A 72,089-nucleotide genomic window follows, 5' to 3' on the forward strand; every position below is an offset into this window, starting at 1 on the left:
AAACAGTGAAAATAGTAAGAAACCAGCGGACAAGGTCGACACCTGTCTATAGGACAAACCTTTCCATCTGGTCAAACCTCTTGTGGTTTCCATGAGTCTTTTCGGTCTTTTGCTTCTCAACCGCAAGACAAGCAAGTTATCCTCAAACACAAGAGTATACTCTTTATTCGTCCTAATTCTTCAAAGCAAGGGAGTGTACTAACCGATTAGTCTGTTCAAGCGTCCAAAGTGAAAGCAATGTACACTGAGTGTATTTTAGAAACCATTGTTTAAAACACAATGAAGATTCAATTACTGCGCCTATGCAATGAACTGTGAGCGACAAAATACAGTTGTATGACATACCCCTGGTTTTTAGTAATGCAACAAATGTAATACAGAAAACAAAGCTTTCCCTTGGAACAAACCTTCACCGAGTGAGTGCTGAGGGTCTGTTGTTATATCCACGACATGTTCTGGTAAACCAGGGCCTCTGATTCGAGCAACAATAACGCATTGTGAATTAGCAGGTACAACAAAGTCAGCTTTGGCCTCAGTGTAGAGAAGAGGGTTAAGGGATAATAATCAATATAATCATAATCAGTCAAAACATTGAACGCTTTCAAAAAATCAAAACCCAATATGCAATCAGGGCTAAGCCTATCCAGTAAGTAGAACTTGATTTGTACAACAGCGTTACACCATGTAGCTTGAACATGTATCATACCCACAATTGGCGTTTTCTGAGAATTTGATACAAAAATATGAGATTATCTAGTTTTATGACATATTTGTCACCGAGTACTTCACTTGAATTCAACACTTTAGCACTGGCCACACATAAGTCAGCACCACTATCAACCAAAGCATGAACAGTACTATTACCAATGCTGAGAGGTATGAAGTTTTTCAGTAAAGAGGTTTTCACTGTTAGCATGAATGTTAGCACATGGCTCTTTATAAATGTTCTTTGAAAATGGGTCTGAATTACTTTCATTTCTGACAAACGCCCAGTCATTGCCAGGAATAGTCAGTTTAAAGGAGCGAGCGCAGGACAAATGCCGACTTGGTGAGCAGGCTTATTATAGCGCCAGCAATTGCGCTTACCTCTGTTGGCGCTCGACCTCCTAGAGGAACGTTGGTCACGAAGGTCGCGTGTATACAGGTAACAGGTCTTGGCAATCTGGTTAGATTTCCCGCAAATTTGGCAGGGTTCGCGTGTTTGAGTAGCACGAAAATTTGCTGTAGCCACAGTCTCCTGATTCTGTCACTATAACTCGGCCATCTTTTTCTCCACGCCTGTTAATTTATTTGCCTTTGCCTCCATTTGGACCTCCAATGTTTTCAAAATCTGACAAACTTTAGTGGACGGCAAATTGTCAGATGGCGGTGCTAGTATGGAATTAGTGGTTAGGCGTATAGATTCCTACGCCAGACGGGCGGCCTGAAATGCTGCATGAGTGTTGGCGGGCCGTTGGCTGGTGGCTGGTGGGAAACCTCGAACGAGGGCTTTCATTCGCTCAATGTCACTTTTTTCTGTGCACTGACATTTAGAAGTAAGTATATGTAAGTTTCCAAAAGTTCCTCAGTTTCCATATGTCTGTCATAGGGGCCTCCGTGGCTCAGTCGGTTAGCGCGCTAGCGCAGCGCGATGACTCTGGAGTCTCTCACCAATGCGGTCGCTGTGAGTTCAAGTTCAAGCTCATGCTGGCTTCCTCTGCCAGCAACCTAAGGATGGTCGTGGGTTTCCCCCGGGCTCTGCCCGGTTTCCTCCCACCATAATGCTAGCCGCCGTTGTATAAGTGAAATATTCTTGAGTACGGCGTAAAACACCAATCAAATAAATCAAATCATATGTCTGTCATACAGCTGGTGCTATGACGACCGGCTGTTGGAGAAATTATGCATGAACGCTTCTTGAAGAGCTGTAGGGTCTGACTTGATATCATCGGACTGAGTGTCAAACCAGGTCAAGGCAGGACCGGGAGGAATCAGTCACATCCTGTGAGGGACGCTGTCAATTGGCATTTTATTCAGCCGCACCCAGGACTTGAAAGATTCAAAGCAAGCAGCGTCTATTCTATATGAAATATTCATTGTCTGCCCGGCATCATTGAAAACTGATGACCGCTTCTTTCTTGTGTGTTGCCGGCTTTATTTCTTATTTGTATAATTTCTTACATACCTTTGTCTTTGGGAGTTAGTGTTAAACGTTGTTTTGGAAATGGATCTTGCGATTATCGACTTGGAACGCCTTTTACGGACTACGAATGGTATATGAATGTCGGACTTGACGCCTATATTCAGCGGGTAGGCCAAAATGTCTCAAGTTTGAGGTTTAGCCCAAATGATGGAGTGCGATCAGCGGCCTGAGTGGTTTGAGTGCTCATAGCCACTATAAGTGACTGAATGTCTTCTTTTAAGTCACCACATTCTGGAGGGTTGCGCTGACCTTGGTGTCGTGGCATGATTTCGGGTTGATCGTGTTGCCAGGAGAGCAGTATAAAAACACACAGAATCACACGAACCATAGGAATGAGGTCACGTAACGGCGAACACTGGTTCATGAGTTCAGGCCAGTTTATCAAATAGCAATTGCAAATTTTCCACTTCAAAGAATCCGCATTTGCTGATATTATGCAGTTCAGGATGGAACAACATGCTCTGTGTTGTAACCACTGTTAATTGTATTATCGCTTGACATTGCAAGTTACTTGAGAAGCAAGGCTGTTTTGCCGTAGTCATGAAAGTAATAGTGGCTATTGTTGAAGTGTACATGACGGCAGCTTTGGTATTTCACAATGTCAATTTTTATCATGATGTCAGGTGTCATTTACTTGGTGTTCGAAATATTTTCCTGACGACTTGCGGAAGGTAGTCTCCGCGGATGGTTACATTGCTGAATTGGCGTGGTTTAGACGACGTCATGAAAATATCTGCCAGATGGTGGAGGCTGCAGACGATATTTGAAGCGCCTTCAATGCCGCTGGCCTATATTGCTCCCCCTGTGAAGCAATGTTGTTGTTGTACACTACCATAACCAGTCCTGGAATAATGGCTGAACCCTTGGTTTTGTTGGGCATTTTCCTCTGGTTGACCGCAACGACCCTGTATTTGGTTCTGATTTCTTACCGAGGAGGCTACCTCAATCACATGGTAACTTGTAATAAATGAACTTTACCAACGTTATTATCATGTTCATATGTCAGTTTGTCTAGCACCAATCCATTTCATCTTCGTTCTAATTCAGTTTTACATCTGTATACAAGATTTTATTCACCTAGTCTACGTCATTGGTAGATAGAATACAAATGCATATTTTTCACCTTTTACAAGGGGAGCATTGTCTCTTTGTTGGAACTCATCATGTGATTGAGGGAGATCACAATGTAGTTGTGTAATTTGTACGTTTATTTTGTGAATGGTGTTTTATTTATTTGATTAGGACTTGGGAGCCGTAATTAAAATGTTGCGGGACCTCCGGCAACTAGTTCGCCTGCGCGACGTAATGATACAGGAGCCTGTCGCCAATGCCGTCACTGCAATTTCAAGTTAAGATTTCGCTGACTTCTCCGGCCGTACGTGGGAATATCTGTTTCAACATGAAGATGGTTGTGTGCATTTACACGAAGGACAATGGGGTTTATGGCTTGAAACCTGAAAAAACTGATGTAAAAACCATGCCAGGTAACCTACGATAAGAAACTTAACTGACGTAAAACCCCTTTTAATGTTCAGTGATGGGGATGTGTTGCAGGCGACAGAACATTCGAGATGTTCGTTCTTTACTAGCCTCTGTCACGAAATGCCCCTATACTCCTCCGCCTCCACTATTCCCAGACCGTCGGTGGTCTTCAACTGTCCACGGCTTTGGTGCGGCCGCTGAGATGATGCATGTATATTCTGGCCATACGTGAATATTTGCATTCGACTAATAAAGTATGTACATTGAGCTTTGTTTGAGCTTTGTTTGAGCTTAGATGAGCATATGAGTGTCACATCAGGGAAGTTCGCCTATTACTTGTCACTGGCCGATAGGTTTCTTCGGGTAAACTGCCCATCGTCTTTTTACACAAAGTAGTTTCAAGATGATCCAGAACTAAATTCTTGCGTTAAAGCCACACAAGAGTTTTTGCTTCAGGTAAGAGAAAGTGCATAAGCCCAAGGCCGTGGACGGAAAGCAGTTCATGCAATGCGAAATCACGCTTCTCAACGTGAATTTTCTTTCAAAAGTGACAGGAGTGACACGAGATCACCTGTCTATCTAACACAATGCAAATCTCACTGTAAAGCGTGATTTTGACTCACATCAATCTCACATAACCTAAAACACTAACGGCAATTTACGCTAATGTTTCAATCTTCTGGACAGACTTGTTGTGGTCACAAGACTGGCTATTCGTTTTCGTACATCCGCTGATCTGATTTGTGTAATTTCTCTCTGAACTAGGTGTATAGTGTCAACATTAGCAGTCTGGTTTCTCTTCCAACTTGGTTTTACAGTTCAGGAATGGAGAAATCCATTAGATTAAACAATGTGCCATTTTTTAAGCTACTAAGTTCATTCATGGGCTATGATTATAACAGCTGAAAGTAAACCCAACGACGAAATGAAAACGATTACTTGTGTGTTTTTTTTTATTATTTTTTAGATGAACATGTTCCAAAACAAGCTGACAGGAGCTTCTATCGGACTGACAGCTTGGACATGTTTGTGAATGACAAGCCAACAATTATGACGGTAGGTTGGTTGAGAAATTATCAACAGTAGTCTCAAGTTACAAACATTAATTTAGCCGGGTCGGTTTATTAAACAAGAAACATTGCTTCTATCTGATTGACGGTGACTGCAAAACCATTGATTCTAAAGTACATGTATGTCAAACTATAACATCTCTGAGTTTGAGTTTTAATAAGCTCTAGCTCCAGTTATGATACAGCCAGTTTTCATTATATGGAACGTTAAAGATAAATTTGATTGGTTTAACACGTTTTACACCAGTAAATGATAATCTGAATCTGACCGTTACTGATTAGAAATCCAGTCCAAACTATCTGATATTCCTGTTTCTATTCTAGGGATTGCTGGTGCCTTCATCACATACTTTATCGTCCTCATACAGTTCCAGCAACCGTCTAATGCCTTTAATTGCACTATTCGTAACTGCACCGGATTTTGGGTTAACTCTACCTTGCAGTGTTCTACAAAGTTTCCTTAAGGAATGGTAGGAATGTATTGGTTGTGGTACAGAAATCCCATTTACCCCAATGGATGTGTAACATCTGTATTTTCTGTTATGGTGTTATTGCTGGTATCTTTTGCCAGTTTGCGTGCATTGTGGCGAATACTGAATCAGGAAATCACGTTTCAGCTTAAACTATCAGCTAGCAGCATTTCTTCAGTTTGTGGTGCTTTGGAGAAAGACCGTTCATCGCAATTTCCAGGCAGTGTGAACACACGATCTGGTTTCACGTTTTAGATTTTTGACAGCTTTTCATGGCGTCTCCATCTAGTCAGACAGCTTCTCTTATTACTTTTGTCTCCAAGCTCCAACGCTCCAAGGAAATCCTATGCACTTACGGTATATGCTTATTCTTTATCTTTTTTTTGGTGACCTACCACAAAACACAAGCTATCCGTGGTCCCTGGGGAGTCTCTTGCTTGAAACAACTATATTGTGAGGGACAGTTGCCCAGGTGTGAACTCTACTGTGGCGTTTAACATGTTTATATTTTCTCTCCAGATACTTTCATTTTTGAAGCTGTCTTTCTCCATATTTGGTTTTCCTTTGCTAACACCTAGAAGCAGCACAGACAAGAGGTGTCAAATGATAGAGTTATTGGTCAAGTTATCAATCCGGTGCTACTATATTGTGTTGGGTGACAAGTCTGGGATCTTTCGCACAGGCGATCGACGGAGGCACCACTAATGATCTTATCAAATATGATATCTAGAAAAAAACCAAGTCTGCAAGATTTGTGACTGGCTTACCTGTCCGTCTGGGACTAGGGTGACATGATTGCTGACAGCGTCCATTTGGAGCGAGGGCGAAGTGATTGCTAGTCTAGGCTGTCTTTTATTGCTGTCCCTGTCCATCTGGGATAACGACGGGGCATTTACTGGTCCCCTGCATTTTATACAAGAGTGCAGTGATTGCTGTTGACGTCCGTCTGGGACGAGGGCATTCCGTCCATGTGGTACAAGAGTGACGTTATTGCTGGTCCCGTCCGTCCGTTACAAGGGGGGCGTTGTTTCTTGTAACATTGCTTTTGAGACAAGGTGTTGTGGTTATTGGTCTTGTCTATGTTAAGACAAGGTGGACAGAATTGCTTGTCTCGATCGGCAGATCGATTACAGATCCCATAATATCCCTTGTTACCATTCACGTGTCCAGAAAACCATTAATGTAATGGTTATCATCAAAATCAAATAGTCCGGTATACATTTAAACCGTTCTCTCGCTGATTCATGTAGACATAAAGCTATCATTAACTTCTATCAATTAATAATGGGATCAATTTACATGCGGTGGGCGTCCCGGAACGGTGGTGTCAATTTAGAAAACTCATTGCTCCTCCAATCGATCAAAGGCTGTTAAATTCTTGCTTGAGGCTGGGCTATTGGAATCGTCTCATTTAACAGTTAATGTTTCCAAAGAGAGGGCATACATTCTGATAGACATTTAAGGGTATAGATTGCTGCGCAAGCTATAGCGTTCAAACACTGCGACATAAGAGGATGCCTTAAACATAGGGTCGCAGACGAGAACTGAGTTAAACATTCAACAGTTAAACATAATCGTGATAAAGAGAACTTCGTCGTTTAGTTTCGCTCAAGCAAGTCCAGCTTTACGCGATTCGGTATTCAGGGGCCACTGAGTTCCAGATTTCTCGGACAATTTGCAAACGCTGCTCGAAGGCACCGATCTGGGAGTCTCCAGTGCCAAGGATTATGCCTGTGAGGTCGTCGTCTACCATAATGAAACCTTACCCACACCAAGAAGGTCACAATGGTCAGAAACCACCGGACAAAATCGACATCTGTCTGAAAGATAATCCTTTCCAGCTTACCAAACCTCTTGTGATCTCCATGAGTCTTTTCGGGCTTTTGTTTTTTAAATGCAAGAAGAGCAAGTTATCCTCAATCACAAGAGCATACTCTTTATTCGTCCTACTTCTCTTATCAGTTGCCTTTTTACAGCTTTTCTTCGCCTACAGAGATGAGCATTTCGGAAAAGAATCCTTCATCAAAGTGGTTGTACATCTGTGGTATCTGCACAACTGTGTGAATGCCCTGGTCACGTACAGAGCGTGCAACAATGAGAATCGCTTTGTCGAGTTTCTTTTCAAATGGTCCAGGTTCCTCAGGACAAATCGCGGAATTTCTCCACTCGAGACAAGCTTCAACATCTCAAACTACGAACGCAGAGTTAAAAGTAGATTCATCTTATTTTTAGCGATTGGCTGGATAGTTATGATTGTGAGTATTACGTATGAGTTTTACTTTCTCTTTAATACTAATCTCATAGACTTTGCCATCGCACCGATGTCTCCCAGTCACTCCTCTGCCGTAGTCATGAAAGTAATAGTGGCTATTGTTGACGTGTACATGACGGCAGCTTGGATTTTCACAATGATAATTTTCATCATGATGTCAGGTGTCATTTACTTGGAGTTCGAAATATTTCATGACGACTTACAGAAAGCAGTCTCCCCGAAGGGGGACATCGCTGAATTGGAGTGGTTTAGGCGACGTCATGAAGATATCTGCCAGATGGTGGAGACTGCAGATGACATTTGGAGCGCTTTTAACGCCGCTGGCATATTTTTCTCCACCTGTGAAGCAATGTTGTTGTTGTACACCACCGTAACCAGCCCTGGAATAATGGCTGATCCCTTGCTTTTGTTGGCTCATTGCTTCTGGTTGACCACAAAGATCATGTATTTGGTCCTTATTTCTTACGGAGGAGGTTACCTAAATCACATGGTAAGTTTTAATAAATATCTCCGTCAAGGATCTTATGTTATTACTGTCGTTTATTTATCTGCATGTTTATCTCTTAATCTGTCAGCAAATTTACGACCAAAGTTCTGATTTAATTTAATTTTTACATCTTTACACAACATTTTTTCATCTATCCTACGTCATTGGTAGATAGAACACAAATACATGTCTTTCTTTCACCTTCTAATAGTGCTTAGCACAGTATTGTCCCTTTGTTGGAACTCGAGAGCGATCCCAATGTAGTTGGGGAATTTGTAGATGTACTCTTGTGATTGGTGTTTTATTTATTTCATTTGGGCTTGAAGCAGTATTTAAAATGTTGCGGGTCTGCCGTAACTGTGGATTTTGTCGCCAATACCGTCGTTGTGAGTTCAAGTCAAAATTTTGCTGCTCTCCGGCCGTACGAGGGAATATCTGTTTCAACATGCTGATGGTCGTGGCTTCCCTCAGGGCATTTGCATGAAGGACAATCGATATATGGCTGGAAACGGGACAAAAGCTGATGCTGATCCCTTTAAACGTTCACTGATGAGGATCTGCCGCAGGCGACAGAACATTGAAGGTGTTGCTTCATTTCCAGCCTCTGTCACAAAATGTCCCTATACTCTTCCGTCTCCACTATTCCCAGGCCTTTGGTGGCCTTAAACTGTGTACGGCTCTCATAAGGCAGTTGAGATCGTACATGTATATTCTGGTGGTAAACACCAATCACACACCGTAAGTCTCAAGATGAACCGGAACTAATTCATGCGTTAACTTTCAAGTTTTCAGCGCTTATACGCGGTTTTCCGTCATCAAAACATGTTGCTTCACAAGTGAAACCGTTGTTTGTTTCCTTTTCTTAGGCACATGCTCCTCTGAAGACAATTCACCTTTTCCGAATTAAAGACGCCACACCGGAATTTTCGCTTCAGGTAAGAAAAATTTGGAAAATTAAACCTCTGAACGGATGCAGGACGTGAATTTCCCCAGAGTGATACGTATGTCACGTTACCACGAGTCTATCTGGCAGAATGCAAATCTCGCTGTAAAGGGTGATTTCGCTTCGCATCAATTTCACATCCTCTAAACCACCAAAGAAAGTCTACCCTAATGTTCCGTTCTCCTGAGTAGTCTAGTTGCGGTTGCTCGACTGCCTGTTTGATCTCGTCGGTTCACTGTTCTGATTTTGTTTTAGATTGTCTAGTTTTTCTCTGAACTATGTGTATAGTGTCAACATCAGCACTCTGATTTCTCTTCCAACTATTTTTATACTTCTAGAATGGAGAAATTCAAAATTCCTCCAGTCGCTGAGAATTCCAAACTACATAATATAGATCTGCTGTTGTCAAATGCAAATTCCAGTGTTACGTATACGTGCAATATTATATTTGTTTGCCTAAAATTTGAAAATGCTAAAATTTCTTTTTCCAGGTGACGATGTTTTTGAACAAACTGACAGGACAGGCCATCGGGCTGACAGCCTTAGACATGTTTGTGATTGACAAACCAACAATTCTGACGGTAAGTTGGTTGAGAAATTATCAACAGTAGTCTCCACTTGAAACTTCAATTTAGCTATGTCATTTTTTGTAAACAAGAAACAATCTTTCAATGTGATTGGCGGTGACTGACAAACCATTAATTCTAAAGTACATGTATGTCAATCTATGACATCTCTGAGTTTAATCCGATCTTATTTCAAATCAAGATGAGGTTACACTACAGCCAGTTTGAGTTTAATTATATCGATTTCTAACTAAAACTCAAATTCTAAATGCTGTCATGGCACAGTCAGTTTTTGTTATGTATAACACTGATGATGAATGTGATCAGATAGTAAGTTTTACACCAGTGAATGGTAATCTGAAGCTGAGAGTTACGAATAAGAAGATCCGACCAGTTCACATTGACTGAATTCCCTGTTTCTATTCCACAGATTGCCGGCGCCTTTATCACGTACTTCATCGTCCTCATACAGTTTCAGCCGCTATCTAATGCTTCAGATTGCACTATTTGTAACTGTACCCAGTTTTGGGTTAACTCTACCTTGCAGTGTTCTACAAACTCTCCTTAAAGAACGATAACTATCGTGGATGTATTATACATATATATCGACGAGAATGCTTGACAGTGCATGACAGTAAATATGACTGCACTTAAGTGGACATGAGCGAGCTTCACAACTTTACAACTTCGCAAGCTCATATTTATAGACTAACGTAAAGAAATTTCTGGATGGTTTGATCGTAAACTTGTTTACAACACCGATGCATATTTCCAGAATGGATAGCCTATTTACAATGACACTACACTTATAAACACCGAAGCCTCGAGGGCGCTCGACTGAATAACAATGCAGACTACAACATACATCGAGAGAAAAATGTAGGTTTGACACTGACAAATAAAAAAAAAAAAAAAAAAAAAAAATATACTACAATGTTTAAAGACGGGGTCCCAAGCACCACATAATAACACAGGTTAGTATGGTTATGGGTTACGGACATAATGTTACATGGTGTTACTACATGTGTATTAAGGTTGGGTGTCATGTCTTGTGTCTTTCGCACAGGCGTTCCACTTAAGCAGCACTAATAAGCAACGCCAAACCCAAGCAAAACAAAACCCACACAAAATATAGTATCACGAGGAAGCCAAGTAAGCGAGAATTGTGACTGGCTTTACTGTCCCGTCTGGCTTTGATTGCTGTTCCTCTCCATCTGTGACAAGGACGGCGTATTTGCTGGCCCCGTTCATCTGTGACAAGGGTGGAGTAATTGCTGATCCCGTCCATTTGGTACAAGAGTGCCGTGATTTCTGGTCCCGTCCGTTTGGGACAAGGTCAGGGTTTTGTCTAGTCCCGTCCATCTGTGACAAGGCTGGTCTGATTGCTGATCCCGTCGCCATTTTATGCAAGAGTGCCGTGATTGGCGGTTGCCTTTGTTTGGGACAGGGGCAATGTTATTGTTCTTGTCCTGTACTTTTGGTACAAGAGTGGTGCGATTGCTGGTTCCGTCCGCCTGGGACAAGGGCAGTCTTATTTCTGCTCCAGTCTCTTGGGACAAGGGCGACGTAATTGCAGGCCCCAATCGTCAGGGAAAAGGGCAGATCGATTGAAGCTCCCATAATATCCACTTTACGCTCTCAGACATTCTGTGCACTCATCTGTCCAGAAAGCCATTAATGTAATGGACTCTCATCAAGATCAATATTTGGGTATACCTTTAAACCGTTCTCTCGTTAATTCATGCAGATATGATTAATTTCTATAAATTAACCCTGGTATCAGTTTACGTGCGGCGGGTGTATCTGAACTGTTGAGTCACAAAAGAAATTTCATTGCTCCACCAATCGGTCAAAGGCTAATAAATTCCTGTTGGAGGCTGGGGTATTGGAATCGTCTCATTTAAGACAGAGTGTTCCGATAAACACTCAAACGCGTAGCTTGCTGCGCAAGCTATACTGTTCAAGCACTGCAACCAAGGGAATGCCTTAAACAAAAGAAACGAGCAGACGAGAACTGAGATAAAGATTAAACAAATACTTACACGCGGAGAGTGTGACATAATCGCGATAAAGAGGGCTTTGTCGATTAGCCAGTCCAGCTTTACGCGATTCAGTATTCGAGGCCACTGACTTCCAGGTTTCTCGGATAATTTGCAAAAGCTGCTCGAAGGCACCTATCTCCAATGCCACGGATTTTACCTTTGAGGTCGTTGTTTACTGTAATGAAACCTTACCCGGACCAAGAGAGTAAAAACTGCCAGGACCAACTGGACAAGGTCGAGACCTGTCTAAAGGATCAACCTTTCCATCTGGCCAAACCTCTTGTGGTCTCCATGAGTCTTTTCGGGCTTTTGTTTTTTAAATGCAAGAAGAGCAAGTTATCCTCCACCACAAGAGCATACTCTTTATTCGTCCTACTTCTCTTTTCTGTCAGGTGTATTCAGCTTTTCTTCGCCTACAGAGATGAGCATTTCGGAGGAAAATCCTTCTTCAAAGTAGTTGTACATGTGTTGAATCTGCACAACTGAGTGAATGCCCTGGCGCTTTTGACGCCGCTGGCATATTTTTCTCCACCTGTGAAGCAATGTTGTTGTTGTGCACTACCGTAACCAGTCCTGGAATAATGGCTGACCCCTTGGTTTTGTTTGGTAATTGCTTCTGGTTGACCGCAACGACCCTGTTTTTGGTTCTGATTTCTAACGGAGGAGGTTACCTAAATCACATGGTAAGTTTTTAATAAATATCTCCGTCGAGAAAGCTATATCTTTAAATTATTTAAAGATATCGTTTAGTTAGGGGCGATTTGGAGGTAACTGACTGCATCGTAGCAGTGTAGAGTTTGTAGAGCAGTGTGAATTTGCACTTTTAGTTGTGGCAGAGGTGTGCGCTCTCGGAGTGCCTGGTACTTTTAAATGAGTCTCTGCTCCATTAGTGCGTTTAAGTTGCATTTAATTACTTTTGTGATTGGTGTGTTACTTATTTGATTGAGAATGAAAGTGTAAGTATTAAAAATGACGAAATGTATTGACGAATCTCTCAGCTGTAAAATTCTTTTCAAGGTTAACCGTTGTGTACATATGGTGGTTGTGTACGTAGGGCCACTCGATGTGTTTGTTCATTCCAAGCCTCTGTTACGTCCCCGCTTCCTATACTTCTCCGCCTCTACCATTCTCACGGCCTTGATTGCCATAAACTGTCGACGGTTCTCGCAAAGGCAGTTGAAATAGTTTGCATTCTATTAATAAGGCGTTGAAACTGAGCTTCTCTTAAACTAAGTTCAAAATATGAGTGTCACGTGTGGCGAACTTGGCCTGTTACTTGTCCGATAGGTTTCTCCGGGTACTCCGGTTTCCTCCATTGATAACACTGGCCGCAGTCGTTTCACATGTAAGTGAAAATTACTTACGGTGAAAAACATTCATTAGAAAATTAGTTTCAATATAAACCAGAACTCAAAGTTTTTACCACTGATACACGTTTTTCTCACCAAAACATGTTGCTAGACATATGAAACCGTAGTTTGTTTCCTTTTCTCAGGCACATGCCCCTCTGAAGGCAATTCATTCTATCTGATTTAAAGACGCCACACGAGAGTTTTCACTCCAGGTAAGAGAAAATTCGTTAATCCGAGGCTCTGTGGAATGCAATTCACGCACTGCGAAATGATGCTTCTCATCGTATGTTTTCTTCAAAAGTGACACGAATGTCACGTGACCACGAGTCACGAGACCTCGCTGTAAATGGTAATTTCGATTCACATCAATGTCACACCCTCTAAACCACCAACGGCAATTTACGTTAATGTTCCCATCTTCTGGACAGACTAGTTGTGGTCTCCAGATTGCCTGTTCGACCTCGCAAGTTCACCTTTCTGATTTTCCTGTTTTTTCTCTGAACTATTTGTATAGTGTCAACATAAGCACTCTGGTTTCTCTTCCAACTGTTTTTTTAGTTCTAAATGAAGAAATTCAAAATTCAGTCCAGTCGCTGAGAATTCCAAACTGCATAACATAGATTTGCTGTGGTCAAATGCAAATTCCTGTGTCAAGCATACGCGCAATATTATATTTGTTTGCTTAAAATTTGAAAATGCTAAAATTTCTTTTTCCAGATGACGATGTTTTTAAACAAACTGACAGGACAGGCCATCAGGCTGACAGCTTGGACATGTTTGTGATTAACAAGCCAACAATTCTGACGGTAGGTTGGTTGATTAATTATCAACAGTAGTCTCCAGTTCCAAATTTTAATCTCGGCAGGGCAGTCTTTTTAAACAAGAAACATTGCTTCTATCTGATTGACGGTGACTGTAAAACCATTGATTCTAAAGTACATGTATGTCAAACTATAACATCTCTGAGTTTAATCCGATCTGGTTTCAAATCAAGATGAGGTTACACTGCAGCCAGTTTGAGTTTAATTAGATCCAGTTCTAATTAAAGCTCCAGCTCTAAATGCTGTCATGGTACAGCCAGATTCTATTATGTGTAACACTAATAATGAATTTGTTTAGCTAGCAGGCCTTACATCTGTGAATGGTAATCTGACTGTTAGCAGTAAAAAGATCCGACAAGTCCACACTGACTGAATTTCCTGTTTCTATTCCACAGATTGCCGGCGCCTTCATCACGTACTTCATCGTCCTCATACACTTTCAGCCGTCTAATGTTTTCGATTCCACTATTTGTAACTGTACCCGATTTTGGGTTAACTCTACTTTGCAGTGTTCTACAAACTTTCTTTAAGGACCGATAACTAACGTGGATGTATCATATATTTCGCCGAGAATTCTTGACAAGAAACCTCCCGATTTACAAATATTGACAAGAAGAACAGAGATCCTGGTTTCGATTTAAGGACAAGAATTCATTTCATTGAATACCTGCTATAGAACTCCCAGGTACCCCAGTAGATGTATAACATCTGTACTTTCTGTTTTGTCATAGTGTCATTGCTGGTATCGTTTGCCAATCTGCGCGCATTATGGCGAAAACTGAATCAGGAAATCACGTTTCAGATGAAAGTATTAGCTAACAACATTTCACCAATTTGTGGTGGTTTGTAAAATGACCATAATTTCACCGTAATTTTGTGACAATGTCATCGCCAGATCGGACTTTCAGCTTCATGTTTTACAGACATTGATAAGCACCATCATGGCTTCTCCATTCTAGCTTCTGTTATTACTTTTGTCATAAAAACCCTCCACGGAAATAGTGTATACTAAAGGTATATGTTTATTTTTGATCTTGTATTGTCGGCCTAACACCATACACAACCGATCCTTGGTTGCTTGGTAGTTTCTTGTCACAACTACATCGTGAGAGACTGTTGCTCAGATATGAACTGTATTAGCTCTAAACTCTGTTGATATTTTCTCTGCAGATACAATTTTTGAAGCTGTCTATCTCCATTTTTGGTTTTTGTTTGTTAATACCCAAAAGATGCCAAATATAGGTCAAGTTATCCACACGGTGTTACTATACTGTGTTGAGTGTCAGGGAAGTTTACAGTTGGAGCTCTTTTATCGCTGAAGGTAAGCCCTACTGTACCATGTGACCTGTTAAAAATGCTAGGAAACTGATTGCATTTAATATAACACCGGCGGATAAAATAATGTTTCGCAAAATGTTATTTACAGTGGACAAAAGATGGAGAAAACTTAACGTAAATGTTATTTACAGTAGACAAAAGATGGAGAAAACTGAACCTTTCTATTCCCAAGGGAAAGTGGTGCCATTAATAAAGTTGATAGAAAACTAAGGAATGTACGAAAGCAAATAAATGCACAATGAGTTAAAACGAATAACTCACTGTGTTATACAAGGTTTGGGTGACATGATGGCTGGCCCCATTACGACATGATTATTGGTCTCGTCCATCTTCGACAATGGTGGCGTGATTCTTGATCTTGTCCATCTGGGACAGGGGTGGCGGGATTCTTGATCTTGTCCATCTGGGACAGGGGTGGCGGGATTCTTGATCTTGTTCATCTGTGACAGGGGTGGCGGGATTCTTGATCTTGCCCATCTGGGACAGGGGTGGCGGTATTCTTGATCTTGTCCATCTAGCACACGGGTGGCGGGATTGTTGGTTTTGTCCATCTGGGACAGGGGTGGCGGGATTCTTGATCTTGTCCATTTAGCACACGGGTGGCGGGATTGTTGGTTTTATCCATCTGGGACAGGGGTGGCGGGATTCTTGATCTTGTCCATCTGGGACAGGGGTGGCGGGATTCTTGATCTTGTCCATCTAGTACACGGGTGGTGGGATTGTTGGTTTTGTCCATCTGGGACAGGGGTGGCGGCATTGTTGGTCTTGTCCATCTAGCACACGGGTGGCGGCATTGTTGGTTTTGTCCATCTGGTACAAGGGTAGCGTGATTGTTGGTCTTGTCTGTCTGGGACAAGGGCGGCGTGATTGTTGGTCGTGTCTGTCTGGGACAAGGGCGGCGTGATTGTTTGTCGTGTCTGTCTGGGACAAGGGCGGCGTGATTGTTGGCCTTGTCCGTCTAGGACAAGGGTAGCGTGATTGTTGGTCGTGTCCGTCTGGGACAAGGGCGGCGTGATTGTTGGTTTTGTCTGTCTGGGACAAGGGCGGCGTGATTGTTGGTCTTGTCCATCTGGCACAGGGGTGAAGGTATCGTTGGTCTTGTCCATCTGGGCCAAAGGTGGCGTAATGGCTGGTCTCGTCCATCTGTGACAAAGGCGATACGGTGTTTGGCCCGTCCGTTTAGGTAAAGAGCGGGTTGAGTGATGGTCTCTTCAGTCTGGGTCAAGGGCAACATGATTGCTTATAACGTCCATTTGAGACAAGGGCGACATGATTACTGAGTGAAGAGCGGGTCGATTGCTGGTATCTACATGTAGGTACACATTTAGACCGTTTTCTGGTTGATTCATACAGATATGAAGCCAGATAGGAATTAAACCTGGGTTTACCTTACGTGCGGTAGGCGTCCCTAAACTGTTGAGTCAAATTAATTGCACGCTCGAAATGTAACATAATCTTAATAAACAAGGCTTCAACGTTTCCAACGTATTAGTACTATTCTAGGCCAGTTCAATTTTACTCGATTTGGACACAGAGACAAATAACAGGAGTTACTCTAACGCGAATATCTGGAAGTCTCCTATGCCACGGAATATACCTGTTTTGTCTACGGCTTCCCTGATTTGACCTTACCCAGACCAAGACAATGAAAATGGTCAGAAACATCGACTGTTGCTTGAAGAACAAACCGTTCCAGCTGACCAAACCTCTTCTTTTTCGGCAATAAGAACAGGACGTTGTCTTAAATCACAAGATCGTTCTCTTTGTTTGCCCTGCTCCTTTTTCAGTCAGCTTTGTTCTTAGCGCACAAAGATGAACGATTAGGAGCAGAATCATTCATAATAACATAAGTGGCGTTGCACATGGGAAAGGCATGGGAATACCGCATTCGTTGACACAGCTGAGCTGGAGACGATACAATGAACAAACCAGCGCACCACGTCGCTTGGGAAAAAGACATCGCAGCAAGGTGAAAGCGGTGGCGTTCACTGACGATGTGTTCAGACAGAAAACTTGGTCGCTTTGCTAGTAGCTTGGAAGCACGATGCCAAAGTTGGCATATAATCCAGACGCTTGGCCCCATTGACATGTAGGATCAAGTGCACAACACAGCCATAGCTTTCCAGGTAGCTTTCTGACTGGCTGTTGGCAAATCTCTCTATAAATCATGACAGCCTCGTTTTCGCTAAAAGGTCAGCTATTTAGATCAGTGGGAAAGCTTTGGAGAGATCCTTCACTGACATCTGGCCGTACAGTATATAACATCAGTATCATCGTTATCAGACTCCTCCTCCCATGACCTAATATCTGTATTTAAATCTAAAATGTGTCTGTGCAAATCTGTGCAATGAATTTTAATGGGGCGGATTGTTTGAAGATAACATTGCGCTGTACAACGGCCGGGATGCGGGAAATTTCTCATTTTCCAAATTATTGCCCGCCTGAAGAAGGAAGAACTGTCTCAGTTTATACATTTCATTGTTGTGTTGCCCATCGTGGTCAAGTAGGCATACATAACCATTCCATGCCAAGAAGGCATTTTCTCATTGTGGAAACGAGACGCACTCTCCTTGCAGGGATGGTATTGAGGTAGTAATGCGATTGCGCTCTCCCTGCCATTCTTAAATTTTGAATGTAGCGCCACTGCCTGGAGAAGATGTTAGCCAATGAAACAGCGACGAGTTGAGCAATGGAGGTAGTCGCTACGATATCATATGTTTTCAGATCAGGGGAGGTAACAAGGGTTTATGTACTGGAGTAAGTTGGCATACGGCGGCTTACCTCCGAACTGGAGAGTGAAGGCGCACTGATTGGATGATACCTTCATACACTTTATACCAGATATTTCTGCACTACCATTTTGCAACTTGTTGAAATATATCAGATTTTCCTCTGTTTTGGATAGAACTGACAAATGGACACGCTACCGAGGTTGATGTTTTGAAATGTGGTAGAGAAAAGTGCATGCTGCATATCGTGGTAAAGAATTATAGGTAGGGGATGTGAGTCCAAATATCCTAAAATGTTATTTTATACCGAAATCTCTTTATGCTTGTTTTTAATGTGTAATATGTATGGGATACTTGTTTTCTGATTCAGTGCCTACTTTATCACTTTAAGCACAACATGCACAATTTGGATGCAATCCTTCACTTTTGAATAGAAAAAAATATATATTGTATATGTTCAGAGCTGCTATCTTCGCATAGGGATTTTGTAACATGACAGGTGTTACCATTTACAATGGTCTGTATTTATTTTAAATAAATCTCAAGAGTGTTCTGTTCATTGTAAGTAATAAGTAAAGGGAATAAAAGACTAAATAAAAGAAAAATAGGGCATTAAAATCATCTAAATATAAAATAAATGTACTTTGAAGTTTACCCTTGCTTGTGTTAGTTTGTCTGTCAGAAACAATGTTAATCTGGCTTTTTCTTTTTATCGCTTAGCGCAAAGCAGAAGGATATCCAGTACCATCATTCCACTTTGAAAACAGATTTATTGAAATTGTGAGCTCGATTTGTATGTGGCATTGATTTATGATGAATGTATTATCATTTCAAAAGAAGCCTTAAAGTGTCTGTCAAAATATATCGTACGCAAGACAGCAGCCTATTTATGTCTCCTGTGACTCTAGAGCAAAGCCTAATCTATGAACTTCATGATCACTGACTTATCTTTTAATCCAATCTTTTAATCCTTTATATTTTATGAAAGGTATGTATTCTTGCTATTATCTATTCATTCAGTTTCAAACAAAAATAAAGGATTTGAAATATAAGTTTCAAACAAAAATAAAGGATTTAAAATATAAGCGTCATGTCCGACATTCGCATACCATTCGTAGTCCGTAAAGGGCGTTCCAAGTCGATAATCGCAAGATCCAAACTGACACTTGTGTTATGTATTTATAACACTTAAGCATGTTTTCTGTCATATATATATATATATTGGAGTTGAAGTTGACAAATTTACTACATAACTAGTAAGAAAAATCATGTAACCTACAGGCAGACCCAAGATATTATATGCCTATCGGCAATGAAGAATTAACTAACGAGTGTGACATCCGTGATATAGAATGATAGAATATAGAATGTTTGTCTACTTTAATCGTCTTCAAACTGCAAGACATTTATGCAATCAATTTTGCTGCCGGGAGCCAGAAACATCATGGCATGCACATAGTTAAATAATAAATATATTTATCGACAAAGTGTTTCACCATAATTATGTCATTATTTTCCTTTGGGTCGATGTATTGACCCTAGGCCGTGTGCTTCGGGCCTGTACCGCGTGGCAATGTGAAAACATAGGATTATATAACGTATAATAAAACGTACACACAGATATCGAAATGATCTAACAAAAGATTTTCATTTTTAATCGGCTCCATTTTTTACTTAGCGATTGACTGGTACCTATTCCTTCAAAAATATAAACTGGTTTAGTTCTGTTGTTCGGGTTGTTAGTAAAATTAGATAAACCAAAAGCATCGTAAAAGCGCGTGTAAGATGTGAAGAGCATACATTCACCAAGCTATGTTCAGTGTATACATTTGTGTTACCTTCTTCAGGTCATGGGAACAGTTTGAGTCTTCCGAGGCAATGTTCACAACTAATATCGCCCGTCCCCATTGTTTACTAAAAACCTTCATTTTCCCATTAACCAGCGCCGATGGCAACTCGAACAACGAAGCAACAGTTGACATTGACGTGAGTTTGCTCGACCCCACAGCGTTATTAACTTCATCTTAACGACAAGGAAGTGTTTAAATGTCCTTAAACAGTGGACTCTGTCCGGTTTCCTTTCACCATATAATGCTGGCCGGTGTATAAGTGAAATATTCTTGAGGGACCAGTAAATTAAAAAAAAAAATTAACCAGTGGACCTTTACCCGCACCCCTCCCCCCCCCCCCACCCCGATACAAAGAATATTTTACCAAAGTGTTTGACATAGTGCCAGCCAAACCGTTTGTCTTCTGTGGAATATATGCCAGGAGAACTACATATGTCCAGGAACATAAGTCACAGACAATTCCGAATTTTATTTATAAGGCAATTTACCACTAAATAATCGTCAAATCCTCAAATCCTGATACCTATATCAAAGATTCAAAACATCAATTTACAATATAGTGACATTATTAAAACGAATGGTAAGTGCTTTTTCTTCAAATTGTACTGTGGACATATTTTAGGATTCACCTTGAGTGTGATCACCTTCTTTTACTCGAATCTGATAAATCTCCCGCCGCCAGCAACCGAACCATCGAGGTCTGGATTCGAACTCATTCGAAAAGGGGCGATCGCCTCCGTTGAGATCGAGGATTTTGGCAGCTATGCTGGGGAGGATCTGTAGACATTGTGCAAATGCGGTAATTAAACACGGCGTTGCATATTTATATGCTTCATCTCCACGAGACTGAGTATCTGGGCAGGTCTGTTCCATATTCGCTGCATGGGGAAGTTTAATTGGTTCTCAGTGGTGCGTGTTTTATATGTGTATTAGATGGGGTCGTTGTATGAAAAGGCCGATTCAGTGTCAAGAAATAAAATATTTTAGTGCGGTAAAAGCCAAAGATTTAGTGTAAGCCTACACTCAAATGTAGTGTAAACGGCAATGCTGCATTATTTTAAAGTGTCGAGGGGTCATGTAGGCAGACATCTACACTAAACTGCTGTGTATACACATGAAGTCAACGCTATAGTGCATATATGCACCCAAAAAACAAAAATCTGTTAAGTTTAACTGTAAGTCTGTTGTCTGAGTTATGCTAGAACGTATTCTGCTAGAACGTATTCAACAGACTGCTGTGAATATAACACATATTCTACTAATTCAACATAAAGATCCCATTAGACTAACAGGGTCTTATGTTGAATATGACAAAATATTGTTATAATGACAGAATACATTCTAGGATCACTCAGACAACACCTCTTACGATGACACTTCCACATAAATATTAAACAGTGAACAATCATTCTTCAAAGTCACATCAACTTGTGAAGTGATAGCATTTAATTTTAACATAAAAGGGTATTTTCTCTATCCCTATATAATGCCCGCAATTTGCATCAAGGTGCACTATTGGCTTTCTCGGTCAGACAGACCACGTGAATCGCAAATTTCCGTTTACAGCTATGCTCCATTATTACAAATCTCTCGTGATAATGCGTAAAAAAGCAGATAATGCACTTAGGACGCAGTTTGGGAGAAAGTACGAGATCGCTGGCCACTTGTTCCACTTTTGCTATCCCTTGTGTCTATGAGTCATATAATTATGAGCAATATCTATCCCCTCCTAAATTACAGAACCACAAAAATCTAAAACAGATTGTCCCCATGTGACTTTACTAGTGCACTATTTGTGATTAATGTAATCATTATCTGTATTTCAGGGATATACAAACTGTGCACCATTTTCTCTTTAACTCCCTGTTCATCCTAAAAAAATTAAAATCAAGACTCCCAAACAATTTGTCAGCCGCCATTTAGATGGTGTACATCTCACTGGTTTCGGGGGCCTCCGTGGCTCAGTTCGTTAGCGCGCTAGCGCAGCGTAATGACCCGGGAGACTCTCACCAATGCGGGTCGCTGTGAGTTCAAGTCCAGCTCATGCTGGCTTTCTCTCTGGTCGTACATGGGAAGGTCTGCCAACAACCTGCGGATGGTCGTGGGCTGTGGCCTGTTTCCTTCCACCATAAAGCTGGCTACCGCCGTATAAGTGAAATATTCTTGAGTATGGCGTAAAATACCAATCAAAAAAATCTCATGGTTCCACCCCAATCTTTCCACAAGTTTATCTTTAATTGGACGATCCCGAATGCGACTGACTCAGATTAAAAAAGGCGGTTAACGAAGTTAGGGAATGAGCCAGGTACATCTTTAATAATTGTGAGGTTATGGTCTTTATCATTCACTAATAATTATGTTATATCAAGTCAGAATTACTGCAGGATTAGAGAGCTTTGACATTTTGACGGCACACTCGAAAGACCGAGTTCCAGGTCTCTGGGGTGCATGTTCTGGAAACCTCGCCCAGCGACACACCGCTGAGCAGTTTGCCGTAAATATATCGAATATTCGAAAGAATGTCTCGATTGATCGGTAAGAGGGTCATCTGCGAAATGCAAAACCTTTAGGCCTACTACATATATCTTTAAACCCAATCGCATGGTATATAGGCGAGCGTTTTCCAAGTGACCTTCATTTTACTGATGGACCTATGTGTTAGACTAGCGAACATACACGGTCCAACAAAACGTCATTCCTTTGTTTGCATCTATCACAAATCAAACATCGAAACAGTAACACAATCGAGGTTAATCGAAGAATCATTTATTTATTTATTTGATTGGTGCTTTATGCCATACTCGAGAATATTTCACTTATAGTACGGCGGCCAGCATTATGGTGGGTGGAAACCGGGCAAGCCGAGGGGAAACCCACGACCAACCGCAGGCTGTTGGCAGACCTTCACACGTACGGCCCGAAAAATTAAGAAAACTACTGGTGAGAGTCCTGTCTCACAAAATGTATTCTGCAGTTAAATATATATTTACCATCAAAAGATATTGTGGATAATACAATATAATGATGATGTAGCGTAATGCTAATAAAACCACTAGCAAAAATTAAAATATTCGAAGCTTTGTTTATTTATTCATCGTTATCAATAATTTCACGCTTCAGTCAGTATAAATGGCAGCCAGTACAACTGGTGCAGGTAATCGGTGTACCCGGGGAATAAACCACAGATATTTGGCTGGTTACTGACGAGCTTTTCCATATATGCATGTGACGTACGAATATGCACACCATACTGGTGGAAGACAAGCTGTCTGCAACGAATTTTAGACTGCACAAACGACCACACGGGTGCCGTCGACATCTTATTGTCTCCAAAGCCCTAAAAACAGCGAGAGCAGTGAAATCTTGAAGTTTTTCCGATTGATGGATGTTTGTTGCATTTATTTGTTGTTTGTTTAGTTTTTTTTTTTTGTTTTTTTTTTCTTTGTATTTTTTTTTTTTGTTTTTTCAGGTTTAACATGGCTTTGTTATTTCTCCTTGTAGCAGACCTGAACCAATGTCGATATATATATTTATAGTGCGGTTGTGACACCATGCCGAAAACAACGGCCCACCTGATGCTTGACCTATTCCTTTTACGGTTCAAGTCCAATTATACTGGCTACTTCTCAGGTCGTAAGTGGGAAGATCTAACAGCAACCCGCAGATGATCGTGTGTTTCCCTCGTGTTCGACTGGTCTCCTCTCACCATAAGGCTGACCGCCGTCGTATAAGTAAATATTAGTACTTAACAATTTTACAGTCATGTGACAGCGGGGAGTCACTGGGTGTGTCTACTAATGTGTCTCCTCGTGGCAGGGCGTGTCCATGCTGCCAAAGTGCTGCTGCCACTGAAGTATCATGACAAAGACACTAGATATGACACCCCTGCCAGTCACATTATACTGACACCTGGCCAAGCAGCCATGTGTTTGCTCTAATCTCTCAGCGCTGAGCGCCAAGCGAGACAGCATCAAGTACCATTTTGTCTTTGGTATGACCCGGCCTGGGTTTTATCCCGTAGCCTCCCGATTTTTTCCACTCCGCATCGGTGGCGTATACCGGTCCCTTGCAATTAGATGACGGAAAGCAATTGGTCTTGCTTTTTAGCCTTCTAAAACTTTACGCATAGTAAAGACGTTGGCGTATGTTTGTGATTTCAGTGCATGTTACATCTTTTTGTGTTCGAATACTCAAGAATATTTCGCTTATACGACGGCGGCGAGCGTTATGGTGGGAGGAAAACGGGCAGAGCCCGGGGGAAACCCACGACCATCCGCAGGTTGCTGCAGACCTTCCCAAACCACTTATAAGACGGTCCATTAAGATAACTTATTAATATATTTACATAATGCAACACGTTATCATGTATTGATGTATCATGTATATATGCAAATAAAATATAGCATCATTCAGTTTACATGAAAACTTTTCAATGAATAAAAACTTTTGAATGAAAGAAAACAAAAAAAAATTTGGCTGTTTTTTGGTTACCATGGCCTCCACACAGGCTCTGATTGGTCAGTTTTGATCATTTCCGCTTCCTTTTTCATGTCACTGTTACTGCTGATGTTGAATGTTTCCCGATACGCATCTGACACCGGAAACCTTGTAGGTGTGCTTGATTTTCTGCTTTTATGAGGGCTTCGTATGGTCACCTTCGCGTCAGTTGAGGAGACTTTCCCTTCGTCTTCCTGCACCCCAGTTTGTATATATTCCGGGTATGACATCTTCTTGTCTGAGTGGCCGGTCTGAATGGCCGGCGACGTTGAGGGTGGGAGAATAGTCGGTAAATACATTGAGGATTGATGACATGGGTGACGATACACCGGTTGTCTGTGTAGGATGGTGGAGGTGTGATTTAGCGGAGAATTGACTTTCGTTTCGCTTGAAAACTGTATTCTCTGCGCGAGATGCTCCATCACCCGCAAACCCACCACGCTGTCTCTTTGGTCAACCGTTGCTAAGCACCGGGCTACTTCTTGCGCGCACTCCGCGTAACCCGCCCTGAAGCGAGACACACCACAACCGTCCAACTGTTTCTGAGACTCTGCTTGGCGCCTTTGTAGCTGGGATAAGTGTTTCACTGTCATTTCCAAAATATCCGCCTTCTCTAGCTTAGAAAAGTGTGAGGTCTGCAATAAAGCAAACAAAACATCGTTAGACATGTATTATGAACGTCAAAAACTATAGCTGATTGTCTTATATAAACTTTGAATTAAACTTATATCTCTATTTTTTGCAGTTGGATCCTATCCACTCAAATGTTTGCGTGCTACCACTGAGTCTCTCTACACGTGGGAGCTGGCGGAACAATCGTAATGCATTTACAGTAGGCCTATGCACGCCCGTCCTAATGAACGAATGTTCCAGAACAAACGATGGAACTTCGTAGTAGTTTGCTACGTGAAGAGTTTCCAGATACTAGCATGCAACGTAACAAAAGGTGGTCAAAAGGTTAGGCATGTGTCTATAGGCATTCTTTCAGCATGAAGTAACCCGGGAACTCATATTATACGTCAGATCTAACATTACGTTGTAGTAAATTATCTTCACAAAGGTTACATTTACACATCTTACTCTCAAAAAGTAAATGTGTACCGTTTTTACACACGTGTTTTTGTAGATCGTTAAGTAAACGAGATGTGTATCACAGGTACACAGTTTCGTACACAATGTAAGTGTAGGTACATAACGATGATGCATTCTAGGTCCTGTGCAAATTTATCACCATTAATGTATATGACTGTGGTACACATCTTGTGTATTTTTGTAAACAGTTGCCTTTAGAGAGTGTGTGTGGCTGTAGGATAACATTGTAATTATACAGCGTAGCTGTTAAATATCTAATAAAAATGGGTATCATGCATTAATGTCTTACATTTTGGTTCATGGCCTCCAGAACGAGATTTTTTAACTGGTTCAAACAGGCATTTATTCTCGCTCGGCGTCGTTTTTCCATAAGCGGTTTGGTGAGCTGAAAGACATAGAGAAAAAAAAACATGATAGCTTTTGAATTTCGATCTTTTCACATAAATCAGATTGGTTAGTTTGTCGTGGTTTCTTTTTTGGTGCAAACAGATATCATGTATTTGTAGCGAGAATACATTAATTAGTGACATTTATTACCAGTACACCTGTACAAATGGGTGCTTTTTTTTATCCCTCCAACAGAACACATATATAAGTTGTTCTTTTCCAGCACAAACAGCATGCAGTTGAGGGTATACATGTATACAGTTGTTGAAAACTATAGTGGGGCCTCCCTGACCAAGGTGGCTAGCGTGCCAGCGCGGCGCAATGACCCAGGAGCCTCTCACCAATGCGGTGGCATTGAGGTGAAGTCCAGTTTATGCTGTCTTCCCCTCCGGTCGTACGTAGGTAGGTCTTGTAGCAACCTGTGGATGGTCTTGGGTTTTCCCCGGGTTCTGCCCTATTTCCTCCCACCATAATCCTGGCCGCCGTCGTATAAGTGAAATATTCTTGAATACGGCGTAAAACACCAATCAAATAAATATGTGAAACTATAGTGCATCATTAGAAATCGAGGTCCAATTTAACTGAACGATAAATGCTTTTACACACAAACTTTCAGTATGATACATTCTGGTCCTGTCTCTCTCAATACAAATGTGCAAATTACATACTTACTTGTATTACATAAATAAGTCATTTAAGTCTGAAATAAAATGGATTATTCAACTTACTTTTCTGAGTTTTTCTCTGGACATACTAGGATGTGCGTCCATACTGCTACTAATGTCTTCGTCTGAGCTCATGGCAGAAGTGGGAAAGTTTGAACTCAGTTCGATAAATGACACTAGTAAATGTCCGACATGGGATGACATCGAATAGGCACACGACGTGACGTCTCCTCACCAAACAATCCCTGCGTTATAAACCTCTTTAGTCCGCGTGCCACACGTATCAAATTTCTTATAGTGTGAAGTTATGTTGTTTCAGTTCTCACGCTCAAGTTCCTATGTTATCAGCCAATCAGCGGGCGGCTGACTCGGGACTGTTGCCCGAGACTTAGTACGGCTAGCTCGATTGGTTGATGTAATCTCGCGAGCTCATTAATATGGGATTATGACAGGGATGCCCCGAAGGCGCAGACTTAATAGATGCACGCGTCGAAGACGAAAAAAGTTTTCCCTCTCGAGCCCGCCGTGGGAAAAGTTTGTCTTACAAAAGATTCACTGATGAAAACATCAATATATAAAAGGACTCAAACAGTTTCCCATTATGTATTCAGTTAGGCGTCCCTTAAGCTATATTCTTCCGCCAATTGTAAATTTTCATATAGATAAAGACGATAGAAAAAGTGCAGAATATTTCTCACAGTCTGTCTATCAGCATGAAGTCCAAAGGAAGTAACATCTGCAAGAAGGTTTAATGTTGGTCATCATAACGCCTACATAATCCGTCCACATACATAATAATAGACGTCTGATGGATGTGCAGAGAAGGCAATGGCAGACATACACTGTGATACCGTTCAACTTATAGCCTTATATTGAGTTTTCTAACTGAGGCTATAATACTGCAACATGCGGTTGTGTTTTGAACTAACAGAACAATTGCATTTGTACCATATAACATAATAATGTGTAAAACAGCATAATCTATTACAAAACATATAGCAAAACAGAATGCCGTTTTTGAAGCGTAATACTGTTACTTTTATTTCTTTCAGGCCCAATCAAATAAATAAATAAACAAATAAATCATTTTCAGACTCCAACTCTTAGCCACAATACAATAGTAAATTATGGCAATATAAACGGACGGTCTTAGTGCATGCTATGATGGCTTTGTATACCGGTGCTATAGCTTCACATGTATATACCACATATTATAATTTATATCATATCACAGGCCTTGTGTGAAGTTCAAAGATATAAAGGATTCCCCATGATATGCGATAAGGTGCTAACTGCATGTTATGGACTATAGCATACGATAAATAGGAATTCAGTGCCTGGTTGGAAATACCTGGGTCAATAACCCAGTTCTAGTTTTACTTCTTATAGACGGGAGAAGAGTTACTGGTAAATGGTTAATGAGGGATGTACAAAAGACTAATGGACATTACGATGTGTTTATGAGTGGACACTGGCTATACGACACAGCGACCGACAATGGGGTAGATGCAGTAGTCATGCGGGTGTTTTCAATCAACTCATCTAAATCATTCAATTACCAGACTATTCCTTCTTCGCCTCACAACCATTACAAGGAGCCTAGCCGTTTAACTGCAGTCCATTTAAAATGTAAATTAAGTTGTAAAAGCAAGCTACTTGATCTATTGCGCATTTTACACAGTCGTCTGTCATAGGCCTGTGTATATTTCATATGCCAATGGCAGGACCTTTTATTTCGCCTTATACACCCTCTAAAATTAAAACCAAATGTTTGGTGTAATTTTTCGCGTTAGAGTTTGTTTTCGCCTTTAGTTTGCTTATAGTGAACACATCTTCTTTAAATTTTCCAAAGTTTTATTAACTTACTTTGCACTGCTTTACTCGGTGTCTTTTGCCTTGCCCAGCTTAATTCTTAGTATTTTATTAGATATCCATATATCCATCCAAAACGTTTGACCTATTGCTAGAATTTATTTCAAACCAATTTGCAATACATGTTTCTATTTTTTCCTTATTGTCTAAATTATATGCACAACAATAAAGCATTTGTATGGTAGGGAATGTGTACATTGCATTTATATATTTGTGCATACACACTGACGAATATTTGTGCGAATGAAGGCAAGGACTTTGTTAATTTAATCGGCCAAAAATGAAAACGTGAATAAATTAATATATGATTCCTTGTTAATTATACACCACCCAATCCAGTTTAGGGTTATCATGTGACCGTACATGGAAGTATGTTGTGTTCATACACATTATCCATGCAGAATCAGGACTAACGCAGTTTGTGAAATGTATAGACTATAGGTTCTCTTATGTCCAAATAAAGCCGCAGGCAAGTGTGGTTAACTTTTCAGTAATTTACTGTCGCGCATGGCTGTTCAATGGGTAAGCTGTTTCTGTCAATTCTCAATTGTTCTTTTACGTTAGTTGCCATTTTAAGACCAGTTAACTCGCCATTGTTGTCCAGAATTGCTCCTGACCATGTATGTGATTACGTCATCCTCGTGCGAGTGACGTACAGATGCGTGCATACGAAAGGAGTGTAATGTAGTATAATGACTTAAGATAAGAGGTGTCTTAGAGACGTTGTGCTGAGTGGCGATGAGCGCAAGATATAGTGATAATACAAGAGGTATCACGTCCTGTGTAACTGATTGATTGACTGACTGTCGCCTATCACTACACACTCAAGAACACTTTTACGATGGTGATTAGTTTTGATGATGGGTGGAAGAAACCAGAGCGTCAGAGGTAAACCACCGACCTTTGGCAAGGTACTGGTCTACTTTCACATGCTTGCATATTAAAGGACCGCGCAAACGGCAAACGAACGCCGTCGACTGCTTATCATCACGAACTCGGTTGCAAACATTCGTGCAGAAAAGAGGAATCCACAAAACTCCATGTCGATTAGCCTAGGCCGGACATCCGAGAGGTTCATTCAGATTAGTTCATTCAGAGACTGATTAACAGGTATATATGACTAACATGCGATTCGGGCGGTTAAGTATCTGGCCCAGAGGGTCGTGGGTTGAAACCAGATGGTGAGTTTGAACATCGAGCTCTTCTCAGCTCTGAGTCAGTGCTACATGTATATAACTAGAAAGTATAATCGCAAATAACGAAAATGCTGATAGGCGTAAACTAATAAACTCATTTTATCGTAGGTAAAAACATGAACCCAAAAGTAGGCTTGTTTTTATTAGTATTTAATACCATAAAGTGAAGAATTTTTCATCAATATGATGATTTTTTTAGTTTCATTTGGTAAATGAAATCGGAGTGTTCCGACCTTTGGCACATTACTGACTGCATTTTATCACATGTGACGTACAAATACACCGTATGTTCACCAAATTTGCTTAAAGACAAGTGCTCTTCAGCGAAAGTTAGACTGCTTAGGGATACAGTTGTTCATGTAAGTATATTTCTTATAATAAGAATTCTCGTGTAGATGAATATTCTCAGGTAAATCTAATTAACTGTATCCACAAGGGCCAGATAAGAGATTCCATTCATGAGAACACGGAACCATATGGTTGGTGAGAATTAACGATGACTGGGCGTGCTGGAGGAGTCGGGAGGTAGTGTTGTTAGGAGAGGCGTGTACCGTTGGGAGGCACGACATCCCTGGGTGAGGGGCTAATCCGCCAGGGTACAGGAATTGTCAGGGCTGGGGACGGCTCTACTAATGAGGCAGTCCCTATCTAACAGTGCTGTTACAACTACGGTGTACATGGGATACAGGTTATCATACAGAGGTGCACGTAAGTAATGCCTTGTTTGGGCACACGGTGACAGGGTAAGGGGCGTCATACAGCAATGTTGTCGTCCGGACAAATAATCTATGTGACACACGTCCTCGCACGCTTCATCCCGTGGACATTCCACAGGGCTAGTCCGGCAAACCTCCGGGTCCCTCCCACAGCGTTGTCAGGGGTATAGAGACACATAGATTCTGTGTGGACACGTAATACACTCTACAATAGTATGATCCCGTTGTCGTTTACCGACACACGTGGCGGTGTTTTAATGTCATCCATTAAGTAAACCTTTCTTTTCCTTTGATGTCTGTGCATCTTTATTAGTGTGTAGATAATCGGTCTGGCTGGGTGGGCTTAAGAAATAGCGCTTGAAGGGCTGTGGAAAACGATTGCGGGAGCAGGGACATGTAGTCTCCGCACCAATTGGCAAAAGGGGGAAAAAGCCTGTCAGATAAGTTTTCCTTAAAATCTTGATTAATTTATGGATTAATACGTGCATGTAGACATGCTGTGAATAAGCTTTTCCCACTACCTAAATACATGCAAAAATAAGACAGCGGCACAAACCTTTTATCATAAGAAATTTAGTGTACATATCTGAGATGTCATAGTATATCCTGTGTGATTAGTGGAACCAGATCTAGGCCCAGCTCAGTGAGAAATGCTGGACTCGTTACAAACATGCGCGAGGGGGGCGGGGGTTCAATTCCGGCTTTAGTCAATAGAAGATGCACCCGCTCTCAATGGTGTGGCCTTGACTGACAATACACGATCGATAACGCTTGTGTGACCGTTTGCATTGCCAAAACCTTAGTTGGAGATCACTTTGTCTTCCCGATTATATGGTGTCCAAATTTATGCTCCACACGTAGGAAAGTCGATCTGTAACTTCCAAAAGGTTGGTGGTTTACATGCGCCCGCGTGGCACTTTGGTTTCCTCCACACATAAAACTGGCCGACATCGTACACCTGAAAAAAATCTCGAGTACGGCATTAAAACACCAACAAAATATATCTTGGATTTAGACTTTATTGTTTTAAGACTTCAAATTGTTTTACATGTAAACTACATGTACATTGTTTTAAGCGATAAAGTGAGCATATATTTACTGTTGGTTTACACCTAACAGTCTTATCGTTATTTTGTGATGTGACTTTCTCCTATTTGTGTAAGAAACATTTAGAAATTAGTTACTTTCGTCCTGTACAGGAAATGCGAATATGTATATGAACATATCACCTTAATCCATGGCCTACAGGCTATTCATAAGGCCTATGAAGTCAATTCACTTTATTCAATTAACGGATAAAAAGAGACACAATTATATATCCATGTACCACCCCAAGGATGCATATTTATTCACACTTATAAGTAATTATAATGGTCAAATTAAATTATATTATTAAATTATTATTTACCCAATACATAAGACTACGAAGTATGAATTACACACACACACATATATATGTGTGTGTGTGTGTGTGTGTAGGCACATCAAGCCAAAGTGTCTTTGTTTAACAATACCACTTGTTTAATAGCGAAATGGATAATAATACAGACACACGAACTGTTTTAATGGTAACCTGTGTACACACTCGGGGGCCTCCGTGGCTCAGTTGGTTTGCGCGCTAGCGCAGTGTAATGACTCTGGAGTCTCTCACCAATGCGGTCGCTGTGAGTTCAAGTCTAGCTCAAGCTGGCTTCCTCTCCGGCCGTACGTGGGAAGGTCTGACACCAACCTGCGGACGGTCGTGGTTTTTCCCCGGGCTGTGCCCGGTTTCCACCCAACATAATGCTGGCCGCTGTCGTATAAGTGAAATATTCTTGAGTACGGCGTAAAACACCAATCAAATAAATAAATAAATACACACTCGGTGATATCTATTGATGACGTGTGCAGAAATGCTTGGACCAGGGCCCATCTGTTCAAAACTGTCTTAAGACTTCATACCATATTTAACTTTAAGCCAAGTCTTCACTTTTGGACCCTGTCCTAAAATAACTGTGTAAGAGTATATTAAATATGAACTTAACCTTGTGCTGTTCCATGCTTGGTTTTGTTTAAATCGTAAATATACATAATCTGACTTAATACCGGTATTAGCTAATACACTTTTGAACAACCGGGGACAGATCTTTAATTCCATGGCAGTCAAAGCGTTGACTAGATGTTATGTCATGGATGGGCCCATGAGATCACGTGTTCGAATCCAGCTATCGCTAATACGTCTGCGGCTTTAAGTGACGAGGCTTGTGAGCTACAAGACAAAAAATGGTGGATGGTTTACTTCGGTAACACCAGTTTTTTCCGTATGTAAATCTGACCGTGGGAAGATCTTTCAGCAACCTGCGAATGGTTGTGGGTCTCCCCCGGGCTCCACCCAGTTCCTCCCACCATAATGCTGGCCGCCGTCGTATAAGTGAAATATTTTTGACTAGGGCACAAAACACAATTCACATATATATATAACTAAGCAACCCCCAGTTCAAGTATCTCTTAATTTATAATCTCATGTACAATATAGTAGGGTGAGCATCAGTTGTTTCAACACAGATCTTAACATGGATTTGAGCACCGAAACAACAGACTAATCTTCCAGCTAACAGTGTGGTATTCAATCTAATATATCGCGCATCACTTATGTTCCTTTCGTGATATTCTTAAAATCACTGCGTCCTTCTAGGTACGTGTATATGACAAGAACCTCTTGATGATAATCCCAATAATGCCAATAATATAGTGGCGACCCCACCGTGATATGACAGGAATATGGAAGTTTAACCGAAAATGGCAGGCGTGGAAATACCACTGTAAGGAGTATGGAAGTTTGGCCGAAAAATGCAGTTGCGGAACAAAATCAGTGAGGAGTATGTAAGTGGTGGCCGAATATTGCGGTCATGGAAACATCCAATACGACCAGAAACGATTTATTTATTTATTTGATTGATTGATGTTTACGCCATACTCAAGGAGTACGGAAATTTGGCCGAAAATTGCAGTTGCTGAAAGTTTAAGACGTGGGAGTGAACCTCTTCACAATAATGCCAATAATGCCGATAATGTGGTGGCGACCCCACCGTGACTTGCCGTGCAGTCTTTGAAACCTGGGACATGTGCAAAAAATGCGTAAAGTTCACAATACGCTATACATTTCACTTGTATAGCAACCTTTACGTTACGAGCAAAAGAAGCCCGAGGTCCGGGGGAAAACCACCTTAAAGTGATTCGGACCAAGGAGGTCCAGACCGCCTAGCTCAAATATATAACCTGCATACTGGTATAAATGGCAAGATGGTTTTCTCTGGTTTTTATCTCATTTATGTAAGTTTATTTAGACACAAAGCCGCATTGCTGCAGAGTGTGGTTTTTCACATGATTTTTCTTACAGCATCATTTAGCCTACCGCATGGATTCCACGAACATATAAGGCTCTTCCTCTACAGTATTATACAATCTATGCCGTTAATATTAACATCCTTGCTACAGATGAATACCATATCTATGGTATATATTACGTCATTGTTTATAATGTTATGGCTTATCCAGGCAGACTATCCAGTATATATACACAAACGAGTCAGAATTTGACTTTTCTTTTCCATTCTGGTTAAATTTTAAGGTAGTTTGATGGTGTAGGCTCTCTATCATACTGATCCTTGAAACATACATGTTTTAAACATTCTTGTCTCATCCGACAAGTTAGCAAGAAACAATCATTGAGAATTATGCACATTTGTACGGTACAGATAAATAAAGAACGCACAATTAACTATATAGTACCCAATGAAAAGAGGGAACTGAGCGAGTGAGTGCTTGGGATTTAACATCGTACTTCACAATTTTTCAGTCATATGACGACGAAGGAGTCCTTAGAGTGCATATAAGCGCAATGTGCCTCCTTGTTGAAGGACGGATTTCCACCGCTCTTTTATCTAATACTGCTTCACTGAGACACCTTACCGAAAACAAGTAAGCGGCACCGCCCAAGCCATTACAATGATACGAGTCAACCAGTCGTTGCACTATACCCTAATATTGAACGCCAAGCGAGGAGCTAGAACTTAGTCTAAGGTCTTACTAAGAACTAAGGTCTTAGGTGTGATCCGACCCAGGTTTGACCCTGGATCCACCGCTCCCGAAGCGGACAAGAGGGGTAACAGAAATGGTTATATAATCCCAGTCTTTTGACTAATAAGTTGATAACTAAATAACACAGATATTTCTGGATTCCATATTTTTCTTTCGACAAAATTCAATTGCTAAATAAAGTGTTCAGTTATGTAACTATGTTGGTTTCGCCCGGTTTCCTCCCACCATAATACTAACCGTATAAGTGAAATATTCTTGATTACATGGTAAAAACACCAATCTAAAAAATAAATAAATCAATCAAAATTGGTTTTATTCTTTGAAAAGGTTTCCATGCAACAAGTTGGAAACGTAGAAATTAATGCGTATCATGATCATCTGCAGCTAAATGATTGAATGAATATTCATTTTCGAGAACTGTACATAAAACGCTTTTTGTGGAATTATATTTGCATGATCAGTAAGTTGAGACAGGAGGAGGGCGAGTCCATTTGAGGAGGGGTTGGGTGAGGAGATTATAGAGGACTAAAGCAGACACGATTTTCGGATTAAGCATATTAATGTATACGATGTACTTGGATAACCAATCACGATGGAAGCGTTCAATGAGGCGGAACTTACAGGCCTATACAGATCTGATTATTTGGGTGATCGCTTGCGGCTATACACAGACTGTACGTACCTAGGATCGGGGCATCAAGGAGACGCTATATTGATACTGGATCATACAAGGTTTGATTCCTCGTGATAACTCCCGTAGAGGCGTGGGAATTAGACGATCCAGGCTTCACATAAGCCTTGCAATGATAACCGGCGTGTGCCGGGAATCTAAAAAAACGAACGTCGGTCAAATCATGGCAATTGTTAAAGATAAACGAGTTCTTGTGAAAAAGCTGTCAGCTCGGTTTCAGCACACTTTTTATCATGTGATCTCTCTCTGTATAGCCGATTATACACAGCGGAATTAGCGATTTTCTCTGTAACAACAAGGCTTTTGTGTACAGTATAGGCCTGTATGTACATCTTAGTCATGTACCCTGAGGATATACAGATTAAAGTCATAATAAATTTACATGGAGATAGTGGTATACATGTGAATGAAACATTTTGTACTTCGATAAGTAGTTCATAAGTTACTCGACAACATTTACAAGGTCTGGGATGAGCCGGCCACATCGCCATGGACAAGTACATGTAACATTTTTGTGCACGGAAGTACAGTATACATGCATGGTGGTTGTAAGGAAAGTGGCCTACCACCCCCCACCCCCCCACCCCACCTCTCCCCCACCTTATAATTCTCATTGCCCTGTCATATATCACAGATCACCTGTGCAAATTGTGTGCCCTTTTCCCAGCTCACGCTCATCCACAGGGTATGTCCTTTCAAATGTCCCAGCTCACGCACATCCACATTGTATGCACTTTCAAATATCCCAGCTCCCGCATATCCACATTGTATGCCCTTTCAAACAGATCAGCTCACTTACATGGATATTGCATGTCATGTTATATATCACAAGTTACTTATAGGCTCATTAATGCCTTTTTAAATATCACAACTCACGTACATGCACATTGCATACCCTGTTATATATTACAAGTCAGTGATAGGCACATTACATGCCCTGTTATATATTACAGGTCAGTGATAACCACATTGCATACCCTGTTATATATTACAGGTCAGTGATAGGCACATTGCATACCCTGTTATATGTTACAGGTCAATAATAACAACATTGCATACCCTGTTATATATTACAGGTCAGTGATAACCACATTGCATACCCTGTTATATATTACAGGTCAGTGATAACAACATTGCATACCCTGTGATGTATTACAGGTCAGTGATAACCACATTGCATGCCTTGTTACATATTACAGGTCAGTGATAACCACATTGCATACCCTGTTATGCATAACAGGTCAGTGATAACCACATTGCATACCCTGTTATATATTACAGGTCAGTGATAGGCACATTGCATACCCTGTTATATATTACAGGTCAGTGATATAGAGATTTATGCAAGAGAGATTTAAACAAGAAATCAATTTTGCGCGTAAATACCACCGCCTAAATACCACCATGGACAATCGATATCCTGTAGATTAACAACGTAAGCTATCTGTTCGTAGGCAGCTCTCGCTCAAATACTTCTTAACTGAAACTCCTTCATCCGCATATGGTCTGCAAAATATTCCAGAGGTGCTCTGTATACATGTTTTGAAACATACTGCTTTAATTTACTTTTAATGTTAAAAATACTGAGTTCATGTTCTAATTAAAGGATTATTGAAATCTCTGAAAAAATGTTACACTGTTCTCAAGTTTGCTGAAACCTATTGGAGACTGCCGAAGAATAAGAAAAGTATTTTCACGTATTTTGATGGAGAGAAAGATTAAAAACATACTAAATAATTAAGACTGACCATCATGAAGGCACTTCTTGAACATTGTGAAGAATAACTAAGTTTTAAGAATCTCCCACAAGATCGTTGGTAAATGCACGGACGGAACATCTATATGTGTTGTGTTGTAAATTTACGTATTATCATATTATACAATAGGCCTATAATCATATCACATTATATATATATATATATATATATATATATATATATATATATATATATATATATATATATATATATATATATATATATATATATATATATATATATGGTGTGATGGTTGGCGTGCTGGCGTAGCGCAATGAAACAGGAGCCTCTCACCAATGCGTTCGCTGTTTGTTCAAGTCCAGCTCATGCTGGCTTCCACTCCGGTCGTACGCGGGAAAGTTTGCCAGCGACCTGCGGGTGGCTGTGGGTTTAATTTGCCATTTAACCTCCTACCATAATGCTGGCCGTCGTATAAGTGAAATATTCTTGAGTACGGCGTAAAACATCAACGAAATAAATAAAACCTTAATCTGAACCTCTATATAAACAATATATCGGAGGTTAATGGAAAAAGAATTTAATATTATATTACATACTGTATCAGTGCCAAATCGGACAATATTAAATTACACAAAGGCTGGCCTAATATATTTTCTCATTGTATGCATAATCTTTGCCTTTGATCGCTACATTTGTTTAACATCGCATATTTAGGAGTTTCATTAGTTATATTATAGATATCATCAGTTCTGTACAGGTAATTATACAGCGTCTCCACTCGTGTGAACACAGTATATATCATGTATACGAACGTTTGCCATGCACTTGCACACACTCTTGAACACAAGGGAATTGCAGTTTAATACTTTTAATTAAATTATATTCCACATTTTTTTCCACTTACATGATGTTAGTCAGTTTTATATGTATGGAGTAGCGGATGGTCGTGGCTTTTCCCCGGGCTCTGCACTTTCTTCTTCTACCATAATGCATGCCGCCGTGGTATAAGTGAAATATTCTTGAGTATGGTGTAAAACACCAATCAAATAAATATATGTATGGAGGAAACCAGAGTGTTATGGGAAAACCACCGACCTTTAGCAAGTTACCGACAAACTTATCCCACGTGTGACGTGTATGCTCACTTGCTCGCCATATTGGTGGAAGACAGGTGGTCTACACCAATGCACATGTACACAACCACTGCGCACGCGCAGCCATATGGGAAAACCGTCGGTCAGTTTTAGTGTCACCTAGACCCATATGTGGAGTTGTCATATGGCTAAAAAGCTTAAGTGTGTGTACATATACTGTGTCTTCTTGTTATTTGATTGATTTATTTATTTGATTGGTGTTTTACGCCGTACTCAAGAATATTTCACTTATACGACGGCGGCCAGCATTATGGTGGGTGGAAACCGGGCAGAGCCCGGGGGAAACCAACGACCATCCACAGGTTGCTGGAAAACCTCCCAATGTACGGCCGGAGAGGAAGCCAGCAAGAGCTGGACTTGAACTCACAGCGACCGCATTGGTGAGAGATTCCTGGGTCATTACGCTGCGCTAGCGCGCTAACCAACTGAGCCACGGAGGCCCCTGTGTCTTCTTGTGGCTGGGCGAGTCCACGTGAAGTCCTGCCGCCAGTGAAGCCGCCAAAGACACCAGACATGACACCCCACTCAGTCACATTATACTGAAACAGGGCCGACCACTTGTGTTTCCTTGCGCTAATCTCAGTGCTGGGCGCCAAACAAGGCAGCAGCAAGTATCATTTTTAAAGTCTTTAGTATGACCCGACCCGGGTTAGATCCCGGGGTCTCCCGACTTTGAGGCGGATGCTCTAACCATTAGGCCACCGAAGCGTTTGGTCCCTAAATAATTGAATAAATAAATGAGCAAACCCACATATGGCCCATATCCTAGCCCGACCTATAATGCATCACATGCCTTCTTTACACGTATACATGAAGACATAGCATACTGTAATGATATGTAAAGAAAAGGTTGTCGATTTTCACCTGTCTTGTATATATCTCTCAAGTCATATTATTTCAAAACTGTTCTGGTATATGTAAGGGGCAGCCTTATCCTACATGTATGTATCACTAAAAAGAAGTCATATACAATTCACAATCCGTATGGCTCAAATTCATAAATTCAGTATATATACATACTTCGGTATACATAGGTAAAATAACAGACTAGGCCCTGTATCGGAATGCGGAAATTCTTCATCAAACCCTTCTGTATTAGCATTTTTGTTGACGTCTCCTCGTGTTTTTTTTTGTTTTCACAGAAAACCACACAAGGGAATATCTATTTATGTATCAGTGCTGTTAATTAATTTACCGTTATGATACCCCGTGACACACCACAGTCTGTCTCCAAAACCTCAGGCCTCTAATGAATAAAACATATCGATGGGGGAATTGATTTATATCCTGTAAAATACATGTTGCTATTAACTTTTTTTTACACAGTCCTGACGCTGTCTTGCCCGATAGAGCTCATCATTTAATTGAAGATTTGTACTGGCCTAAATATATGTAGATTGAGGCCAATCAGCATATACATGTATACGGGAAGCTAGCGGCACGTGGATCGATGGTAAGGTATTGAGTTCTGTAGAGTGGGTGGGGTTGAGTGGTGCAGAAGACTCGAGCTCCACCTGAGGTCAAGAGTCCTACCGTAGGTTCGAATTCAACCTTAGCTCACGAGTGCCATCCATGCCTCGAGTTCCACCTTAGCTCACGAGTTCAACCTTATTTTAAAGTTCCACCTTAACTCACGAGTTCCTTCTTAGCCCCGAATTCCAAATTAGCTCAAGAGTTCAATCTTAGCTTCGGGTTCCACCTTAGCTCACGACTTCCATATTAGATTGGAGTTCCACTATAGTTCACGAGTCCAAACTTAGCTCACAAGTTCAACCTTAGACTCTAGTCCCACCTTAGCTCACATGTTCAACCGTTTAGCTCACGAGTTCAACCTTAGTCTCGAGTCTCACCTGACTCCACCTTAGCCTCTAGTCCCACCTTAGCTCACGAGCGAGTTCGACCTAAGCTCACAAGTTCCATCTTAGCCTCGACTTCCATCTTAACACGAGAGTTCGGCTTTAGCCTCGAGTTCAGTTTTGGCTGCCGAGTTCAACCTTAGCCTCGAGCCCACCTTAACTCATGAGCTCCACCTCAGCCTTGCATTTCACCTTAGCTTACACAACTTTCAATATTTTTTCAAGCAATAGGCTTCAATCATATGTTTCCATATATAGGCCTACATGTATTTGCTATGGCTTATATAATTCAAAAAGTCATTAGAGCGCGTTTCCTGTCGTCCTTCCGAGCTTCCGGTGTCTTGGTTGCCCTGACACACGCACATATAACCTACTCAGCTTGCCACTGTACGACCTCGCCTCTCGTGCACTCGCACACACGAACACGCACACGCACACACGCATACCGGTACTCACCATGCTTCTGTACGACCTCACCCCTCATGCACTGCCACCCCACTCCCCCCATCACGCATACGCACACACCCGTATATCAGTCCTCTGAATGCTGGGTATACCTTCTCGACTCTCAACTTTCTCCGCAGACATGGCGCTGGTTCGATTCTGAACCAAGAATATATTACACGTCAACACACACCCTATCTCATCTTCACTTTTATCTCATGGATGTTTCATTCCCCACTGTTCAGTCCCCATTGTTCTGCCGCCACTGAATGCACGCAAGAATACTCAAAAAGGAATTAGCCATGGTTTATTTATTCTAGGTCAGGCAAGAAACTGCGAATTGTCGTGAGTTCCCCCCTAGTTCTGCCTGGTTTCCTTCTATCATAATGCTGGCCACCGGCACATAAGTGAAATATTCTTGAGTACGGCATAAAACACCAATCAAATAAATAAATTAATATTTATTCTGACTGCACATCTTCTTTTCTAAAATTCTCTTCGATAAATAATTTTGTCATATAAAGTTCTAGGTATTGAATTATTGGTTTGGGTTTGGGTTGCGGCCTTCTTTGACAGAACTCTTCGGCGTACGGAGGTGGAAAAGAACTGTCACAGTCTGGTGCTTTGAACACAAACGTGGTTAGTCAAAGTCCCCGTGTCTGTGTTTTCTTCAGGCTGCTTTTGTCAGAGTAACAATTATGTCCGATCTCTCACTGAAAGATAGGGAGCTGATGTACAGGCTGATAATTAGGTAAGTAACTGGAGAATGGGTGTGTTTTGTTAACATGATGATGCAAAGCGATATATTCTAACAACAACAACACAGGCGGTGGAGGTTTCACAGCAGGTCCACCGCCTAAAATATTGCAAGTAACTGTGAATAGACATGATTTACAGACCACAACAGTTCCCACCGTTTTTAGCACTAGAGGAAACTGTCACATTCACTGTCATTCTGGTATATAAATTTTTTGAAACTATGTATAAAATTGTTTTTATGTCCACATATGACAAATAGTTGCAAACATCTAACTCAGATTCCAGTTTCTGTAAATTTTGATTTGCGAATTGGATTCCTGCTTTTCCGTTGAAAAGAAACCCATGATTCTATTACATTTAGCATGAATTAGATCATTATTCAGTAAAAGTATGTTATGTATGTCCATCATGTGGTTTTATATTTAGCTGGCAGCTCCTATATTTTACTGACCCAGTACTGGGTATTACTTGTAATTCTAAGACAAGGATCTTTATGTGTGTCTTTCAAAAGGGAGAATATCATTGGGGAGGAATGTAAACAAAATGTAAGGAGCTTTTCAGTACTTATACTAGCAGTTACTGGGAGGAATTTCTTTTTATTTTTGACTGTAAAATGCTTAACTTTGGTTGTGGAGATCAGTGTTTAAATCCTAGCATGATATACTCAGTAAGTCATAGTTCATCTTTTGCAAATTTATTGTGTTTATTTCAGTCAGCTGTATTATGACGGTTACCAGGAGGTGGCCACAAACTTGGTAGCAGCTTGTAATCCATCAACAGCTTCATGTCCGCCCTCCGAGCGCCTTTTCAAAATTGTTGGTATGGGCCTAAGACTAGAGGAAGGTAAGAGTTTAAATTGTTACAGATATTTTCACAATTATTCTAGACAACTGCAGGCAGTTGGAGTGTTTGCATAATAAGCAGTAAAAACAGAAGTGACAATATCGTCTTAGTTCAGACACTGCAAGTGTTTTTTTTATTTTACACAATCTATTCACTGAAGTCTGTTCCATATTGTTTAACGGTAGGAGTATTTGGTGGATAGGGCAAGCCAAAGAACAAAAAAACAAAGAAGTCCTGGCAAGTCAGGTCTACTAACATTTTGGGCCTGCGCGCCAAAGGACATGAAAATCAACCCAACAGGACCATGCTGCCCTAAATGTCAAGCTTAGCGATGGTTTCATCAGTCATCATGGCTTAAAAATAGAACAATTTGTCCAGTCATTCAAATGAGAAAAGGCAACTCCAGAGGGTTCAGTCAAGGCTTGCAGCGATCGTTTATCGTTTGCGCAGCTGTCTTGTTTTCCATGTTTTCTGACCGTGCATTAGATTCAATTCAGACTTTGAAGAGAGTAAAGTCAACACTTTATCAGATTTTCTGCATATAACTAGGCCGAAGTGGATTTAAATGTGTACTAGTTATTGAAAGGATCCTTTTATCTTCAATCCAAACAAGAAGTCAGCATTGGTTTTGCTTTTAGTTGACGCAAAAATGGAGATAATTTTGTTCTTAAGTAGCTCTCAGTACAGAGTTATCGCTTGAGGTTTGCAACAACCATGAATGGTGTTTCCTACGTTTTCGGTGTGTAATAAATTTGTTGTATCTTTATCCCGCCGCAATAAATTAAAAACCAGAACTTATAGTTGTCCATACATTGACCTCTCATGCTAGGCCTGTGATTTAATTTGTTGATTTTTGGGGGGGGGGGGGGCAAACCAGTTTAAGGTGGCCGGCTATGGCAAAATGTCAGCCATTCGCAGGCCCCCATTTCAAGCCCCACAACATAAGAATGACTGTCAACTGTCGACTGACAACATCATTTCATCTTAACAACTCCTTTTTAAACGGTCCATTCACCATAAAATTTGTCTGTGAATTTATACCTTGAATTTTAGTGAATAAATTAACTACCATGTATGCATTTATTATATTTTTACTTTAAGAAACAAAAAAATAGACGAATCAACATGAAAATCTTCAAGGACTATCTACCGTCAATCTGATCGTAATTTTGAGTTTTTCTGTTTCAGATCAGCAAAATAAAAACAACTTTGAAGTGGTGGCACCAGGAACAGGGATTGATCTTGAGTTTGAGACTGATGGTAATGTTATATGTATTTTGAATATAAGGCCAATACACGTTTCTAGCCTGTCCATCATAAGAAACCGGGCAGCCAATTTGCCCAATGTTTTCTAGTAACACTATTGTTCAGCACACAAATGCACATGTGGGACCTCACTTATTGTGGAACTGTCAATGGGACATTGCACATGTGGGACCTCACTTATTGTGAAACTGTCCATGGGACATTGCATATGTGGGACCTCACTCATGGCGGAACTGTCAATGTGACATTGCACATGTGGAACCTCGCTCATGGTGGATCTGTTAAAGGGACGTTGCAAATGTGGGACCTTACTTGTTGCGGAACTGTTAAATGGGACATTGACCAAGGGGTGCAATTGTTCAGCACACAAATGCACATGTGGGACCTCACTCATGGTGGAACTGTCAATGGAACATTGCACATGTGGGACCTCACTTATTGTGGAACTGTCAATGGGACGTTGCACATGTGGAACCTCACTCATGGTGGATCTGTTAAAGGGACATTGCACATGTGGGACCTCACTCGTTGCGGAACTGTTAAATGGGACATTGACCAAGGGGTGCAATTGTTCAGCACACAAAGGCACATGTGGGACCTCACTCATGGTGGAACTGTCAATGGGACATTGCACTTGTGAGACCTCACTTATTGTGGAACTGTCAATGGGACGTTGCACATGTGGGACCTCACTTATTGTGAAACTGTCAATGGGACATTGCACATGTGGGACCTCACTCATGGTGGAACTGTCAATGGGACGTTGCACATGTGGGACCTCACTTATTGTGGAACTGTCAATGGGACGTTGCACATGTGGGACCTCACTTATTGTGAAACTGTCAATGGGACATTGCACATGTGGGACCTCACTCATGGTGGAACTGTCAATGGGACGTTGCACATGTGGGACCTCATTAATGGTGGAACTGTCAATGGGACATTGCACATGTGGAACCTCACTTATTGTGAAACTGTCAATGGGACGTTGCACATGTGGGACCTCACTTATTGTGAAACTGTCAATGGGACATTGCACATGTGGGACCTCACTCATGGCAGAACTGTCAATGTGACATTGCACATGTGGAACCTCGCTCATGGTGGATCTGTTAAAGGGACGTTGCAAATGTGGGACCTTACTTTTTGCGGAACTGTTAAATGGGACATTGACCAAGGGGTGCAATTGTTCAGCACACAAATGCACATGTGGGACCTCACTCATGGTGGAACTGTCAATGGAACATTGCACATGTGGGACCTCACTTATTGTGGAACTGTCAATGGGACGTTGCACATGTGGAACCTCACTCATGGTGGATCTGTTAAAGGGACATTGCACATGTGGGACCTCACTCGTTGCGGAACTGTTAAATGGGACATTGACCAAGGGGTGTAATTGTTCAGCACACAAAGGCACATGTGGGACCTCACTCATGGTGGAACTGTCAATGGGACATTGCACTTGTGAGACCTCACTTATTGTGGAACTGTCAATGGGACGTTGCACATGTGGGACCTCACTTATTGTGAAACTGTCAATGGGACATTGCACATGTGGGACCTCACTCATGGTGGAACTGTCAATGGGACGTTGCACATGTGGGACCTCACTTATTGTGGAACTGTCAATGGGACGTTGCACATGTGGGACCTCACTTATTGTGAAACTGTCAATGGGACATTGCACATGTGGGACCTCACTCATGGTGGAACTGTCAATGGGACGTTGCACATGTGGGACCTCATTAATGGTGGAACTGTCAATGGGACATTGCACATGTGGAACCTCACTTATTGTGAAACTGTCAATGGGACGTTGCACATGTGGGACCTCACTTATTGTGAAACTGTCAATGGGACATTGCACATGTGGGACCTCACTAATGGTGGAACTGTCAATGGGACGTTGCACATGTGGGACCTCACTCATGGTGGAACTGTCAATGGGACATTGCACATGTGGGACCTCACTCATGGTGGAACTGTCAATGGGACATTGCACATGTGGGACCTCACTCATTGTGGAACTGTCAGTGGAACGTTGCACATGTGGGACCTCACTCATTGTGAAACTGTCAGTGGGACATTCCACATGTGGGACCTCACTTATTGTGGAACTGTCAATGTGACATTGCACATGTGGGACCTCACTCATTGGAACAGTAAGTGGGACATTGCACATGTGGGACCTCACTCATTGTGTAACTGTCAATGGGACATTGCGCATGTGGGACCTCACTTATTGTGAAACTGTCAATGGGACTTAGCACATGTGGGACCTCACTCATGGTGGAACTGTCAATGGGACATTGCACATGTGGGACCTCACTCATGGTGGAACTGTCAATGTGACGTTGCACATGTGGAACCTCACTCATGGTGGATCTGTTAAAGGGATGTTGCACATGTGGGACCTCACTCGTTGCGGAACTGTTAAATGGGACATTGACCAAGGGGTGCAGCTAACGCTTGGTCCTGTGGAGTCATGCGTATGTGTTGGCCACAGAGCAATTACTTTCATAAAATACAGTATGAGAACAAATGGTTAATATAACAGTGTAAAACAGAAATGTTTTTGCTTTATAATGAAAAATTTGTTGATAGATGATTTGTTTCTACTGATCATTTATTCCTCTTTTAAACAAACTTGTACTGAATCAGAATGTTGGGTGCATCCAGCTTTGTACTGATTGATAACATCTACACTGTTGTAGTGCAAACCATATCCCCAGAAGCGGCGCTCTACGAGACTTGCTACGTGACAGCCCACAAGGGCGCATGCAGAGCTGGAGCCTTCCATCATACAGGTGGGACCCTAGGCCTTTCACTCTGAAGTACTCCACACTAGAGGAAGCTAGTACTCTAAATCATCAACCTTTTCAACCACCAAAGCACTTTTTAAAATGGAATTTATGCATACAATTATTATGAAAATGAGGTTAAAATGATTTTTTTGTGTTTTTAAATATGCAAGATTCATAAAACTGTGCAAATTATTTCTCTACACTCTATAGGTCTCTCAGAATGTTTCAAAATATTGGTTGCAGAGGCAGTTGAAAAGGTTGAAGAATTAGGGTACTTGCTCTGTGAATGAATGGGTATGGAACACTGAAGTAGTGGTTAGTCACCACATTCACAGTTAATGGGAAAAACAACCAATGAACGGGAATAGTAGATGCCTGCTATAGGTGTGCTAGAGGTGAGCCAGTAGTATGCTCCAACAATATTTAGCCTGGCTGGTAGCTTTATTTCCAACTTGATGCGTGTATAAAAGGGTATTATAATTTAACAGAAGTAGCTATACAATTTGCTGTGTGTAGAATGGATCTGTGATGGCAGCAAGCATCGATCATGCATACTTGTAGAAAAATTCAACCATCATCAATTGCCATAATAAATTCCTGGTATCTTTTCATCACAACTTTCCTCAAATTTAGCTATTGAGTTTTGGAGACCACCAGAAATTCAGTTAGACGAGATGACATGTTTGATTATATGATTATTGTATTTCAACTTAAGATTGGAATGTTAAAGCGCACTTCATAAAGGCCTTCCAGTGATAATTTTGATGCCAGCACTGAAGTTTTTTGGATAAAAGAAATTGATTAAACTTCAGAAGAAAATCCAATAATGTGGATGGATCAAGCATAATCAGTCATTTGAAGAAAGTGGAACTTCAGGTGAAATGCAGTTAATCTGATTTACATTGATGCTTGTCAAGTCTCCGTTACCTGTGCATAGCACTGTAGTACGGTGCTCACAAATGGTTTTGTTCTTGTGAACTACAGGAATGCTGATAGCGACAGGTTCAGAAGATGCCTCCATTAAGGTAAATCTTCCAATCTTGTTGCTGTAGTCATATAATGGCTCACTCAATAGCTCTATGTATTATTTATACATGTATATGGTAGATGACCTAAAATCCCCCCCCCCCAAAAAGTGCATATTTTGAGGTAAATAATTGTCACTAAATATTAGTTTTGGTGCCGAAATTTTTTTCCCTCTAGGATATGATCCTGCCTTACAAACAAACTTGAGAATACCTTTCTAAGATCAATTCAACTCCCTGAATCGGGTAAAATGTGTAACTTATTAATGGGGGGGGGGGGGAATTTTAGTGTATTTACCATATCTATTATGGTTGAGCATTAGCCAGTTTATACATGCATCTGTGTTATAACTTTTCAGGAATAAACTATGTAAGAATGAAAACAAACAAATAACAAAATTTTCAACCAGTCATGCTAACGATCCAGGGAAAAATTTGTGCCCCTCACATGGACCAATTTGTATCAGTTATTGTGTTGGCTTCCAATAATTGTTATTTTGGGTTTGTGATATCTGTACAAACAACTTGCTAACATTTGATGTTTTTAGATTCTTGATGTGGAACGTATGTTGGCTAAGAGTGCTACCCCTGCAGAGATAATCGCCATGGAAACCCCCCAACAGACAATGGAGAATCACCCAGTTATTCGCACATTGTACGACCACAACGCTGTAAGTGTGGCACTGCGAGAAATATTCACAAAACGCTCCAAATTCTAAAGGGGGGTACTTGTAAGAGAATGAGTTTTTACTTGGTGATCGTGTATTCATTGGCCAAACAATTCATACGTCTACAGGGAGTGTGATTTAGTTCAGTGACTAAGGCGTGCGTCTCGTAATCACAAGGTACTTGTAAGAAAATGAGTTTTTACTTGGTGATCGTGTATTCATTGGCCAAACAATTCATACGTCTACAGGGAGTGTGATTTAGTTCAGTGACTAAGGCGTGCGTCTCGTAATCACAAGGTACATGTAAGAAAATGAGTTTTTACTTGGTGATCGTGTATTCATTGGCCAAATAATTCATGCGTCTACAGGGAGTGTGATTTAGTTCAGTGACTAAGGCGTGCGTCTCGTAATCACAAGGTACATGTAAGAAAATGAGTTTTTACTTGGTGATCGTGTATTCATTGGCCTAATAATTCATGCGTCTACAGGGAGTGTGATTTAGTTCAGTGACTAAGGCGTGCGTCTCGTAATCACAAGGTACATGTAAGAAAATGAGTTTTTACTTGGTGATCGTGTATTCATTGGCCAAATAATTCATACATCTACAGGGAGTGTGATTTAGTTCAGTCACAAAGGTGTGTGTTTCGTAATCACAAGGTACATGAGAGTTCAATCCTGGCCTTGGACAGAGAATTTACAGATTGCGCCGCTCTCACTGCTCATATTGACCTCAGTAAACCAGTTGACAGTCAGCCCACAATGTTGCTTGTTGGGCATTTTGCAAAGTCTAACATTTGTGGAAGAACAACATTCAAATGCATGCAAATCTGCTTCCTAATTGGGAAAGTTTATGAAAAGCTTGGCACGGTGGTTTACCCGAGGAAATCCCTTTTCCTCTACCTACAATGGTGACAGCCATTGTATAAGTGGAAAATTCTGAAGTGTAATATTTATTTTTTTATTTAATTGATGCTTTTCTCTGTACTCAAGAATATGTCACTTATATGACGGTAATAACCATTTTGGTAGAAGGAAACCGGGCAGAACCCTGAGGAAACCCACGACCATCCGCTGGTTGCTGGAAGACCTCCCCACTTACGGCTGGAGAGGAAGTCAGCATGAGCATGATCTGAACTTGAACTTGCATTGGTGAGAGGCTTCTTGGTCATTAAGCTAGGCTAGCAAGGGGAAACCCACAACCATCCGCAGGTTGCTGGCAGACCTTCCCACTTACGGCTGGAGAGGAAGTCAGCATGAGCATTAGCTGAACTTGAACTTACATTGGTGAGAGGCTTCTTGGTCATTAAGCTAGGCTAGCACGGGGAAACCCACAACCATCTGCAGGTTGCTGGCAGACCTTCCCACTTACAGCCAGAGAGGAAACCAGTGATAGCTGAACTTGAACTCACAGTGACTGCATTGATGAGAGGCTCCTGGGTCATTACGCTATGGTAGCGCGGGGAAAGCCATGACCATCCGCAGGTTGCTGGCAGATTTTCCCTCTTACGGTTGAAGAGGAAATGAGCTGAACTTGAATTCACAACGACTGCATTGGTGAAAGGCTGCTAGGTCATTATTCTGCGCTAGCGCAGAAGAAACCCATGGCCATCCACAGGTTTCTGGCAGACCTTCCCACTTTCAGGTGGAGAGGATGCCAGCATGGGCTGAACTTGAACTCACAGCGACCACCTTTGTGAGAGGTTCTTGGGCCATCAACGCTGCGCTTGCGGGCTAACAACCTCAGCCACGGAGGCCCCGCTCCATGTTCATTTAGTGTTGAGTAACAATGAATCGGTCGTACATCTAAGGTAAGTCAAGGTCATTTTTCTTTTATATGGTTATTATAAATCATGGGTTTTGTTTTTTTTAGACATTTGTCATGTTGCTGTTCTCAGGAAGTGACGTGCATCGACTTTCACCCAGTACATCAGATCCTTGCTTCAGGTAGCAAAGATTACAGTGTCCGCTTCTTCGAGTTTTCAAAACCCTCCGTTAAAAAGGCCTACAAAAGCATTCAAGTAAGTAACATCTTTTTTGCCCAGATTTCCGAGAATATAACTTGTTGAGAGTTTTGTATACCATGGTTTTGCTCTTTGCCATAGGTGTCATTATTATTAAAAATAAGATATTTTTATTAAAAATTAAATATTGACATTTTTCAATGTAATGTACATGTACAGTATATTGTCTCATCTGAAGAGTTGAGTCTTTTTCAGTTTTCTCTCTGGGTCTAGCATATCTTGTCAAAATCTGATTTACAGTCGAGAAATATATTTATCACGAGATATATTCTCTATTTCCAGGAAGCTGCAATTGTTCGCTGTTTGTCATTTCATCCATCTGGGGAGTTTTTATTGGTTGGAACTCAACATCCCACAAGTGAGCAGTTCAGGAAGGGCAATAACTCTTGTCACATTGTCATTCTTCTAATGTATATCCAACACATTACCTACCTGTAAAACAAGTTAGTCTATAAAGTGATGTGATCTTTTGTTCTTTTGTATAACACAACACTGTTTCTCTATAATTGTGCTCATTAAATAGTGAGGTTGATGGTGCTTGTAGGGCCATTTACACGGGTTTTAGTGAACGTTTCTTATCTGTGGTAAGATATCGTAGGTCTTCTTAAATTTCCGTGAGGTAACCTGTTTTGACACGCACAGTTGTTTCTCTAAAACTACCCAGGTGTAACCATTAGTCATATCTGTTAACCTTGTTTTCTATTCATTCACATGCCTGTAGTGGGTGATGCAGGAAATATATTACATATTTTGACACGCACAGTTGTTTCTCTAAAACTACCCTAGTGTAACCATTAGTCATATCTGTTAACCTTGTTTTCTATTCATTCACATGCCTGGATTAAATGTTTGAGTACACCAATCAGTCGATCAATGAATCTTTATTTATTTGATAATTAGATTGACCAATAGGTGAAATGAATGGGTGTTTCCTTTTTTTTATAGTCTGTGGTACATATTTGTATATGGGGCATCTGGAGGTTAAGGGAGACCTTTGAATTTTATTTCCGAAACCTTTACATGAAACTTCTGCGCAAAGTTATCAATTCTGAAGCATGAACTTATCCCAGTCATTCGTGACATTTCATTTGAAATACAATCACTGTTCAATCAAGTTAATTACCTCTAAATGAGCGTACATATATGAGTCCATCTTAAGTCTTGCTCTTATGGCCTTATTTGTTGCAGTTCGGTTATACGATGTGAACACATTCCAGTGCTATGTCGCCAATAATCCAGCAGAGCATCACAAAGGCCCCATAACTTCTGTAAGGAACTAAAGCAGTCCATTTGGCCAGTTCCACACATTTCACTTATTTTTTATACCTTTAGCTCTAGAGAAGTTTTAGCCATAGCTGTTTTTGTAATTCTGGAAAGTATTGTCCAACGTTCATGTTTGGTCTATTTTATGGTTTGTCAGAAATTGTAATTATGAAATCCGTTGATGTCGTTCTTCATTAATGTCAGAAGTCATTGTAAAAGGGATAATAAGATGTAAAGGTGGTGACAGTCAAGAAATTTGGTAGACTTTCGCTCTATGCAACTAGTTTGGCCGTAAAAAAAAATGTAGCAAGCAACAAATCCATGAATCCTTAGTAAACTTGGCTGACCAGTTTGAAAGTTAGATGGAAATTCATTAGCATACACGATCAACTAAATGGCATTCTATTGTGTAGGTGAATAATTGGCGTTACTATGTAGTAAAACATATCTCACAGATAAAAACATCAATCTCTCTGTTGTTGATCCAGGTAAAGTACTGCTCCAGCGCCAACCTGTACGCCAGCAGTTCCAAAGATGGAGATATCAAACTGTGGGACGGTGTCAGCAACAAATGTATCAACACATTCCACAAGGCCCACGAAGGCCATGAAGTTTGCTCTGTGGTCTTCTCCAGAAACTCAAAGGTAGGCTCAACCTGCGGTTTGTCATGGATTTCTCCTCAGACTCTGCCCAGTTTCCCCCCACCATAATGCTGGCTACTGTCGCGTAAGTGAAATATTCTTGAGTATGGTGTAAAACACCAATCAAATAATTAAATAAATTCTGTGTGACTAAGGAAAAAGCATAAAATTGAAATGTTGTGTACTGGGAAGGAATGCAATCTCCAGTCTCCGTGGTACAATTTCTCAAGAACAGATTTAACATTGAACAAGAGAAAAGAAAATAGTTTCTTCCAAATATGGTTAAGCAACTCGGCTCTGAGTTTTCATGGATAGCTCAAATTTAAAACTAAAATTATTCCCATGACTGAGTTGCTCTTATTGTCTGCTTTTTAGAATTCTGTTGATTCTGTTGTTTTGAAGTTTATTGGAAATAAGATTATATATGATACTGGAAAAATTTTTCATGGCATTTATTTGCCTTGAAAAACAAGAAATGTTTTGATCGAAATATTAGATCATTGACCATATATGTGTTTTATGAAATGAGGCCCACTTTTTTGACACTCAAATTGAATGTTACATACACTTAACATTAATACAGTGCTTACCTAGTATATCAGGTGGGCATAAAAAAAATGGGCCGTACTTTGATGCTGCATTGCTCCATTATCCTTTGTTCAAACCCTTTCAAACTTTAGACATTCAAATGACACGATTTTGTTAATTTACTGACCAGTTTCAAGGTCATAGTTTGAGTAATCTGTACACAGGGTTAAAATGAAAACATAGCCTCAGAAAAACACGTTCCGGTGACCCATATTGCATCTCCTGTCTGGTGTCATGACTGAGCGCACGCTGCACCTGTGTGACACGTGTCAATCAAGTGTCGTCTGGAAAAGTTGACTGGCTCTAGTGTCAGGGAAACCCTTCTGCCAGAAAGGCACAAATTTTGCTGAATCAAGATGGTTTTCTTTGCGGCAGACAAGGAATTGATCACATTTTCAAGTAAAACAAGGTAGAACATCATTTTGAAATGTCCAGAACATGCGTATTTTTATTTTGGTCCCATGAACAAAAATGCTAAAGAATGAAAATGAAATTTGGTGTGTATACTTAGGACATAATGGCTTTTGAGTTCATGCCAAAGTTCATCAGTCATTTGGCAAAGTTCATCAGTCACTTGGCAAAGTTCGTCAGTCACTTGGCAAAGTTCATCAGTCACTTTGCAAAGTTCGTCAGTCACTTGGCAAAGTTCGTCAGTCACTTGGCAAAGTTCATCAGTCACTTTGCAAAGTTCGTCAGTCACTTGCCAAAGTTCGTCAGTAACTTGCCAAAGTTCAACAGTAACTTGCCACTGGACGAATAGTGAACCCAGACTAGCACGGATCAGTTTCTGCCATCCATAAAACTGACGGTTGAATATGATGAACAACAATCAGATAAATAAATGCTGTCACTTGATTTGGCTATTTCAGTATATCCTGTCCAGTGGTAAGGACTCCATGGTGAAACTGTGGGAGTTGTCAACAAGCCGTTGCCTGATCATGTATACAGGTGCCGGGGCCACTGGGAGACAGGAACACAGAACCTCGGCCGTCTTCAATCACACAGAGGACTACGGTAAATGCAGTAACATCTCCATGGTTACAAAGACGTTCTTAGGACCATGGATTCAGAAATCAGGGTGTATCATTTCCAATTTTCTTTTACATATATTTTTCCGATCAGGACACTGTGACACTTTCTGGCTAAACTGTGTAGGACGAGTTTTTTTTGGCCTATCGGATGGACGTTTCTTATGAAGCTGCCCAGAGTTCAGTATGCTGGATTTGTCTTGTTAACATTATATGCAACTGCAGATATTTATGTATGTATGCCTGGATTTTTGTGTCGCATGAGGAGTCATTAGGTGTGTGTACATATAAGGTGTCTTCCAGTAACATTATACTGGCGTTGGACAAACCAGTCGTGTCTCCTCTCAGTACCGAGTGCCAAGTGAGACAGCAACAAGTACCATTTTAAAGTATTTGGTATGATCTGACCTGGGTTTGATCTCTGAACTCCCCACTTCAAGGCAAACGCTCTTAACATCGGTTCCATATATTTATAACTAATTCATTCTAATACATGTGCCCATCTTTTGTTGGGGACGGGCATGAAGATCATGGCTCTCTAAGCATAGAAAAGTTTCTCAAAGTTCTAAACTGCTATGTTTGCCTTACGCAAGTTAAGCTATATGCAGGCTGAGTGGATAGCATGGTAGCACACCGCAATGTCCCAGGAGCCCCTCACCAGTGCGATTGCTGTGAATGGGCTTCTTGTCTGGAGGTACATGGGAAGGTATAACTAGTACGCGTCACTGTTGATATTATGCCAATACCAAAGGCTGAAGAAACACATTTTTATAGGGAGAATGTATTGTGTTTCAGTTCTGTACCCAGACGAGAAAACAACCAGTCTCTGCTGTTGGGATTCCAGAAATGCTGAACGACAAAAACTGCTGGCTTTGGGTGAGGAGTTTTTATGAATTGCAAGAGGCGAAGTGTTTTCTAGTGCTGCCTGTCCTGTGTCTGTTTGTAAGAGGAAGAGTGTTTGTTAGTGCCACATGCCATGTGTCTGTTTGTGAGAGGCGTAGTGTTTGTTAGTGCCACATGCCATGTGTCTGTTTGTGAGTGTTTTCTAGTGCAGCCTGTCCTTTATCTGTTTGCAAGAGGAAGGGTGTTTGTTAGTGCCACCTGTTATGTCTTTTTGCGAGAGGAAGTGTTTGTTAGTGCCACCTGTCGTGTCTCTTTGCGAGAGGCGTAGTGTTTGTTAATGCCACCTGTCCTGTACCTGTTTGCAAGAGGAAGAGTGTTTGTTTGTGCCACGTCATGTCTGTTTGTGAGAGGCATAGTGTTTGTTTGTGCAACATGTCATGTTTGTTTGTGAGAGGCGTAGTGTTTGTGCAACATGTTTTGTGTCTGTTTGTGAGAGGCATAGTGTGTGTTCGTGCCACATGCCTGTTTGTGAGAGGCGTAGTGTTTGTTAGTGCCACCTGTCGTGTCTTTTTGCGAGAGGCATAGTGTTTGTCAGTGCCCCCTGTCCTGTGTATGTTTGCTAGTGACGTAGTGATTGCTAGTGCCACATGCCATGTGTCTGTTTGTGATAGGAGTAGTGTTGTTTGTGCCGCATGGCATGTGTCTGTTTGTGAGAGGCGTAATGTTTGTTAGTGCCACATGCCATGTGTTTGCAAGAGGTGTGGTGTTTGCTAGTGCCACATACCATGTGTCTGTTTGTGAGAAGCGTAGTGTTGTTTGTGCTGCATGGCATGTGTCTGTTTGTGAGAGGCGTAGTGTTTGTTAGTACCACATGCCATGTGTTTGCGAGAGGCGTAGTGTTTGTTAGTGCCACATGCCATGTGTCTGTTTGTGAGAGGCGTAGTGTTTGTTAGTGCCACATGCCATGTGTCTGTTTGCGAGAGGCGTAGTGTTTGTTATTGCCACATGCCATGTGTCTGTTTGCGAGAGGTTTAGTGTTTGTTAGTGCCACATGCCATGTGTCTGTTTGCAAGAGGCATAGTGTTTGTTATTGCCACATGCCATGTGTCTGTTTGTGAGAGGCGTAGTGTTTGTTATTGCCACATGCCATGTGTCTGTTTGCGAGAGGCGTAGAGTTTGTTAGTGCCACATGCCATGTGTCTGTTTGCGAGAGGCGTAGTGTTTGTTATTGCCACATGCTATGTGTCTGTTTGCGAGAAACGTAGTGTTTGTTAGTGCCACATGCCATGTGTCTGTTTGTGATAGGCATAGTGTTTGTTATTGCCACATGCGATGTGTCTGTTTGCGAGAGGCGTAGAGTTTGTTAGTGCCACATGCCATGTGTCTGTTTGTGAGAGGCGTAGTGTTTGTTAGTGCCACATGCCATGTGTCTGTTTGCGAGAGGCATAGTGTTTGTTAGTGCCACATGCCATGTGTCTGTTTGTGAAGGGGTAGTGTTTGTTATTGCCACATGCCATGTGTCTGTTTGCGAGAGGCGTAGTGTTTGTTAGTGCCACATGCCATGTGTCTGTTTGTGAGAGGCGTAGTGTTTGTTAGTGCCACCTGTCGTGTCTATTTGCAGAGCAGTATCAAAGAAAGTAGTTCTCGAGGGTTATATTATGTCATTGCCCAGTTGATTGATGAAGCGATCAGTTTCATTTACTTAGCATTACCTCACCTACAAAGCTGACCGTCATTATATTTGTAGGTAACGTATTCTTAAGTATGTGTAAACCGCAATATCACCTATCAGATGAGCATTTGTTAAAGGAAGACCACAATATTTATAACAATGTCTGTATTCCAAGTGTTATGTGTGCTTTAGTGTTTACAGTTGTAAGCAAAGGCATTTCACAATGGAAATAATTGTGATCAATTGCCAGGTCCTGGAAAGTTATAGGAGTAACAGTTCTGTGTTTTTCTGTTCCTTCAAGAAATCAATCTTGTTCTTGTATATATCTGAAAAGGATCTATTATGTATGTAATGAACCAGAGAGAGGATGTTGTGGGGTTCCCACGACACAACACACAAGTTCAGTCTGGGCCTCAGAGTTGTAGGTTCCCCCACTCACCCTCTCAACAGGGACCTAAAGCGCTTGTGGTTGTTTGCACAGCCCTATGTTCTTTGAAGACAGCTCGTCTTCCACAGATATAACATGCAGGTCTGTGGGTCATGTGTGGGAATCTTTGTCAAAAACTTGAAAACTGGTTTACATTACCCCAGGCATTCTGGTTTACATTACCCCAGGCATTCTGGTTTACATTACCTCAGGCATTCTGGTTTATACATTACCCCAGGCATTCTGGTTTACATTACCTCAGGCATTCTGGTTTACATTACCTCAGGCATTCTGGTTTACATTACCTCAGACATTCTGGTTTACATTACCCCAGGCATTCTGGTTTACATTACCTCAGGCATTCTGGTTTACATTACCTCAGGCATTCTGGTTTATACATTACCCCAGACATTCTGGTTTACATTACCCCAGGCATTCTGGTTTACATTACCTCAGGCATTCTGGTTTACATTACCTCAGGCATTCTGGTTTATACATTACCTCAGGCATTCTGGTTTATATTACCCCAGGCATTCTGGTTTACATTACCTCAGGCATTCTGGTTTACATTACCCCAGGCATTCTGGTTTACACATTACCCCAGGCATTCTGGTTTACATTACCCCAGGCATTTTAGTTTACATTACCTCAGGCATTCTGGTTTATACATTACCTCAGGCATTCTGGTTTACATTACCTCAGGCATTCTGGTTTACATTATCTCAGGCATTCTGGTTTACATTATCTCAGGCATTCTGGTTTACATTACCCCAGGTATTCTGGTTTACATTACCTCAGGCATTCTGGTTTACATTACCTCAGGCATTCTGGTTTACATTACCCCAGGCATTCTGGTTTACATTACCCCAGGCATTCTGGTCTCCTCCATCCCTAAAACTGACAGCCATTGTATAAACATTGGCTTTAAACCAGAATCAATTAGTCAGTCGATCATATTCAAACATTGTAAACACGACTTCTTCAGGTCGCATTTCAACTGAAACATGGCCCTCATTATATACAGCTCTCGTTGAATGAGTCTGACTTAATGTATACTGCCTGTATGAAGACTGCATTTCCTACAGGCGATATAAATGCTGCTTTGGCAGCTCTTGTGTTGTTTTTCCTTTCATCTTGTTACAGAAAGCTGTTGTCATGCCCTGAAGGGATAGGGACTTCTTCCCTATTTCTAAAATATTCTGAAAATGGTATGTTATTCTCAACATATCTTTGTCAGGTCATAACGCCAGTGTCCGTCAGATCACACACTCCCCGACAGGCCCCGCCTTCATCACCTGTAGCGACGACTTTCGTGCTCGTTTCTGGTACAGAAAGGCCACAACGGACTGAAGACATTGCTATGATCACACAACACTGTGTGTGTACTGGTACCCAAAGACGCAATCTTTTTTCAGGCAAGAGACTCCAAACCCTGGATGGCATAAAATTTTACAATATTTCTTGGGGTCTGGTTCAGTATTTCTGAGCTCTGTTGAAATGACTTGTAGACATTTTTGTTGTTGGCTTGAATTGAGTGCGCACAACAATCAAAATCCCGCACTCAACAGTTTAATCAAAGGAACGAAATGCTTGGTGTGCGGAATACTGCAAGATGCAGTACTGGTTTTGATTTCAGATATGGTCATTGTATCAAGGATATACTGCCAAAGCATACTGAATATCAGCAAGCATTACACACTGGAAAATGAGTTGCCAACAGGTGGCAGCAATTTGGTAAAAATGGCAACAAAAGTTCATGGAAGCTGTGAACTGTATTGTTGTAGAAGTCCATTGTAACAAAACCGCCATTTCTTATGTTGACAGTCCTAACGATGTTCATGCAGGGTTAGTCTTATTGTATGGAGTTCACAGAGACATCACAAATTTGTCATCCTGTGTGAACTGTAATGTTTGGCAAACATGTACCCTTCCTGGGTGTGGGCGTTTTTGAAGAACACAGGAGAGCATAAAGAGGTAACAGATCTGTTCAAAGAGTTGTAGTCATACATTAATGGCATGGAGTGAAGATTAATTTATACAGGGATCAAAATGTTTGGTATTTCGAGCTCTTCAGAGTGATAAATTCAAGAAAAAATGGAGGTCGTCTGACATGATTTAAAGGTGTGAAATATATATCAGATTCCATTTATATCGTTGTAAAACAACACTGAAGTTGATGCAACAATTATTGTTGTGTCTGAAATTATGAATATTTTGCGAAGTACAAACTTATCTATTTGATGACCTGGGCAGAATTTGATGTCATCGTTTTTAGTTTGAGCTCTTAAAAATGAGTGGGGGACTCCGCGGCTCAGTTGGTTAGTGCGCTAGCGCAGCATATTGACCCAGGAGCCTCTCACCAATGCGGTCGCTGTGAGTTCAAGTCCAGCTCATGCTGGCTTCCTCTCTGGCCGTAAGTGGGAAGGTCTGCCAGCAACCTGCAGATGGTCATGGGTTTTCCTCGGTCTCTGCCCGGTTTCCTCCCACCATAATGCTGGCCGCCATTGTATGAGTGAAATATTCTTGAGTACGGCGTAAAACACCAATCAAATAAAAAAAAATAAATAAAGAAAAATGAGTGAAACGACCAAACATTTTGACCTGATACTGATATATACATTTGAGTATTGAGGCATCATGCTAAACATACATTTGCATGATTTCCACATAACTGTTTGCAAATGGATCTGTTAGCAGCGCTTTGTTTTGTGTGTGAATTATTTGTTTTTGCCAAGAGTATCTAGAATTCCAGCCTTTCATCAAGTACTCTGACTGTATATATTCATTTATCATATTAGTCATAAAGTCGCCCTGAAACATCAGTTATCCATTAACTACATTGAATAAAAACACACACAAACGTTGCATAATCCTTGTTTATTTATTTGAACTCAACATTTTTGGGTTATGTGATATGTTTTTACTCTAATTTATCAACCTTTTCGCATGTTTGCAATATTCCATGGTGACTTGCAATCATATTTTTTGTAAGCCCTGAAACCGATCAATCCAACCAACGTTGCTTTTATCTAAAAAATGTGCATAAATTCCACATGCTCTTTCACATGTGAAAGGTTGAGGAATCAGGGTAATGATTTCTTTGTGCAAGAGGCCCAGGACGAATATTTGAGTCTACCAATTAGAACCACAGTCATCTGTACGCGCACTTTTTTTCTTTTCTTTTAATCCAAACTAGGCGCACATGTACATATGTTGTGTAAATAACGCTGTGGATACACCAACCTCAGCATTAAATAGACATGTTTTGGAGCGTGCATAGAACATACAGACAGCTTATCATTTGTCCTACATTTATAGGATAATGGGCGTTTTTAGCTCCTCTCACAGTTTGGTCTCAATCTTCACTGATTTGGGACTTGAGTTCCATATCTGATATCACTGAATTCAACATGAAATGCAATATCTAGTACAATGTCTAGTTCAGTACAATGTAGTACAATTTCATTACGTTTGATATGAGAAGTGCCGAGCTGACCATGACTTATACAGAGATATTAAGCGCAATGGAAAGTTTGTCTGAAGTTCTTAGGAGATTGGTAAGAGCATTGACAATGAGTTTTTGTGATTACTCTGCTGTTGTCAGTGGTTTGGTGTCAATACAAAGACATGAAGTTTATTGGTGATCACTTATCACCCATAAATATGTGGTAAAGTTGTCAGGTGCTCACCAAAAGCAGAATTCTTTCAACCACAAATCTTTCTACAGTAGTACATGTGTACAAATGAAATATTTTGAGTTTAGTCTTTAAACACTTTTCAAATGAAAATGTCAGGAAAACCGACTTCAAATCTGTGTCACATGTGATGTCCTAAAGACAATACTCTGGTATAAAACATTGAACAAATCGGCTTCAAATTAAAAATTTATAGGGAATGTTACAGCAAAACAAGTCAGAAACACAGTGTTTATGAAAAATAAAACATTTTTATCCAATTCTTTATTACATTGTGCTCAATTACCTTAATTCTTCAACCTTTTCAACTGCCTCTGCAAATCAACATTTTTGATCATTCTGAGAGAACTATGGGGTGTAGAAAAATAATTTAATAAACAGTTTCATGAAGCTTGGATCTTTAATGACACAAGCAAATCATTTTTAGTGTCATTTTCAGAATAACTGTATGCATAAATTGCACTGGAAAAAGTGCATTAGTGGTTGAAAAGGTTGAAGATTTACAGTAAGCTACACCTGGGCCTATATTCAGCACCCCAGCCTCCACCAAAAAGATTCAGATCATTCCGTTTTTGCTTTACAATGTATGCCTTTTCTATCCTTCCTTCTGCTGAACATCAGAAAAAAAAGGTGATGTGATGTTCGTCAGAGTTCCTAAATTCCGTCAGTTTGGCTCATAAAGCCCACCATTGTATTCAAATATTTGAATGCCTTTCAACACCCTTAAAAAAAAAATCTGAAGAAATAAATGAAAGTATTTTTACGTGTAGTTTTCATTTGATTACAGGATGAACCTTACTTCATATTTTAGCTTTCTTTTACTTTAAAGTCAGTAATAATTACTCCTGATCATCAAAAATAAGTTTTGGCTGAAACCATTGATTCAGAATTGTCTGTTTACTTATTATTATGTTTTAGGATAATGCTCTGCATCCAATGATCCGATGAACAACTGTACATGTATGATGGCTCCAGGGCAGAAAGACGAGTTATTTATTTATTTTTTTATTTGAGTGTTGTTTTATGCCATACTCAATATTTCACTTATACGACAGCGGTCAGCATTATTGTGGGAGCGACATATCCATGTACCACTAATTAATATAAATCTTGGATATACTGTGGCATTAGAATCGGATGAAATCAGCAATTTGTAGTCCAATCCAAAGCCAAGTTTTTAGGTCAGTTCTAATATACACTCATCGTGTTGTACATATACACACCTATGTAAAACAACAGCCAAGAATATATAGCAAACAGAAATGTACATGATAATGTAGATGTGTAGCACCTGATCAACCAGTGCAAAGTTTTGCACAATCTGATGAACAAGGCCTATTCAGACATCAGTCCTACATCTTAACTTCATACAAAAATGATGTATGTGTAAAGCATAGCTTAAAATTACAGCACTCTCAAAAGATACAATGCTCATCTTAAAATAATGAAGCTTAAAAACACTGGGTGATTAAAAACTTTGTACTTGTTATATTATACTGGTAAAGTAATTTCAAATGTACAACAGCAGTTAGCTTTGTGATTTTTTCAGTTATTAATCAGTCAACGGGAAGGATCCTGGTGTTCTGTCCTACGTTTAATTGCACAGGGCAGCTAGCAGATATATAGCCATCAGCTTCGACAATGACCCCATTGCCTTTCTCGACTCGGTATGTCTGAAATGTCAAATAACACACTTTAAAAGGATAGTACATGTATTACTGTCGAATGGAACTACTTCACAGAAATCCTTTTTTTCCCAACTTATCTTTCATATTCTTGTAACTTTTTTGCATGTACCTGTACTGTGATGTTAAAAGCAATGTGGTAATCGGGGCATGGACATTCATAACCGCTTTTTTTATGCCTACCCCCCCCCCCCTACAGACCGTCTGATTTGATTGGCTTACACACTATCATGTGTAATTTGCTATTTTTTCATTGTGAATGACATTGCGCTAATACTGAACATTTGTGTACACTGTAACTCTTCTAACTTGAGGGACAGATATCAGCAGTGCCAAATGCCAAGTATTACATTTTTGTCAGTCTCATTTTTTTTCTGAAAAGATATGGTATATGTTGTTCATTAGATGAACTAACCATGTGAGAAAAGAGAAACTGTGTATTCCAGTTACAGTCACATATATATTGGCTAAAAAAAGCAGACCAGGGAACAGTTTCACAAAGTGGTGTACAACATTTTTTCTATTGTACATTTGTTACCGTACCATTCTACTATATGTGCGATTAGCGCTCCTGTATGACATCCTTGTGAGACTGGGCCCAGTCGCGTTGACCTCACACAGAGGTTATGTTTTGATTATGTTTTATTTACCTTTATTGTTCGAAAAGTTCTGGTCTCCACCCAGATTCAAACAGAATCTAATAAGTTGTGATAGCACCACGCCTTTGCGGACATGAAATTGATTGGCATCGCATGACATGACTTTGGTTGGTGTTTTTTTTCCTCAATTCATACGCAACAGTTTAGTATTTTAAGTTTCCGGCTGGTACCTCAGGCTTTATACATTTGTCTTGTTTTAGTGTCATTTGGAAGTTGGCACAGAACTGCACCAGATAAGGCACTGCTTATGGATTTACAACTTCTTGGTTTATTGTCACATTTTATACATTTGTATTTATGTTATTGAGCTTTTTACGTATATGTTTTTCTTTCCATCTGTCATTCCGGTGCCCACTCGAGATGCACAAACCCGTTATATTGGGTTCAAAATTGGCTTAGATCAGCCCCTGGATAGCCAAATATCTTGTGGAAATGGCTAGCCATTATTCTACTACAGTTATCTCCCCTTGTCCGCTAACGTAAATGTTCAGGTTCATCTACTATCTACTTTAGTTTTGTCTCCAATTGGCAAACTCTTTATTTGTGTTTTTTTTATCCTGTACTCAAAAATATTTCACTCATACAACGGCGGCCAGCATTACCAGGAAACCAGGCAGAAACCGGGGGAAACCCACAACCAAAATTTATTTTTAAAGCTAACATACAACAGTAAACAATTTTACAATAGTTCTTAATACCATGTTAACCAGTAACATAGGCTCCAAAAATCAGGTCTGTTTCATTCTTCTCGGTTAAGATTTCAGAAATACAGATACGTACTCTTCCATTCACGATCCTGGAATTGTGTGTTTGTCAGTGTGTTACAAGTATCTGTTATTTTTAATCACCTTTAATTTAATTTAGATAAAATGGTAAAGGATACATGAAAAAGTGATATAAAATAAAGACTGTCACATGGTTTTAATGAAAATGACGAGATATAGCAAAAAACGAGAAGTAAAATTCATTTTATAATCCTTTGCACATATCCTCAACATTTCAAAGCTCTACACCACAAAAACATGTTTATACTTCATTCCTAGAGTAATTTTGACTTCACATCACCTGGTTATTGGATGAATAATAAAGGCTGTAACACTGCATTTGACACAAATGTATCTGTTGCATCAGGAGCAAGTCAACCTTAGCTACTGCCATTTTTTATCAGAGTTGGCCATCTTTAGGCTAACGGAACATTTGAATTCAAACGGAAATATTACACCCTTAAAAGGGTGATTTACAACTTGTTTGGGTCTTAACACTAATGTTTGGGAGTCTTAACACTAATATTTGGGAGTCTTTAACACTAATGTTTGTTTTAACAGTTACTGCTTCAGTAAGACAGAAGGCAAATGAGGTAAATTATGCTAAATGAGGCAATACAGCTTTGACACTTTGAAGACAGGACTGAGCTCCAGGATTGTGAATGTAATGATCCAGGGTGATTGATGTGGAAGATGAGCTGGAAACATAGCCACCTGATTTTCACACTTATTCTTTTCCTGAATCCCTCAATAGCTGTGGTCAGTGGTCCATTCAGAATTTTAGAATTGCTCAGTTAGCCGACCTACAATGTAGCAGTCAGCAATTTTCCTGTCATCCCGATTGGTTACAGTTTGCAATAGTACCAGATTCAGGGTTTATTAATTATCTAATGGTTTTTAAATGGAGCATGCTCTGACATTGATTTTGGGCAATCTAAACATGAGAGCAATATCAGAATAATGTTGCATATATTTCCACATACCTTGTGAACTTTAATTTTCCCAGGACGTGAGAAATATTGAGCCCGGATTCCACGGGCCACAACGTTCGCTACGCCTGTCTCATCTCCAATTGTTATAATGAAACACTCGTCATTTTTCTTCCACCTCTTTTTTATCTTCCCTTCTATGTAGTTACTGGTAAAAATAAAACATTTTCATCGAATCTGAAATGAGCACAGCCCAAGAAGAAACAAAGTTTCAGTGGATTCTTACACATTAATAAGGTAACACATTACAGCTGGTACTGTCCCATCCAATATACACAGCAAACTAACATACTGATGTCTGGTTGCTCATGCAAGATGTTTCAACCAAACAATGTTTCAACCAAACAATGTTTCAACCCAAACTGATGTAAGAAATTACAGAATATGTCACCTAAACTTTGGCATTTTTCCGCCGACACATTTTGCTTGTTTCTGATTGATGTATCCACCCTGCAGTGAGTGAGTGAGTGCTTGGGGTTTAACGTCGTTCTCAACAATTTTTCAGTCATATGACGACGATCCACCCTGCAGGGCCACTTAACAGTTTGATCAATTTCTTATCAGAAAATATTAAGTGTAGGTGTAATACGTATCAGTCTACAGCGTTTATGTGCTTGTGAAAGTGCATTTTTACACTTTGAGTACATGTATGTCTTAACATTATGCTGCCACATTTCCTGTCTGACACCTGTGTAGTATGGAAAATCTCCCATAATTTCACTGAATTCTTTGTAGTTAATAACTATTAAACCAACCTACAGTGTGTACTGAAAATCTAAGAACTACCTATGGCCTGATTACCATATTTCTGTAATTGAGCACACGGCTACCGGCAATGACACCACTCCTAGGCACTGATAAACTTGAATCAGTGAGTGAACTGTATGAGAGCCAGGCTTTCTAGGGGACAGAAGATAAAACTACAGTGTGTTCATGATGAGAACCAGGCTTTCCAGGGGACAAAAGATAACACTGTAGTGTGTTCATGATGAGAGCCAGGCTTTCCAGGTGAGAAAAGATAATACTATAGAGTGTTTGTGATGAGAGCCAAGCTTTCCAGGAGGCAAAAGATAATACTACAGTGTGTTCATGATGAGAGCCAGGCTTTCCAGGGGACAAAAGATAACACTATAGAGTGTCTGTGATGAGAGCCAGGCTTTCCAGGAGAGAAAAGATAACACTACAGTGTGTTCATGATGAGAGCCAGGCTTTCCAGGAGAGAAAAGATAATACTATAGATTGTTTGTGATGAGAGCTAGGCTTTCCATTAGAGAAAAGATAATACTATTAGATTGTTTGTGATGAGAGCTAGGCTTTCCAGGGGACAAAAGATAACACTATAATGTGTTCATGATGAGAGCCAGGCTTTCCAGGGGACAAAAGATAACACTATAGTGTGTTCATGATGAGAGCCAGGCTTTCCAGGAGAGAAAAGATAACACTATAGTGTGTTCATGATGAGAGCCAGGCTTTCCAGGGGACAAAAGATAACACTACAGTGTGTTCATGATGAGAGCCAGGCTTTCTAGGGGACAAAAGATAACACTATAGTGTGTTCATGATGAGAGCCAGGCTTTCCAGGGGACAAAAGATAACACTATAGTGTGTTCATGATGAGAGCCAGGCTTTCCAGGGGACAAAAGATAACACTACAGTGTGTTCATGATGAGAGCCAGGCTTTCCAGGGGACAAAAGATAACACTATAGTGTGTTCATTATGAGAGCCAGGCTTTCCAGGGGACAAAAGATAACATTATAGTGTGTTCATGATGAGAGCCAGGCTTTCCAGGAGAGAAAAGATAACACTATAGTGTGTTCATTATGAGAGCCAGGCTTTCCAGGGGACAAAAGATAACACTACAGTGTGTTCATGATGAGAGCCAGGCTTTCTAGGGGACAAAAGATAACACTACAGTGTGTTCATGATGAGAGCCAGGCTTTCCAGGGGACAAAAGATAACACTATAGTGTGTTCATGATGAGAGCCAGGCTTTCCAGTGGACAAAAGATAACAGTATAGTTTGTTCAAGATGAGAGCCAAGCTTTCCAGGGGACAAAAGATAACACTACAGTGTGTTCATGATGAGAGCCAGGCTTTCCAGGAGGGAAAAGATAACACTATAGTGTGTTCATGATGAGAGCCAGGCTTTTCTGGAGGGAAAAGATAACACTATAGTGTGTTCATGATGAGAGCCAGGCTTTCCAGGGGACAAAAGATAACACTATAGTTTGTTCAAGATGAGAGCCAAGCTTTCCAGGGGACAAAAGATAACACTACAGTGTGTTCATGATGAGAGCCAGGCTTTCCAGGAGGGAAAAGATAACACTATAGTGTGTTCATGATGAGAGCCAGGCTTTCCAGGAGACAAAAGATAATACTATAGAGTGTTTGTGATGAGAACCAGGCTTTCCAGGAGAGAAAAGATAACACTATAGAGTGTTTGTGATGAGAACCAGGCTTTCCAGGGGACAAAAGATAACACTATAGTGTGTTCATGATGAGAGCCAGGCTTTCCAGTGGACAAAAGATAACAGTATAGTTTGTTCAAGATGAGAGCCAAGCTTTCCAGGGGACAAAAGATAACACTACAGTGTGTTCATGATGAGAGCCAGGCTTTCCAGGAGGGAAAAGATAACACTATAGTGTGTTCATGATGAGAGCCAGGCTTTTCTGGAGGGAAAAGATAACACTATAGTGTGTTCATGATGAGAGCCAGGCTTTCCAGGGGACAAAAGATAACACTATAGTTTGTTCAAGATGAGAGCCAAGCTTTCCAGGGGACAAAAGATAACACTACAGTGTGTTCATGATGAGAGCCAGGCTTTCCAGGAGGGAAAAGATAACACTATAGTGTGTTCATGATGAGAGCCAGGCTTTCCAGGAGACAAAAGATAATACTATAGAGTGTTTGTGATGAGAACCAGGCTTTCCAGGAGAGAAAAGATAACACTATAGAGTGTTTGTGATGAGAGCCAGGCTTTCCAGGGGACAAAAGATAACACTATAGTGTGTTCATGAGTAGAATGAACACATAGCTGCATTTACTGCAATGCAGTAACAGTGAAGGCAATACATGTCCATTTGTCTGAGCTGTCAGAATAATACATAGCTATGTCAAAGTCCACAAATGTTTTTTTTTGATTTTATATAATTTGATTGGAGTTTTACTGAAGTCCACAAATAAAGGAAAATTTCATTCAAAACGAATGAAATCTATAAAAACTTTCTGTCTTTCATCTGTAACCGGTCATGATGAGGACAGGCACCAAGTTTCAATTCAATATGGCAAAACTTTGTAAAGAACAAAATCCAGGAAAATGTTTTAAGATCTGAAGTGGACAAAAACGGCCGTATTAAGGGACAAAACTGACACCTGTCATGGTGAACTTTCGTGCAAAGTTTCATTTCAACAGTTCTGCAAAGTACTTCAGTCTCCTCTTGTACTGTTAACAGATTTCAACTAAAAATAGCGATGATGCCAGTACATACATGTACACAACACATAATTAAGTAATCAAAATGAAAATCAAACCAAAATAAACGCTTCATAATTTATGTTTTACCGTGGTGACCAATCCATGAAATTGGGCAACATAATCAGTGGGATTCTACCACTTTCACATCCATCTATTCTTATCTCATCATCTGCTAGACTGTCCAGGGTAGCTGAAAGTAAAGGACAACAAAAACAAAATGTACTTAATAAATAAGCTGAATACATTAGAATTGAAGAATATATTGCCAAAATAACAGCGATGGAACATGAACGAATCTACAACTAAAGTAGCAGCTATAATGTATTTAAAGGAGAAGAAAATTTAAATATATATCAAATACCATTGAAAAGAGTACGTATTTCCTCACAGGTGCATGCCATAAAAAAATTCTAATATGTATCTCAAGTTGATAGATTATAAATAAAGTTAGTCGCTGTGGGCAACTCTATTTTGCCTAAGCACTAGTCCTTAAGTCTTCTGTGTTAGGAGGAGAATTGCTGTTGGAAACCGCTGAAGTGCAGTTCGTACCTTTCCGGTAGAACTCTTCTTCCCAGAAGGTAGTGAACAGTACAGTTCGTTTTTCGCTTGACGATCAGGAAGCCGGATTGCTGGATGTAGGTTCCAAGAATACATGAACAAGCCGACAACACAACCCCAGCATAAATTACAGGGTGTTAAAGATGGACGTATAAACGTATAAAAATGCGAGTGGAAGTGAGAGCGAAAGTGTGGCTGCTTCCTGCTGCCAACATCCTGTGTGTCTGCTGACTGGGTTGTCCCCCTTTGTTCAGTTGTGACGGGATGTGTCCCATGGGGAACGTGTATATTCCTGCCTCCTGCAGCCAACATCCTGTGTGTCTGCTGACTGGGTTATCCCCCTTTGTTCAGTTGTGACGTCCTGCAGCCAACATTGTGTGTGTCTGCTGACTGGGTTATCTCCCTTTTTCCTTTTGGTCATGAAAACAATGGTCACATCTCTCAAGTAACTCATCTATGCATCAGTCTTCTGCGCTGAAATGATGAGCCTTTTGCCTTTTCCAATACGAGAGTTACTAATACCATATATTTGCATTTGCTATCACTGAGCAACCATGTAACTAACCATTTAAAATTATGCAAAAACTTACCCTGTGGAGAAAGCCGATGGACAAATGTTCTGTCCAGTATGCCTTGAATTTCCCCTTCGGTAGACTTAAAGGGTTCAGGGACATATTCAATGCTCAACCCACATACTATGTATCTCTGCAAAATTTCAACATGAAGGATTAGTGTAATGATTTGCTACAAAATGAGGAAGTTGTTGAGGAATCCAGTATGATTTAAGTTTGGGATCTTTTAGGATTTTAAAAATTAACAGTGATGTTTTTTCAACTGGCTCTCCCCAACATTCCAGCAATGAACCATGATACATGTCCTTTCATGTCACTTTACATACAAAGTCATGGTACTTGCCCTTCCCTCACCCACCCAGCCACCCACACACACACACACACACCCACCCACACACACTCTGGAGGCACTAATCAACATGACAAAAACACTAACACTCTGGAGCACTACTGATGCCACTCCCTCCCCACCAACATATACAAACATTCCAGGGGTCTAATCAACATGACAAAAACACTAACACTCTGGAGCACTACTGATGCCACTCCCTCCCCACCAACATATACAAACATTCCAGGGGTCTAATCAACAAGATAAAAACACTAACATTCTGGAGGCACTAATCAACAAGATAAAAACACTAACACTCTGGAGGCACTAATCAACAAGATAAAAACACTAACACTCTGGAGGCACCACTGATGCCTAACCAGCTTTACATTTAGAATATTCCTGTACTTTCGACCCTAAAAAGTTTCTGACATACATTCTATCATGATGGTCTCTCCTTCCACATAGTGGAGGGGAATGTCTCATGCCTGTACCATAACTGTCCAACTGGTGCATTATTCTTAGGACACCAAACAGAACACGGACCACTTCGGTGGCCTAATGTTTAGAGCGTCTGCCTCTGTTTAGAGCATCTGCCTCATAGTCAGGATCAAGGCTGGGATCAAATCAAGCTCTGATCAAACCAAAGACTTTAAAAATGGTACTTGTTGCAGTCTCGCTTGGGGTTCAGAACTGACAGGTTAGAGCAAGGAAACAGATCTGGTTGGCCCGGTGTCAGTATAATGTGATTGGGTGGAGTGTCATTTCTGGTGTCTTGGGCATGACGCTTCAGTGGCAGCAGCGCATTGGTATCATGGACTTGCCCTGTCACAAGAAGTCACAGTATATATACACATCAACTGACCCCTCGTAATATCACTGAAAAATTGAAGTACGACACATACCAAACAGGACACCTCAGAGTCATACCCGGTCACACTTCAGAGTCACACTACAGTCCTGTCTTACTGAAGCAATGTGCTAAAGATACCAGACAGGACACCATACTCAGTCACAGTTCATTATCTCACAACACCTTAGTGCTGTCTTTCTGAAGCAATGTGCTGAAGACACCAGATATTTCACCACAGTTGTCAGAGTTCACAATCATACTACATCTCAGTGTTGTCTCATTTAATCAATGTGTCGAAGACATCAGATAGGACACCATACTCAGTCACATATCAGAATCAAACAACACCTTAGTGCTGTCTCGGTGAATCACTGTGCTGAAAATACTAAATATGACACCATCCCCAGTCACAAATCAGAAACAAACAACATCTTAGGGTTATCTCGTTGAATCAATGAGCCAGAGACATGTAGGACACCATACTTAGTCACAGTTCAGGATCATCACACTATATCTTAGTGTTCTCTTCCAGGAATCATGTCAAAGATACCAAGAAAGACACCAAGACTGTCAGTATTTATGTATCTGATAAACACGAATTTTTTATTATGGGTTGAGGAAACCAGAATGCCCAGGGTAAACCACCGACCTTTGGTAAGTTACTGACATTCTTTGCCATAAGTGATGTAAAGATATGCAAATCATGCTCGTGAAGGACAATTGGTCTTCAATGCTAGCTGTCATAATACTTGGATACATGGTCAACCAGTCTGCGCGCTGTTTACTTTGTGTCTATAGGCAATTACTAAGTGCCAAGCAAACCCCAAAAAGGGAAAATTTTCAGTATGATAAAATCATCATTCAGACTTTACCTGTTTTTCAACTACATGAATCAAAGAATCTGGATATGATGGACTGATTGGTTTTTAATAATGTTGCCCCCATAATATAAATATATATGATAGCAGTACGGCCTATGGGTGGAGGAAACCACAATGCCTGAAGTACACCACCGATCTTTGCTAGGTACCTGACAAAGCTCTTTAACTTAATGTCACAACCAAAATAGGAAGAGCTGGATTCAACCATGCAATATCAATGCTAACAGTAAGAGTAAGTCAGTATTTTAACTACATGTATATGAGCCATATGGGGCTCCAATTATGCATCTGAAAGTTCATTATCTGTAAGACTCACTTGTGCACATTTGAACGTGGCCTTAAACTCGGGGACAGCATCATGAAATGCAATTAGGGGAAACACTATCTTTTCCCCATCTTCTGCTTCCATTTCCAATTTGATTTCCACGAATTTTTCAGTTTTACATCTTATACCTAGCTCTCTCTTCTTCTCTGCATTCATTTTGTTTGGCATCCCTGGACAGAAAATTTCCAAAACTTTCCCAAATAGCTTCACCTCATGCCTGTCAAATCAAAATATTGTCAACAAGAAAATATTAACTACAATGAAATTTGATTACTCTCAATTCTCAAAGCTTGGACACAATACGTCCCTCTGTGAACAATACAAAGTACCAGATTATGATGGTTAACTCAAATAATGTGATTCATGTGATGTTCAAATATTCTTAAGTACGGATAAAACACCAAAAAAGAAAAAATCATATGATGTCCAAACACAATGGAATAAGTACCCTGAGGATTCAGGCTCTTGAGCAGATCTTTAAAGTGTCTAAGACAAAGCCTTCAAGATCCACAAACTTCTTTTCTTAGTAAAGAGGATTTGATTACAGAGAAATGCACTCCAAATTTTGCAATATTCCCTTCTTTGGATGTTATGTAGACAAAGCTATTGACAACCATTCATATCCACAACAACAATAATTAATTTTTGAAGCAAAAGATTGCATACGCCTACATGTATATCGGCATGTATTATATATATATATATATATAAATACATATATACACCTATGTATTTTGCTATACTTTTCTTTCATATATCTTAATGTATATTTCTTTCACATATTCAAATATATGTACATATATATATAGGGGATAAATTGTGCATGTCATTTTATCGCACTAGTCATTGTTTGTCATGTCAGCATAGGTAGCCTTCGGATAATGTACTAAACAACCAACGTTCAATAACGATTTTGAGATTTCAGATTGAGAAGGTACAGGCAAGGAGTGAGTGTGACATATTGGAAAGACACAGAAAATCCTGTAAGTGTAAATATTTAACTTTTTTTTTTTACCTGTACATGGAAAACTCAGAAATGGTCATTTGCTATTTTCAGTTGGCTGCTTTAGAAGCCAGAGATTAGATTGCTCAGACATAGTTTATGTGGTGTGGCTTACTAGCTTGGCAGCAAACGTGAAACAGATGTCTCCCATGGATTTCAACAATGGTAATGTTGCAGAAAACTGGTCACAATGGAAGGAACTGATGCACCTCATGTTCACCGGACCGGATGCAGACAAGTGAAAAGCAGAGCAAAAAGCCACCCAGTTCTGGATAAATATCGGCCGAGAATGGCGTTCTAGTGAACTTTCAGAGGAAGATTCCAAGAAGCCAGAGAAACCCTATGAACTTTTCAAGTACTACAGCGACCCGAAGAAAAACACTTCGGTACATCGTAAGTTATTTTATCAATGGGGTCAAGGACAGTCAGAATCTATAGACGAATGGGTCACTCAGTTAAAACTCGTTGGCCGTGA

At 40.5% G+C, this 72,089-nt stretch overlaps 2 protein-coding genes across 2 annotated transcripts; one reads left to right on the plus strand and one right to left on the minus strand.

Moving 5' to 3' along the window:
* Positions 1 to 24,091: 24,091 nt before the first annotated feature.
* On the minus strand, positions 24,092 to 26,380 carry LOC135465964 (transcription factor HES-1-like). Its single transcript, XM_064743348.1, has 3 exons — positions 26,309 to 26,380; positions 25,483 to 25,578; positions 24,092 to 24,736 (listed from the first exon to the last, which is right to left on the minus strand). The coding sequence occupies exons 1-3, from the start codon at positions 26,378 to 26,380 to the stop codon at positions 24,092 to 24,094; spliced, it is 813 nt and encodes a 270-aa protein (XP_064599418.1).
* Positions 26,381 to 40,600: 14,220 nt separating this feature from the next.
* LOC135465692 (cleavage stimulation factor subunit 1-like) lies at positions 40,601 to 57,173 on the plus strand. Its single transcript, XM_064743001.1, has 13 exons — positions 40,601 to 40,723; positions 41,444 to 41,574; positions 42,763 to 42,834; positions 45,558 to 45,650; positions 46,632 to 46,672; positions 47,221 to 47,343; positions 49,236 to 49,358; positions 49,644 to 49,719; positions 50,550 to 50,629; positions 51,113 to 51,268; positions 52,723 to 52,867; positions 53,677 to 53,757; positions 57,061 to 57,173. Exons 1-13 carry the CDS (start codon positions 40,671 to 40,673, stop codon positions 57,171 to 57,173), a joined length of 1,287 nt encoding a protein of 428 aa, XP_064599071.1. The 5' UTR covers positions 40,601 to 40,670.
* Positions 57,174 to 72,089: the final 14,916 nt, after the last annotated feature.

This window comes from Liolophura sinensis, chromosome 5, assembly GCF_032854445.1.
Source record: "Liolophura sinensis isolate JHLJ2023 chromosome 5, CUHK_Ljap_v2, whole genome shotgun sequence".
Lineage (NCBI taxonomy): Eukaryota > Metazoa > Mollusca > Polyplacophora > Chitonida > Chitonidae > Liolophura > Liolophura sinensis.

What these genes read in the sequence shown, in the direction of transcription:
- LOC135465964 (XM_064743348.1), bottom strand. Translation starts at nt 26,380, where the DNA reads ATGAGCTCAGACGAAGACATTAGTAGCAGTATGGACGCACATCCTAGT. An exon ending in CCAGAGAAAAACTCAGAAAA is followed by an intron (nt 25,579 to 26,308) that starts GTAAGTTGAATA and finishes TATGTCTTTCAG; the next exon opens with CTCACCAAACCGCTTATGGA. An exon ending in TGGAGGCCATGAACCAAAAT is followed by an intron (nt 24,737 to 25,482) that starts GTAAGACATTAA and finishes GCTTTATTGCAG; the next exon opens with ACCTCACACTTTTCTAAGCT.
- LOC135465692 (XM_064743001.1), top strand. Translation starts at nt 40,671, where the DNA reads ATGTCCGATCTCTCACTGAAAGATAGGGAGCTGATGTACAGGCTGATA. An exon ending in TGGAGCCTTCCATCATACAG is followed by an intron (nt 45,651 to 46,631) that starts GTGGGACCCTAG and finishes TGTGAACTACAG; the next exon opens with GAATGCTGATAGCGACAGGT. An exon ending in TCTTCTCCAGAAACTCAAAG is followed by an intron (nt 51,269 to 52,722) that starts GTAGGCTCAACC and finishes TGGCTATTTCAG; the next exon opens with TATATCCTGTCCAGTGGTAA.